This window comes from Sphaerodactylus townsendi, linkage group LG06 (assembly GCF_021028975.2).
Source record: "Sphaerodactylus townsendi isolate TG3544 linkage group LG06, MPM_Stown_v2.3, whole genome shotgun sequence".
In the NCBI taxonomy this organism is placed as follows: domain Eukaryota; kingdom Metazoa; phylum Chordata; class Lepidosauria; order Squamata; family Sphaerodactylidae; genus Sphaerodactylus; species Sphaerodactylus townsendi.
This window is the reverse complement of record NC_059430.1, coordinates 119,362,779-119,434,867: the sequence shown is the minus strand read 5'-3', so window position 1 is coordinate 119,434,867 and position 72,089 is coordinate 119,362,779. Positions and strand designations below refer to the sequence as shown.

The 72,089-nt window shown below is 47.8% G+C and overlaps 1 protein-coding gene across 1 annotated transcript; it reads right to left on the bottom strand.

Moving 5' to 3' along the window:
- Positions 1-17,844: 17,844 nt before the first annotated feature.
- LOC125435061 (lens fiber membrane intrinsic protein-like) lies at positions 17,845-28,575 on the bottom strand. The gene is made up of 5 exons (XM_048501074.1): positions 28,508-28,575; positions 24,421-24,628; positions 21,687-21,833; positions 19,353-19,472; positions 17,845-18,466 (listed from the first exon to the last, which is right to left on the bottom strand). Exons 2-5 carry the CDS (start codon positions 24,584-24,586, stop codon positions 18,426-18,428), a joined length of 474 nt encoding a protein of 157 aa, XP_048357031.1. The 5' UTR covers positions 24,587-24,628; positions 28,508-28,575; the 3' UTR covers positions 17,845-18,425.
- Between the last annotated feature and the right edge of the window lie 43,514 nt (positions 28,576-72,089).

Genomic DNA, 72,089 nt, shown 5'->3' with positions numbered 1-72,089 from the left:
AGAAGATTGTACTACCACTCCCAAATATTTAAAGATGTTTACCTGTTCAATTTTATTCTCTTTTATGTTCCAGATTCTCTTTTTAGTTTTGGTCTTCTAAGGCCAATCTTTAATGTATAAAGCCACGCCATCCTGTGTGTGTGCAGCTTGCATGAAATAATTTACCTAGACGTAAGTTTTCCATTAGATGTTCATCTCCTTTCCTTATGTTGGTCTCCTGCAGACAAGTAATTAAATTATTTTCTTTTTTTTAAAATAATGAAAAATATTCTTTCGTTTACATGCCACATTGAAACCATTCACGTTAAGGCTATAAATCTTATCCAACAGGATCAGTTACCTTATAAAACACACCTATTGACCAGTACATTTCTGAGATGCTCCAAATTTCTTCATGGAGCCTTGTGCACATTGCAAGTCTGTCATATTGTACCGCTTCTCATCCTGTTTAAAGGACGCTCCTTTGGGGACCGGCCATCTGAAGATTATTCCCTGAGATCTCAGCAACGATGTCAGATTGTCATAGTCCTTCCTTTTCCTCCGTATTTCTATTAGAATCTCCTTAAATATTACTAGGTCTTTACCATCCACTTGAAGTTTTTGTTTTGATTGCGCTCTCAAAATAAGGTCCCGGTAGTATTTGTGGACACGATCACTTCTCTTAGCAGTCTTCTTTCCCTCGCCACTCTGGAATTCATTCTGAAAGCTTGGTCTATTTCTTTTTTTGCTTCCTGTGTGTCAGTGTTCCAGACTGGGGCTAGAAGTCTTGTCATCCTGTCCATTATATCTTCGTTATCTCGTTAGAAATCCCTCTGAATCTCGGGAAGTTTTCTTTCAGTTTCAGTTCAATCACGGCTGTATTATCACCTTGAAGGTCTACCTGACACTGAAGAGCCTCCATCTTGTCTTCCACTTCCTTAATTTGTTCAGAATTTTTTTTCATGGATTCATTGATTTGGCTTAAGGATGCTTCTAGCCAGAGGTGGGATGCAGCCGGTTCCAGATGGTTCTGTGGAACTGTTTGTTAAAATTTTCTCAGTTCGGAGAACCGGTTGTTAATGATTAACTCCGCAAGGAACAAGGGGGTAATCTCTGTCCCTGAGAGCAACAAATCTCGTCAGATGGGGGATGCAAAATCGCCCCCAAGCTCCCCTGCGGCCCCCTGCCCCACCCATGGCATTCCCACCCACCCCCACCACCCTGCCGCACCCCCACCTCCACACACTTACCTTCATTTCAGAGCGAGATAGGAATTGGTAGATGATCCCTAAATTAAGACTCTTTTCTGCAGCTGATAGCTTTTGCCCTTAACAAAAATGGCTACAGTAATAGCCAAGTAAAACCCTAAATAGCTTCCGTCCTTAACAAAAATGGCTGCGGTAATGGGGATGAGATCATGCTTCATGCCCTAAGGTCTGAAAATTGTGGCGGTAGGTTTTTTAAAAAATGACCTTCAACTTTCAGTTTTGTAGAGGCTTCTGCCTCATGAGGGAGGGGGGTGGGCTTGAAAACTGGCAAAAGGGCTGGGAATAGGATGGAGCCAAGGGGGGTGGAGTGGGGAAGAGATTTAGCACTTTAAAACTGCATTATGCAAACAGCACACAAGCAGCAATGCATAAAGCTTGGAGATTCAAATTAATCTCATAGACGCTAGAATGTATTCAGCCATGAAACTTGAACAATTGAACCTACAACTTTTTAATTAGTAGTTATTTTATATTATGCTATTAAATGGAGTTGCATAAGCCATTTAGTTGAAACAATTATGCAGGTACATGTATGTGATTTTACAAAATGTGTCCCTTAAAGCAAGTTCATAGGTTATTGGAGATCTCCTGGAATTACAACTGATTTCCAAGCACAGAGATCAGTTCACCAGGAGAAAATGGCAACTTTATATGGTAGATTCTGCGTGGTATAGGTGTGGGGAAAGGTAGCATGGATTCCTCGTGGAAGAGAAAGTGACAGTTTATTTTCAGGTAATTTACAAAATATTTCAGCTGATCTGGTGCAAAAAAATCACTAGGGGTGATTTGTGAGAGATTTACATGTTTAATACCCACTTGGAGCTGTTTCTCAGGCTAACAATCTACCTAATAGGGTTGGTGTGAGGACAAAATTAGGAGAGAGAGTTGGTGGGGAGAAGCCCATGTAGTGGAAATTATCTATTAAAGTGGAAATTAACTTGGATTGTCAAAGACTTTCACAGCCAGATTCAACTGGTTGTAGTGGGTTTTCCGGGCTGTGGGGCCGTGGTCTGGTGGATCTTGATCCTAATGTTTCGCCTGCATCTGTGGCTGGCATCTTTGTTACCACAGAGTAACGTGTTTAATAATAGTTAGCTAATAAGCTTGAGCCGACAAGGGCTAATTAAATTTATAATTTTTATTTCAAACCCTCAGAGGGTCTGTTTTAGAATCAGAGGAGTCGCCCCGAGTATACAAAAGTCACAGTTCTTATAGGATAAAGACAGCTGATGCATCATAAATGTTGCAAAGCCAAACCCTGTCAATTCATGATGTTTCAGTATTCCCATCATTGTTAACCATGGCGATACATTGTTAAATAGCATTCTTAAGAATATAGTTTCTCACATGGCTTGACTCTCTTTCTTTGCTTTAATTCTGCTTGGTCAGTTATTTTTCTACACACACACTTTCTCAGCTCATTGCTAAGTAAAAGTATCTTTTCTTTGGACTGTGGGAAGAGACAATAGGGGCTGTTTTGGAAAGCAAAGTGTCTTTTGCTATTTCTGAGCAATAATTCTTAATACTAAAATGTCTTCAAGAAAACTTGCTTAAGTTTTATATATATATATATATATATATATATATATATATGTATGTATGTATGTATACTTCAGTTGAAATAATCATTTAAATGCTTTATTTCTATTTTCTATTTTCTGGGTCTGTGCTTTAGTTGAAGATATTATTTTCATGAGCCTTTTACTTGCACACAAGCATTGAAAAGTATCTTTTTCTGGAATGCAGGAACATTGAATGCTTTTCTCTTAACAAAGACACTTTTTCATGATTCTGTGAAATGACTTTAAGCTGTATTTCTGCCAGAATCTTTTTCTCTCCATTATTTTCCTAAATAATGGGGAGAAGGAAGAAATAACCTTCTGTTAAATCTAAAATCTTTTTCTTTTTCTCTTTCTCTCTCTTTCTCTCACTTTCTCTCACTTTCTACCACTTTCTATTTCCTTCTTACTTTCACTCTTTTCCTTCTGATAACCTTCTGTTAAATCTAAAATCTTTTTCTTTTTCTCTTTCTCTCTCTTTCTCTCACTTTCTCTCACTTTCTACCACTTTCTATTTCCTTCTTACTTTCACTCTTTTCCTTCTGTGCTTACATCTTCAGAGGTGTATCACAGAGGGGAGTCCGTTACACACTGTGTCCATTGAGAAGGGAATGTTTTATTTTTTAAAATAATGGGTTAAATGTTCAGGACATTCCCCCTAAGAATCCTGGGAAGGCAATTGCTAGAAATCTGCTAGAAATCATTCCCCAGCAACCACAATAAAAGAATCATAATAGTCGGTTAGAAAATAAACATCCTGCAGAGCTGGGGAATATCATTATGGCCAGGTTACTAGAAAACCAACAGATTTGCAAACAAGAAAGCCAGCTTTTGAGTTCATCAAAAGCATCAAAATGCTTTCGCTCCCTCAAGCTTCAGCATCCCCCCCCCCCCAAAAAAAAATGGGGAAGAGAAAAGGATTTTTGCAAGCACTGTGGCATGAACAAAGCCCTTCTCTGGAAAAATCTTGCGCTGGAGAAGGTGAAAGCAGATTTCTTGAGCTCGGTGTAAAAAGGGAGCAGGCCACACCAAAGTTGACAGGAGCAAAGAAGTTGCGGGCTTTTTGAAGGGAACAATCGCAATAAAACAACTCTGCGAGGTTATGATACCAGAGAGCATGCAAGTCTGAGAAGGGGTGTTGGAATTTCCAGCCTTGTTTGCTTGCGGCAGCAGCACAAGCAGCATGGAATTATGGGAAGCTGCACGAACATTCAAAAGGTGACAGTTAAAATCCATTGGTAGTTCTTCTGCTCACTCACTTGCCTCTGACTGCCTGATTGACTAACTAAGAGAAAATATGTTCTTTGTGCTTTGTAAACCAAATGCTATGTAAAAGTGCTCTGACTAAAAGATATTGTATTGCAACCAAACTGTAACAAACTATGAGCCGTTCATGTAACTATATTTTTGTGCAGAGAAGGGCAACGAGGATGATTGAGGGATTGGAGCACCTTCCTTATGAGGAGAGGCTGCAGCGTTTGGGACTCTTTAGTTTGGAGAGGAGACGTCTGAGGGGGGATATGATTGAAGTCTATAAAATTATGCATGGGGTAGAAAATGTTGACAGAGAGAAATTTTTCTCTCTTTCTCACAATACTAGAACCAGGGGGCATACATTGAAAATGCTGGGGGGAAGAATTAGGACTAATAAAAGGAAATACTTCTTCACACGTGTGATTGGTGTTTGGAATATGCTGCCACAGGAGGTGGTGATGGCCACTAACCTGGATAGCTTTAAAAAGGGCTTGGACAGATTTATGGAGGAGAAATCGATCTACGGCTACCAATCTTGATCCTCCTTGATCTGAGATTGTAAATGCCTTAACAGACCAGGTGCTCAGGAGCAGCAGCAGCAGAAGGCCATTGCTTTCACATCCTGCATGTGCGCTCCCAAAGGCACCTGGTGGGCCACTGTGAGTAGCAGAGAGCTGGACTAGATGGACTCTGGTCTGATCCAGCTGGCTTGTTCTTATGTTCTTATGTGATACTTTGTTAATGTATATACTATATATGTTTTCTCTGTCAGTTAAGTTCTCCTTTTGCTTATGAACTTCTGAGGTAAAACAGGTAGTCTTTTGAGAGATAACTATTCTAATTTAATGTGCCGCACAATCCACATTTCTGCTCATTACTCTGCTTGACAGAATTATATATTTTCAATATACCTGTTGCCCTTCAAGGCAGATGTGCTCTCAGAGTTCCCTGTTGAACCTCACTTGTGTGGGAACTGATTCAGAGCTGAAATGGCCCCAGGGCACAGGAGACCTGGGAAGTTAAAATGGCCCAGGAGCCAATCTGGCTGAATGACCTTTGCAACTCAGATATCTCTACTGGGGAAGGAAGAGACTTCAGTGGGGTATATGGCCGCTGAGTCTACCTTCCACAGTCACCATTTTCTTCAAATGAACTGATCTCTGTTGCCTGGAGATCAGTTGTAATAGCAGGAAATCTCCAGCCTCCCCCTGGAGGTTAGCAACCCTAGCTACAACTCTGGAAATCTCAGTTTCACCCAGAACCTCTGAGAGCACATCTGCTTGACAGGACTTGTGGTGAACCCAAAAACACGTCAAGGAACACTGGATGCAGGATATTGTGTAGTTATGCCCTAAGAAGCCTTCATTTCCTATCTCAGTGCTGTATGATACCTACAGGAAGTGCTGGTCACGCAATACGCAGAGATGCTGGCTCTTTGGCAAGGCTCTTTCAAGTTACCTCAAGCCAAAGAAAATATGTCCCCCTCGATGTGTAAGGCCATAACGAAAAACTCTAGTAACAATAAGGAATTAAACGGATGAGTAATGTCAGGACTGCAACTCCCAACATGCACCAGTTCCCGCCTTTTCCCAAAAACTGAAAAGCTACATCCCAGTGGAGCTTCGGAACCAATGGGAGACCAGTAGCTGGGAGGAAGGGAAAAGCTGATTGGTTGCTGTCTGTTTTTGTAAATAGTTTAAATACTGGAACCGAGGACAAGAATCCTCAGTTCCAGCACCCTGTACCTAGGGTGACATAAGTCAATAATGTTCTTCTTTTTTAAGCTGCTTTGTTTGAGTGTGTTCAGCCTTACAAGTAAGCTCTTTCTTAGCTAACTTGTAAAAAAAACCCAAACTTGTAAGAAAATGCTTTATCTGCTTTCCTGCAGGTAGGAAAAACTTTAACAAATGGGGCTGCCTGGTCCCCAATGGTCACTAGCAGAGGATGGAGGTGTAGGATGCAGATTCAGATTGAAAAACTCCTGCCAATTTGGGGGTACCTCACAGGGGGTATAATGCCACAGAGTCCACCCTCCAAAGCATCCATTTTCTCCAGAAGAACTGATCTCTGTAGTCTAGAGATGAGCTGTAATTCCAGGTCCCACCTGGAGGCTGGCATCCCTATAACCAAATGATCAAGTTACAGAATTGCGTGCTTTATCTTTATGGAGGCAATATGGTTCTTCTGTAGTGTCAACAGTTTTATTTCTTCTGATGTGGTATTTTTAATGGAGATTTTGAGGGACGTGCAATTGATTGCCAGATCTTTAAGTCACCATTGGTGCATGCTCCACCCTTCCGCAGGTGGCAGAAATTTTCCAGAGTAGCCTTCAACATGACTGTTTTCCTTGTGGTAACACACCCAAGCATATTTTCATGCTCTCTATATAGTGGCAGAGCAAGTTGGTTGAACACATGAACACCACCCAGCTATTTTATCCTGAGTCTGATCACTGGGTTGGCAAGGTCAGTATTTTCTACTCTGACTGGCAGCAGCACTCTAGGCTCCCAGCCAGAGGCCTTACTCATCACTGACTACCTGACCATCTGAACTGGAGATGCTGGGATTGAACCAGGAACCTTTTGAATGCAAAACAGATGCTCTACCACTGAGAATCACCCTCAACCCTAACTGGCAGGATGGCTGAACTGGCAAGAATGTTACACACACACAAAGCCTTTATTGGCATCATACAGTAAAACATTGTCAAGAATGTTAATATGTGCCACATGCATGGAAAGAGATCTATAGAAGATCTTTGCCTTTTTCTGCACAGCAAAAATAAAACGTCTTGCAGGCATTATAAAAAGCACCGTTTTTGCTTTTTTTGTCTACGTAGCATGGAAAAATTAAGTGTTACGAGCAAAAAAGTGGGTCTTTTCCCCACCATTTTCTGCCATTGCAGGGACTCTCTGTGCCCCTGCCGTTTGCTGAAGGTTTTCCACAGACATTTTCTCTGCTTGTATCCCCGTTGCCTGTCATTTCAGTGTTTAAAGTATACAAATAAACATAGCTTTGTCGGGAATTCTGCAAATGTGTCATTTTCCCCACTATTTTGTTCACAATGAAGTGTTTTTGAAGCTACGGAGACATGATGCGAGAATCCAGTGCTCATATTGGGTCTTCCCAGTGGTGGGATTCAAATAATTTAACAACTGATTCCGGTGGTGGGATTCAAATAATTTAACAACTGGTTGTTTACAAGCACCATTTTAACAACTGGTTCTGCCGAAGTGGTGTGAACCTGCTGAATCCCACCACTGGGTCTTCCTCAGTGAAAACAAAACTCTAAAAAGGGGGGGGGAATGACACATTTCGTGAAGCAGAGAAAACAACGCAGCAGAGAAAACAAAGCAAGAGCTTTGAAACTGGGCAAGAGAAATAAAACGTTTCCTGAGCGCCACATAGCAAACGTCTTGAAAGCTGTGTGTAGTGCTTCACCAAAACGTTTCTTTTTACATTTTATTTTATTTTATTTATTTTTTCAATTTATATACCACCCGATCCCCGGGGGGCTCCGGGCGGTGAACAACAGGAGCAATCATACAAATATAAATACATAGGCTCCATCCCATAAAATAGCTTAAAACTCATAAAAACAGCAAGTAACCATAATACATAATAAATAAATAGAAGGCGTCTGGCCCCAATTTAAAAACCTACCTCCCTGAGGGGGGGCCAGTGGGGCTCCCCATATGAGGGGGCTCACTCACATGAGGGGACTCCTGATGATGTAATCCTCGCCCCAGGCACAGAGCAGTGAGGGGGCAAATCTCATATTAGCCAGCTGGACACTCCAAAGGCCCGGTGGAACAACACGGTCTTACAGGCCCTGCGGAACTCACCCAGGTCCCGCGAGGGCCCGGACAGCTGGAGGAAGGGTGATTCCACACACCAGGCGCCGGGCCAGTGCCGTAGCGCGCCCTGGCCCGCCTGCGGGAGGCTGCCAGCCGCGATCATAGAGGGGCCGGGGACCACTCAGCAGATTGGCCTCTGCAGAACGCAGAGAGCCAGATTGGGACATATGGGGTGATGCGGGTCCCGGAAGGTACGTAGGGAGCCCCAGGTCGGCGCAAAGCCTTAAAGGTCAAGAACCCACACCTTTGAAGATGATTCGAATTCAACCGAAGCCAATGCAGCTGCGCGCAAATGTCATTGCAGGCTGAGATGTGTAAGCTCTCTGAAGCCGCCTCCTGTGAGCAGGCGTGCGCAAAGATGTTGGACCAGTTTTTATCTTCCGCAATCAAAGCGCAAGGGAAGGCCGCGCGTACAGCGAAGTTACAATAGTCCAGCCTGGAGGTGACCGGGCATGCATGGATCACAGTGGCCAGATCCGCCTGGGAGAGGAAGGGAGCCAACCGCCGGGCCTGACGAAGATGGAAAAATGCAGTCCGGGTTATATGAGCCACCTGGGTCTCCATTGAAAGAGACTTAATCCAGGTGGACCCCCCCAGACTGGCGAGCCGAGGAGGCTCTGCGCTTTAATCGAGACCCCTCCTTTACACCCCGGGCGGCTGGAAATCTCCAACCTCACCCCTGCAAGTGCCTAGCCGCCAGAGGATCTCCGCTGCTCTCGATGTGGATTCAGTTGCAGCCTGCTCTGCTGCAACCAACCAGCTAATCGCTTCTCCAAACAATGCTGGAGAGCCGCCAGCGGCAACCGCTACCCCTCCATCAACAACAGAATGAGCTGAGAGTGTCATCAGCATATTGATGAGGCCAGATCAGCCCAAAAGCTCCGGCACCAGCTGAGCAGAGTGGTCGCATATAGATGGTTAAATAATAAGCGGGGATAAAGCAGTGCTCCCTCTGAGGGGTACTCCGCGACTGAAGCGGGCCACTTCCTGGAGGCTTTCATCCCCGCGACCACACTTCTGCTGACTCCGGGTCCCGGAGGAATCGCAGGCAATCCACTGGAAGGACGAGTGCCCCGAACCCCGAAGCGCTGCCAGGACGGGTGGGTCAAAAGGTCGTAATGGTCGAGTGCATAATCATCCAAACGCTGCAAGTGTAAGATCTAACAAAACCAGCAGAAGCCGCTCGATCCGCTTCTCGGTCAAGCTGGATACGGAGCGTGATCTGTGATGGTGACAAGAAGCGGTTCTCGGCTCATTCCATGCCCAGCACGAAGCCGGACTGGAAGGGATCGAGCGCAGATGGCGTCATCCAGGAGAACCCTCGAAGCTGCTCCAACACCACTCTCTCAATTAATACCTCTCCCCAGAAAACGAAAGATTCGAAAGATGGGGCGGTAATTGGCCAGATCACCTGGATCTAACGACATGGTCTTTTTTAAGAGTGGAAGCGGGACCACTGCCTCCCCTTCAACCCATCCGAAAGACCCCTTGCTCAAGGGGTTTGCCATTGATGATATTCAACAGATGGGGGTCGTAGCTCCGTAGCCAGCAAGCTTTTATAAGCCAGGAGGGGCACGGATCCAGAAGGGACAGGTAGTAGAGTCTAACAGCAGCCAAGGCCCTGTCAACAGCGGCTTGAGGAGAGCAGGGAGAACTGGGCCAAACTTGGGCTCAACTAAGACGAGCAAAGGAGCCTCCAGTTCACTAATTGTAGATAACGTGGGCGGGAAGGTCCTGGGCGGAGCGGTACGCGAATTTTATCTGCAAAAAAAGCTCATAAATGCCCTCTACAGCTAACAGCCAATCGCTTGGTTTGTGGATCCCTTCCGCATAAGGGAGGTCAAGGACCTAATTATAACTGAAATAATTGTGCCGGGCGAGAGCTAGCAGACGCAAGAGAGGAGGGAGAAGAAAGCCCTGCCTTCGCCTCCTTCATTTACGCCATCTCATAGGCCAGCTTCATAAACGCCCTATATAGGATGTTCGCTCCGCTCCGCCAATGAAAGATTTCCGCCACACTCGCTCTAGTCGCCTGATAGGACCCGCTTTCATCTGGTAGCGCAGCTCCTCTGTATACCAGGGAGCCTGCGCGAACCACGGGGGCGAAGAGGATGCCGGGGAGCCACAGTCTCGATGGCATCGGAGAGCCGGGAATTTCCAGTCCTCCACCTCCGCTCATCGAAAGTGTGCCGCGGGTTCAGGGGTCCCGCCGAGAGCATTCAGGAAACCAATTGGATCCATAAGAGATCTCCGCTGGCGGCATAAATCAGCCCCTCGCTTCTAGACGGGTTTGGCGCGGCAGGTCCATCCGAACTCTTCAGGGCGTAATGGATCAGACCATGGCACTCTGTCCACATAGAGTGATATGACCACATTAACCCCCAAACCGGAAGACCAAATCCGAGCGGTGGACCGGCCTCATGAGGTGGGGCCAGAGCTTACCAAGGAGAGGCCCAGTGCCACCATGGATGAGCACTAGGTCCGCGGTCATCGCACATGAGGCGGTGTGTCGAGCATGGACATTGAAGTCCCCTGCAGAACAATAAGTCTGGGGAACTGCAATGCCCAGATCCGGGCCACCACCTCAGCAGCCGCAAGCAGGCTGTCCCCTGGTGCGCCTTAGGGCTTTTACCCCGGGTAATCACCATATAGGAGGACCTGCCATCCTCTCCAAGCGGCCAACCACTCTAGGCCGAATGCACACTCCATGTGCCGGGTGATCTCTGGGATGGGGGCCGCCCTGAAGGGAATAGGAATCAACGGGATGAACATCGCCACACCTCCCCCCCGGCCCTGTGTTCGTGGCTGATGGAGACACGCGAACCCGGGTGGCGCGACTTAGCCTAAGGCGATGGTTTCACCCTCGCGCACCCAGGTTTCGGTGATGCAGGCCAGGTCCTTCTGCTGGGCTTCGAGATAATCTCGGAGTACAGCGGTTTTATTGTTGATGGACCTGGCGTTAATCAACACCAGCGACGAAGTAGAGTAACCCTGAACCTCGCCACCATCATCCCTTGGGATAGGTCGGAGGTCAGAAGGCGAATGAGCATGACCATATCTCGTTCGTCTTCTATCATATGGCCGCCGCCTACCACTATATCTTCCCCGCCCCATCAACACTGGGATCCCCTGCCCCAAGGAAAAGGGATAAACTGCAGAAAAGGGATAAACTGAGATTGGAAGTGTTTGAATAAACAGAGATTGGAGTCAGACATCGCAAAGAGCAGCCATAATCAGTGCAGCCTGCCATTGGCGCCTAAGAAAGGGCACAGCTAAGAGGCCCTGCCACGCTTGCCCTTAGCAGGGCAGAAGGTAGGTGGTGGCCATGCATATTGTGGGCAATTGTGTCATGATGCTGGTGTGGCATCATGACATCATCAAGAGGGGCGGGTGAGAGTCTTTATAAGTAGGGTTGGTGATTCAGATCGGCTGAATCAACTATTCAGTCCGAATCGCCTCCAATTCGGGCAGATTCGGACAGAGCCAGGTCCAAATCAGTAGCGTCCACATCGGAGCTATCCGAATCAATGGTGTCTGATTTGGTGCCATTACCGAATTGGGCCTCTGACGGTCCTACTCATTTTTTAAAAAGCCTTCCGACGAAAAAAAAACTCTTCCCTCTCAAGTCCCCAACAAAAACTTTCCCTCCCTTTGCCCCAAGTTTGCCCCTTGTTTGAAGTGTGTTGCAGAATGCCTTCATTTTAAGAGGTGGAGGCTCTGTAGGGTTTTCCGAGCTGTGTGGCCTTGGTCTGGTGGGTTGAATGTAATAGGCCCCCAAAAGGGTAGGGCCCATCTCCCACTGCCCCCTGAAGCAAAGTTTACCAAACCTGGGTGGTGTCATCAAGAGACTCTCCTGAAGATGCTCAGGAAGTTTTTTGGCTTTACCTTGAGAAATGTGCACCGCACAGCCCTCCCCCAGAAATTCCTCATTGGCTGCAATGAAGTCACTGCAGAGCACAGAATCTGGGGAAATTTCTTGGGTTGCCTGTGAGGGGCACATTTTTTTGAAATAGTAGCACTAGAATTTCAGGGTATCATCTTAAGACTGTCCTGATGATACTCCCCAGGTTTGGTGAATTTTGGTTCAGGGGGTCCAAAGTTATGAACCCTCAAAAGTGTAGCCCCCATCTCCTGTTAGCTCCCATTGGGAACAATGGGGGATGGGACACCCCCTTTGGGGGTCAATAAACTTGGGCCCCCTGAACCAACCTACACCAAACTTGGGGAGAATCATCAGGACAGTCTCTGGATGATATCCTAAACGTTTAGTGCCACTAGCTTTAAAATTGCACCACTTGCAGGCCAAAATGTGTAAAAACACCAAAAAATACAGAACAATTAAAACAGACCCAATTTTTTGGATTTACCTGAATTTTCGGGCATATCCGAATCAGATATGAGTCAGATTCGGGCATACAGATCATTTTATGCCCAAAACATCCAAATCCAAAATTTACCGAATTTACTGGGTATCGACCAACCCTATTTGCCTGGCCCCTTGGCCCGTCCTGCCAGAGAAGAACGACAATGAGTTTCCCACCCACCTCTCCCTCTTCCACAATGTTAATGCATGTGTTTGTTGTCATAGCCAAGCTGGCGGTTGGCGCATGGGAACTGGTCTGATGGTGAGGGGAACTGCAGAGCTAACCCTCTTTGGCGGAACCTCCTTAAGAGGTTTGGGGTGGAGCAAGCCATGGGTCAGAACATCCAGACATGGGCTATTGTGCCTTGCGCCCCGTAGTGGTAAAATGGTTCTTCAGAAAGTGGCCTGCCACCAAGCTGAGTTCCACAGTGGCTGCGCAAGGCTAACGGTTTCCTCCAACAGGCGGGTTGGAGGAACGTTGCACTGGGGGACGGCACTCGTGCTACCCAGGGCACAGATCAGATCCCATGCTGTGCCCCATGCTTCTTTGCATCCTTTGTCAATATAACAGTTTGGCCCCACAGACGAGAGTGTTGTGTCATTAGTTTGGTTGGGGTCTCGCCCTTGGGTGGCTAACAAAGTTCACTTTGTTTTTGGCAAGCCCACTTGACAAACCTTGTGTTGCTCCTCCACAACCCCTTCTGCCGCCACCCCCCTCACATGCTAAATTCCTGCTTTCAAAAGTCTTCAAGTTCAACCTAACAGAAGTGCTATGAAGTCCAAACTGACACCCTATAACAAATAGGCCTATTCTAGCTCGTGGCTGAACTGGTGTTACCTGGGCTGCATTCATCTGTAACAAAAAGAAATCACACTGACAGATGCATACAAAGACAGATGCTCATGAAGAGAACGCGAGGCTCACAGTTGCCAGATGACCCTTATGTATTGTTTCTCACAAAACATTGTTAAACAAAAAAAACCCCAAATCAGTGGAGACATTGAGATGTGTGTGAAAGGTGCCGTCAAGCTTCTGTCAAGGTGCTCACTTGTGATGACCCCATAGCATTTTCAATGCAAGAGACTTTTAGAGGTAATTTGCCATAGTCTGCCTTTCAGATGATTCTGAAAGAATTGTGACTGGTCTAAGAGGTCACCCGGCAGGCATCATGCGGAAGAGTGGGGGATCTACAGATTAGAGTCCACTGCTCTTAACCACTATGCTGTACTGGCTCTGAGACACAAGCACAGTATTTACCAGCCACAAAATTATTTTCTACAAAGTTGGTGATGTCATTAGACAACCGGTTTGGGAGTAAGGAATGGCTTTTCTGGATAGTTTCTGTTTCAGTGGTGACCACAAACATAGATGACCAACACACCAGGGGTACTGATTTTCAATAAGACATCTTGTTTACATTATGGGCAGCCCAATCCAGATGGGGACGGGAACTGAATGGTCACTGGGGTTGGCACAAGCGGACGCTGATTCATTTGCCCTCCTGGCTGGCATAAGTGCTGGTAGGGCAAAAAGTAGGCAAGCAGCACCACTGAGCTCTGCGGTGCCTGACCAGCTTCCAGTTGCTGCTTCCAGAGTTGCATTGGCCTAATGTGGAGGATGATGCAACTGGGGGCATTCCCGGGGGCATTCCTGAAGGTGGCTGCAACTGGGCTTTGGCCCTAGGAACGCCAGCAGTAGGGAAGATAAGATTTGTCTGGCATAACTCCATTTTCCCCTATGACGAGCTTTCATGCGGCTGGGGATTCTCTGGTTTCTCCTGCTTCCCAGCTCCACTTGGAAGCCTTCTGGAGGTGGTGGTAAAGTAACAGCGCCATCTCCAGACATCTCCTGGAACTGGATTGAGCTGTAAGTACACCCGAATGAATGGTTCAGGGCATCTGTCCTGAAACATTTTGCAGCAGCAGTAAATATCGAGACTAGACAGGGGGTCACTTCAAAGATGACATTTTTAGCAGACCTTTTCAGAAGCCACTTAAGATGTACAGGATGAATGCAACAGACTGGTGTTTGCAAAGACACGTATCTGACCAACACATACAAGTAGACCCTAACCACTTGCATGGGCTCTGTTTCAAGAATCACTGTGAATGGCCAAATCCATGAATACTGGCAGGCAGGGGTCTGCTGTCCCCTGGTAGACGTCCCTCCTCAAAAAAAATTTCATTCAAAATTAACAATGTAATTGGGGTGCTGTGTGGTTTATCGATCCATCCATCCCATCCCATCCCATCCCATCCCATCTCACTTACTTACTTACTTATAGGCCGCCTCATCCCCGAAGGGCTCAAGGCGGCTCACAACATGGCTGTTCCAACAAACAGCAAATCAGCAAAGCAAATCAACAGATCAGCCTATAAAACTTAATCCCTTAAAAACCTATCCAGCAAATAGATTAAATAACTAAGTATTTTAAAACGAAAATTATTTAAAACAGGCACCCAAACCAAGGCCAAGGAAGGGAGGAGAAAGGTAGGGCCCGCGATGTTATCAATGGATCAGGCCCAACCAAAAATAAAAAGATGGAAACAGGCAGCCTCAGATTCGGTGGGGGGCAGTAGGACCACGGCTGGCCTCTCCCAAAGCCCGGTAGAATAGCTCCGTCTTGCAGGCCCTGCGGAACTCACCAATGTCCCGCAGGGCCCGGACAGCTGGAGGTAGAGCATTCCACCAGGCAGGGGCCAGAGCCGTAAAGGCTCTGGCCCGGGTCGAGGCCAGCCGTATCATCGCGGGGCCAGGGGTCACCAGCAGTTCCCACAAGGTCGAATGCAGCTGCCTCTTTGGGACATAAGGGGTGATAACTCAGAGGGTATGAGGGCCCCATGCCGCTGTAAGGCCTTAAAGGTCAGTACCAACACCATGAAAACAATCCTGAACTCCACTGCGACCCAGTGCAAACGGCATAGCAGAGGGGTGGTATGATCTGAGTAGTCACCGCCATCAAAAAAGTCACGCTGCATTCTGGACCAGCTTCAACTTCCGGATTAATCGCAAGGGAAGGCCCGCGTAGAGCGAGTTACAGTAATCCAACCTCGAGGTGACAGTCGCATGGATCACAGTGGCCAGGTCGGACCGGGAGAGCTAGGGAGCCAGCCGCCGTGCCTGGCGAAGGTGGAAGAACGCAACCCGGGTGACATGGGCCACCTGGCCCTCCATTGATAGTGAAGAGTCCAGGCGGACCCCCAGGCTGCGCACCAGGGATGTCGGGGCCAACGCAACCCCCTCCAAAATAGGCGGCTGAAAATCCCCTCGGTCCTCTCCCCCCCGCCCAGCTTTCAGAGGACCTCCGCCTTCCTTGGATTAAGCTTTCTAACCTACTCTGGCCTCAACCAACCAGCAACCGACTCTAAACAATGCTGTAGAGCTGCAGGGGCAGAGGCCGCCCCCCCACCCTCCATCAACAGAATGAGCTGGGTGTCATCCGCATATTGGTGACAGGCCAGCCCAAAACTCCGCACCAGCTGACCAAGGGGTCGCATGTAGATGTTAAATAAAAGTGGGGAGAGCAAGGCTCCCTGAGGAACCCCACAACTAAGTGGGGCTCTATGGGAAGCCTCATCCCCGCACCATACCTGCTGACCCTGACCCTGGAGAAACGAGGCAATCCATTGAAGGACAGTGCCCCGTATTCCAGAGGCAGCCAGGCGGTGGATCAAAAGGTCATGATCGACCACATCAAACGCTGCTGTGAGATCGAGCAACACTAGCAGCGCCGATCCGCCTCGGACTAGCTGCATGCGGAGCATATCTGTGATGGCGATGAGAACGGTCTCCGTCCCATGCCCAGCATGGAAGCCAGACTGGAAGGGATTGAGCACCGATGCGTCCTCCAGGAAGCCCTGAAGCTGCTCCAACACCACTCTCTCAATTACCTTCCCCAGAAACGACAAATTCGAACGGGCAGTAATTGGCCAGATCACCAGGATCTAAGGATGGTTCTTTTCAAGAGTATGACCACTGCTCTTCCTTCAACCCACCTGGAAATACTCCTTGCTCAAGGGAGCAGTTAACTATATTCAACAGGTGGGGTCGTAACTCCTCCCGGCAAGCTTTTATCAGCCAGGAGGGGCACAGATCCAGAGGACAGGTAGTAGGTCTAACAGCAGCTAGGACCCTGTCAGCATCGGACTCGCAGAGTAGGGAAAACTGGTCCAGACTTGGACCCGAAGACGGCGAAGGAGCCTCGAGTTCCCTTACTGTTTCAAGTGTGGCTGGAAGGTCCCGGTGGAGGGACGCGACTTTATCTGCAAAAAAGCTCTGAAATGCCTCACAGCCAATAGCCAATTGAGAATTTGTAGATCCCTCCACCAAGGAGGTGAGGGATCGAACGATCCGAAATAATTGTGCTGGGCGAGAGCTAGCAGATGCGAGGGAGGACGAAAAATGGGCATTCTTTGCCCTCCGAATCGCCAACTCATAGGCCTTCATAAACGTCCTATAAGTTGTTCGCGTCACTTCGTCGTGAGACTTCCTCCACGTTCTCTCTAGCCGTCTGAGTTCCCGTTTCATTTGGCGCAGCTCCCCGGTATACCAAGGAGCCCGTCGTGAACGGGGACGCAGAGGGCGCTTGGGAGCAATCTCCTCGATGGCATCGGACAGTCTGGAATTCCAGTCTGTCACCTGCTCATCAAGGGTGCCAGGGGGCTCAGGATCCCACAGAGCATTCAGGAATCCATCTGGTTCCATAAGTCTCCACGGGCGGACATAAATAGGTCCGTCACCTAGACAGGGTTGGCGCGGCGAATCCACCCGGACCTTCAGGGCAAAATGGTCGGACCATGGCACTCTGCTAACAGAGGATACGACCATATTCACCCCTGCCCCAAAGACCAGATCCAATGTGTGACCGGCCTCATGAGTGGCGCCGGTGTTAAATAGGGAGAGTCCCAGTGTCGCCATGGATGACACCAGGTCCACCGCTGCTGAACATGAGGCGGCGTCCACATGGACATTGAAATCTCCCAGGACAATGAGTCGAGAGAATCGCAACGCCCACTCGGCCACTGCCTCCAGCAGCTGTGGCAGGCCATCCCTTGGTGCGCTAGGATCTGATCCTCTGAAGATGCCAGCCACAGATGCAGACGAAATGTCAGGAGAGAATGCTGCTAGAACACAGCCATACAGCCCGGAAACCACACAGCACCCCAGTGATTCCAGCTGTGAAAGCCTTCGACAAAACAATGTAATTATTGTGATTATGGTACAGTGGGGAACCATGAATAGGTGAAATAGCGAATCACGAATCCTCATATGCTGAGGGTCTTCTATATAGAGCAGCCGGATGGAGAATGGGGATTTCCTGAACAACAGCTGCTTTTCAGATCACAGATATAAGTTCCCCCAGAGAAAAATGGCTACTTTGGATAGTGACTTTTATGACATTGAGCTTCCTCTCTTCCCCATATCCCACCCTTTGTAGCCTTCGCAAGCAAGCGGAATTAGCAACCCTAACTGTATATTTATTTATTTATTTATTTATTGTATTTGTATACCGCCCTCCCCGAAGGCTCAGGCCTATTGCATACTTATTTAGAAGCTTGATCGGTTAGAGCTGCATAATATTATTTATTTATTTATTTATTTATTCGATTTAACAGACCGCTCTACCTCCGAAGTGCTCAGTAAGCATATCAACACTCAGTAGCAAAACCATCCTTGTCTCAGGGTAATCTGTGAAATGGCCCTCGGAGCGCAAACCTTTCGTAATCCTCTTCTTCTTTGTCCTCACAACGATCCAACAAGAGTGTGATGCGACAGTCACACAGGGGTCTTGAGAAAGCGACAGACAGACAGGAGCAATGTACGGTGGTCATAATACTTGCAGATAGAGATGCAGCTTTGGAAACATGATACACTGCCAAATCCAGGTTCTTTTCAAATGCCAGAAAGAGAAACACATTCAGACAAACAAGCGTTCTTTCCTCAAATAGCTTGTGGGCAATACAGGCAATAATGGGCAAAGAGGATGAGAAGGACGTCTCAGTTTGAATTCAGACCCAGGTTTTTGCCTTCAAAAGCAGAGGCTGATCCAGGTCCAATCTGTCCCAATGCAGGCTCCACTAGAGCCCCATGCTCCCAACACAGATCTGGATGTCACCTCAAAGGCAGAGTGGTTTCTGTCCGAGTTCACATTTCTCTTCCCTTATGCATATAGAAAGCGAGCCCACCTGTGCAGAGACAAAAGTAATGTGATTGGGGTGGAAGATGAAGTAGAATGGAGCATCACCTGAAGCATCTGGGCCTCCAACCCGCAGGTACCTCCTCCTTCATGTCCCAGGAATCATCCTCTGATCCACCAAGCTGGTAGTCCATGACCTATTCAGGTCTTGCAAATTTACACACCTTTGGTGGGTTCTGAAACATATTTTCCCAAGATATAAAATTGTCCCAGAGATAACCGGAAGTGTCTCAAACCTGCTAATACCCACTACTAAACCTGAGACATCCGTGAGTTTCAGTGAAGAATCCATTGCCTTCTGAACATTATAGGCTAGTCTTAATTATGGCTATTTGGTGTGTGGGTGGTGAGGAATACCCCCATAGGTCTGCCAAGCCTTCTGCTATGACAGAAGATCACCAGCTGGCAGCTCTCTGTGCCCACCACCACTTCAAACAGCAGCAGGAGAAAACTATTTTTTTTAAGGTGAGATTGGAAACCATAGAATTTTCAGTGATTCCTAGAACTACACTACATCGTTTCTGCCATTCTCCCAGAAGTGATGCCCTAGCGTGACACTAGCCTCAGCTCTGTTTGCACAGAGAAGGATTCACCTCCAAGGCCTTTTCCGCACATGCAGAATAATGCACTTTCAATCCACTTTCAATGCAGCTGGATTTTACTGTGCTGAATAGCAAAATCCACTTGCAAACAATTGTGAAAGTGGATTGAAAGTGCATTATTCTGCATGTGTGGAAGGGGCCCACGTGCAGCATTAGTGTTGTATTCTTAGGAGGACTCCTTGATGTTGAAGCTCAATTATGTTGTGAAACATATCAGAAAGGTCCAGTAAGTGTGTGGCATGTTGGGGAAATCCCTGTTCGGCACATACTCACCAGTTATCAAGAACAGAGGGGCAGAGGCCCAGCCTACAGCGAAGGACCATCCATAGTTCCTCATGAAAGCACTATTGTTCACTCCTGTGAAAACGGACATGGCAATCAGAGCACAAAAACCTGGGAATGGAAACAGAGATATTAATATCCCTTGGGATCTACTTGTTCCTATACAGATCCCAGGCCACCCTTGCTAGAGAGCAGACCTAATTGAAAGATATGCTGGATGTCTAGAGAACAACTGCAAAACCCCAAAGAACATTTCACCTGGATTTGACCTAATGCCCATCTAGCGCGAACACCTGTCTTTTTCTCTGGTCTTCTGAAAGCCAATTTTTCGAGCATTGCTTTGACTGATTGACAAACTGTTTGCGGCTGTTTGCTAGGCTGCTGAATTGTAGTTCTTCCAAACACTGCAGTGGAGTGCTATTGGCCTGCAGCTGTTGCACCTTGCCATCAGAGGATTCTGATAATTGCACACTAATATTCAGTGCCTAAAGAGAATGTGCACACTAATATTCAATGCCTAAAGCCCGCAGCCTTTGAATTTCCAGCATTCACCTTTTAAAAATTAAGTCTCTAGCTCTTTTACTCACAGTTATAAAGGGAAAAGTATGGTACAGACAGTGGCATATTTGCCTGGGGACGAGGGGTACCCTCTGTCCCCAGGCGCCACTAATCTGGTCATGTGGGGGGCAAAAAATTGCCCCCCCCCACATGACCAGGAAGACAGCAAGGCAGCAGGAAGTCCTGCTGTCTTGTTGTCTTTGGGCGCCTTCGACCCCACCCATGTCATCATTGACAAGGGCAGGGTCGAAGTCTCCCGGCTACCGCCACCCCCCTTGATCCCCCCTTTTGCCAGAAGCGACTGCCATCCCTCGGCCTCCGAGACTTGCTTTTATAAGCACTGAGGCTGGGTGTGGTGCTTGGAGAGGTATGGCCCTGCCCCCTGAGCCCCGCCCCTTGTCTCAGTGCTTATAAAAGCAGCTCTCAGAGGCTGAGAGATGGCAGTTGCTTCTGGCCTCCCCAGAAGGGAGGGCAGAAGGGACTGCTGGCTGCCTCCTGGGAGCCAGGAGCAAGGGAGAGTCACATCCAGAGGGCAGAGCCCCACCCCCAGGTGTAGGGGGCACCCAGAGACAATTTGTCTCCAGGCGTGATTTCCCCCAGTACACCTCTGGGTACAGATCTCTTCTTATAACTCTACAAGTAACAGAGCTCTCTCTTAATGAGATCTGGGAATTCAGGAAATCATGACAAGAGATCTTTGGTGTCTACGCTGTGTGAAGGCCCTGATCTCAGAAGCTACACAGGGTTTGCCCTGTTAGTATTTGGATGGGCCTCCTACAATATTAGGGCTGTGATGCAGAGACAATGGCAAACCACCTCTGAATGTCTCTTGCCTTGAAAATCCTACAGGGTTGCCATAAGTCAGCTATGACTTGATAGTACATGCACACCCACAAACACACACACACACACAAATGCTGTGTGAGAATGTCCTGAATCCACTGGCCATTTGTTGACTGAAGTCTAATATTATGAAACTGGCAGTAAAGCCCATTGTGTGAAAAAATACAACAGGCTCTAGTCTAGCGAGTGAGGGCCCTATTTTTCTTCTGTTCTCCCTCTTGTTCTCTGTGGCCCCTTCCGCACATGCAGAATGATGCACTTTCAATTCACTTTCAATGCACTTTGCAGCTGGATTTTACTGTGCGGAACAGAAACATCCACTTGCAAACAATTGTGAAAGTGGATTGAAAGTGCATTATTCTGCATGTTCTGAAGGGGCCTGCCTCTCACTCTCCATTCTGACAACCCTTCTCTTACTTTTCTCTCTGTGTCCTGCTATCCCAGATCATTCTCTCTTTTCACATTGCTATTTGAAATCCCTGGAATTGTTTTCATGATACATTCAGGAGAAAGAAAGGGTGACTGGCAAGTCATTCTCTTAAAGAAATAACAGGGGGTGGGAGCACTGCCTTCCCTTAAATGTGTTCAAAGCATTTTGTAAACAAACTGACAAAACTGGCAGTTTTGGTTCTACAAGTTGCAGTGGCTGATGGGAATTATAATGTATTGCCATTCCAAAAGACCAGACCCCTGTGCCTCCCAGATGGTAATGCTGTACAATTCCCAGCAGCCCCAGCAACTTGGAGAACTGAGTGTTGCAATCACTCATGCTCAGTTATGTTTCCCAAAGCAGGGGCTGATGGGAAGTGTAGTTCATGAACATTTGGAAGACACAGGGGTCTGGCCCTCCCTGATGCTCATGGACTACACTTCCCATCAGAGTAAGTTGTCTGAAACATACTGGGCTTTCATATAGTAGGATACCTGCTACCAAGCTGGTAATGCCTGCAATCTTGGCCATCGAGACGGATCCAATGGATTGATTACAAGTAAAGGCCCAGAGATATAAGAAGGAGGTTGCACCAGCTAACATCCCCACCATCAGGAAGAATCGAATGGCATGAAGATCGACTAAATGGAATAAGAAAAGAAAGAAAAGGGAAGGTGATCATATGTATCAATGAGTAAAAAGTACAGGATGTCACAAACTAAACTTGTTGCTGGTTGCCATGGGGCAGATCTGGTGGTAGGATTTGTTTCACATTTCCTTGCAAATAGCTGCACCAACAGTGGCCTCCAACCTCCCCTGGGGTTGCCAGGCAGTGCCATACACAAGTGCCTGGCAATTGTGGGGAGGGAGGCTATTTAGCACATGTTTTCACCATAGAGTTCTTTGCTGTTCCTAGAGCTATCTAGAAGTGAAAAGGGTAGCTCTAGCAACTACCAGAAATTCTGTAGCAAGGTTGCTCTACGTTTATTTCACAAGTGTTTTTAATTTTCAGCTTTTTAGAGATCATTCTGTATGCACAGTTCCTACAGTTATCTGTTCCATCTCATCCTTAGTTTATCTCTCTTATGCCACCACAAGATAGAGGCCATTAAAGATCTAGCAATTAGATATGTACAATTGCAGCCTAGTATATTTAGGTGTGTGAGTTTTGCCGCCTCTGGACTGGTGGAAGATTTGGGGTGGATCCTCAGGAGGACAAGGTTTGGGGAAGAAAGGGACCTCCATTCAGAATAATACCATAGAGTCCGCATTACAAAGCAGGCATGAGTTCTGAGGGAACTGATCTCTGTAATCTGTAGATCAGTTATAATTCCAGGAGATCTCCAGGTTCTACCTGGACATTGCCAGCCCTAGTTTTTACCTCACAATCTGGAAATCTCTAATTCACTGGCCTCTGCACATGTGCCTAGTTGATTCCATCTAGAACCACCAGATTCCATCTAGAACCACCAGAGCCATTTTAGGTTAAAAAAACAGAGTGGGGGAAGGCAGGATCCCATCCTTCCCCCACCCCCAAACAGGGGTGAACCTATGCATTGTCGAAGGCTTTCATGGCCGGAATCACTGGGGTGCTGTGTGGTTTCCGGGCTGTATGGCCGTGTTCTAGCAGCATTCTCGATCCTGACATTTCGTCTGCATCTGTGGCTGGCATCAGATCCTCTGAAGATGCCAGCCACAGAGGCAGGCAAAACGTCAGGAGAGAATGCTGCTAGAACACGGCCATACAGCCCGGAAACCACACAGCACCCCGGGGGTGAACCTGTCTAGAATTGGTTCTCCACAGCTAGGGTTGCCAGCCATTGGGGGACACCTGGGGTTCTCCCACTATTTCATGATCTCTAGATTACCAAGATTAGTCTCCCTGGAGAAAATGGCTATTTTGGAAGGTAGACTTTATGGCAATCTACCATGCTGAGGTCTCTCCCCTCTCCTAATCCTTCCCTCTCCAGGTTCCACCCCCAAAATCCTGAGGTATTTACCAACCTACCACTGGCAATTCCAAAGGAGTTTCTGGGTGGGAATTTAACCATGAAAATGGCTATGCATATCCCTGGGGCAAACCCGGGACACACATCTTGTCTTGTCGAAGCCTTCTTGTAATCTCTTGGCATGTAAGTAGCTTCCCTGATGTAGTAAATGGTGACATCTCAGGGCCATTTTAGGTCGGGAAAATGTCACAGTGGTCAGGGGGTGCTCTTTTCGTCTCACTCATGAAACATTTAGTGAGCTGGCTCACTAAGCGAAGAAGACAAAGAACAGCTATCTGAGAACACCACAAATATATTAGTATGTGGACAGAAGGGCTTGTACAGTTTCTTCTTGGGCGGTAACTGAGGCTCCTTCCGCACATGCAGAATAATGCGCTTTCAAACTGCTTTCAATGCTCTTTGAAGCTGTGCAGAATAGCAAAATCCACTTGCAAACAGTTGTGAAAGTGGTTTGAAAATGCATTATTTTGCATGTGCAGAAGGGGTCTGAGTGTCACCTCCGGTCCTCAACTTTTTGTTTACCCTGTGGGCACCTTTGGCAGCCACAAAATGACTGACATAAGCGGTGAAGCCAAGCATACCCAGAGGAAGCCCAAGCACAGAGGAGAAGGGAGATATTTTTAAAATAAAATGCTGGGAAATGGATGAGAGAAAATAAAATAAACCCTGTGGGGGCAGCAGCTACTGAAACAGTGGCCCTTTCCGCACGGGCCATAAACAGCGCCCTGGAAACAGCAAAAATGCCATCCCCAGGGAGCTGTTCGCACAGAGGGCGCAGCTGCTGCGCAGCCGCGCCACCCTCGTGCCTCCCGAGCGGCGCGAAGCTGCCGTTTTCCGACCTTGCTTCCCCAGCGAGGTTTATGGAAAACGGCGGCTTTGAGCCGCTGCCGTGCAAATGGCAGCGGCTCGAAGGCGCCATCCCTCCCCCCTGTGACCGGTCACGCAGGGCAGGGGGGCATGTCCCCAGGCCTCGGCGACGTGCCGGACGGCCGCAGAGACGGTAGGTCAACCAGGCGACGACGCTCAGCGGCGCCGGCTTCCCAGTGGTTTCTGGGACCATTCGTGTGAACGGTCCCAGGAGGGTTGGGTCGGCATTGTGTACACCGCCCCAATCCCCATCATGGCCGTGTGGAAACGGTCAGTGTTATTTTAATTTGCATAATAGATCAGATCATCAGTAGCCCCTAGTCACCCTTTTCCAAGACAAGTAAATGCTCACCTGGAAAAATAGCCCCATAAGCCTGACAGATGTTGCCATTGCAAATTTGCCACAATCCTATGTGGCTGGAGCCGAAGATCACCCAGTCGCGTGAGGCCAGGGCAGCAAGGAGCAGCCCGAGGCTGATGGAAGCAAGAATAGCAGTGGCAAACTGCAGTGCACGCATCTTGGGAAATTGTCTGGTCTGGACAGTAGAGTTGAGATGAACCTTGAAAGGAGGAGAGGATGATGTTAGCCATGGTCAGCTTGCACAGGGATGCTCAGTACCCTCAAAAAGCAAAAGGGTGCAAACAGACAGGATTAGCTTAAATGGAGGCTTCTCAGCAACGTATGAACTGTGTCTGCTCCTCGCCCTGCCTCCTCATCTGATTCCCCACCAGAACACAACCTTCTTAACAGTGCAGTCCTATGTAGAGTTACTCCAGTCCAAACCTATTGAAATGAATGGGCTTGGACTTGTTTCCATTATGCTATAACAATAAGAGAAGTTGTTAACAATAAGTTACACTATAACAATAAGAGAAGCATGCTAAGTTCATGGACAATGGACTCCACCCAGACACAGGGTTTCCATTCACTAAGACTGTTGCGGCTGCAGGGAATGCAAATGTGAATCACTCCCTGTTGTTTTTCACCACAAAGCCCATTGGTCCAAACATAGAGACCTAGCTACGAAAGCTTGTAGAGCTACTGTGGCGGGAGTTGAGAATTTCTTTTTTACAAAATGTAACAGGTTTATTCCCGCCGCAGTGAAAGTTTTCAATATGAAAGTTATTCCTCAATTGTTGTATGGGATCCCCTTGTGGATCAATGCTTGGAATCATAACGTTGAGAGGATTCAGTCAGCTTTTCTATATAAAATATTTGGAGTGCCACATTGTATTCCATATACCGCACTCTGTCTGGGAGCCCGACAACATCTCCTGGCTACAAAAGCCCGGCTGGTTACCTTGAAGTTTTAACCGGCTCTGTGCTTTAACTCAGATACTGATGTCTTATATATCTTATCCCTCCTCAGCTTCATGAATCTATGCAGTGGCGGGCAGTGGAAACTAAAATACTTTCCCCTGGATTTTCCTTGGGAAGCCTTGCAAATGCTGCTGCCTGCTCCTCAAATCTTCTCTCAATTAAAAAAGGCTTTACTACTAGATCAAGAGCTCTGTTCTGCTGTGATAAGGCGAGAAGCAATTGCTCTCCCCTCTTTTTTAACGTCAAATTTAAAATCAATCATATGGCAGATTATTTGAGTTTACTTCAGGAGCCCAAGCATAGATGGATAATCACTAGGGCTCGATGTAACTCCTTCCCTTGCTCTATGCTACAAGGAAGGTTCCGAAAAATCGACCTGCAAGAGCGGAAATATCGGTTGCTTTTTCTCGAGGCCATCTTGAAGAAATTCTCCTTTGTGTGAGATCTGTATTACAAGCCATTAGTTTCACACCTCCAATTAGGACCATCATCCCCACACTACTGAATCAGTTGCCAGGTTTTTAACAAAGGCACTTGGATCAAGAGTGAAACCTTTGTGTAAATTTTAGTCAATTGGTTTTAACATAATCTGTATTTTACCACTCTTTATATGCCATTAAAGGTTTTGTATTTGTATTTGATTTCTAAATGTCCCCATTGTACCACGGCAATTCAAACCAAGGAACATATATTGCTCGACTGCCCCAAATACGAGGGATCTAGGACCAGACTTTTTGCTCTTTGTCCTGTAATCTTTAATGAATACTCTACTGTGGGGAAGATTACGTTCCTATTAAACAATTCTGCCTCCGAGATTTTAACTTCTGTAGCTAGGTTCCTTATGGAAACTTTGAAATGATTACCTGCGATGGTCCTCATGTATGGGATACTTGTTTGGACAATGTTGGCTGTTATATGGATTCTATGCCTAATAAAGGTTTATATATATATATATATATTCTTAGTGAATCACTCCCTGGACTGAAAAACCCCACCCGCAGTACAATACTATTAACCATAGCTTTACATAGCAAGTTCCAGCTAAACACCTACTGACTGGTTCCCCACCCTGGGACATGGACAATATATACCTTACTAAACATTCCCTTCTCACTAGACACGGGGTGTAACAGACTTCCCTCTGTGATACACCTCTGAATATGCCAGCCACAGATTCAGGCAAAACGTTAGGAACAAGATTTACCAGAGCATGGCCACACAGCCCAGAAAACCCACCACAACCAATAAGAGAAGTGATGGAGGCTATAAAAAAAATTAACCCAGGAAACTCCTGGTTCACAGATGGTCTACTGGGGATCTATGGTAAGTATTTTGAGGATGAAATTTTACAACCTTTACAAAATACAATGAACTCCATCTTGCAAGGAAGAAAGATACCAGAGTCATGGAAGAGACTGATATAATGTTAATACCTAAGGAAGAACAAGACTTAATGTTTTTACAAAAAACGATAGACCAATATCATTATTGAATAATGTTCTGTGACTAGGCCAAAGTCACCCAACAGGCTTCATGTGCAGGAGTGAGGAAACAAACCTAGTTGACCAGATTAGAGTCCATCACTCATGTGGAAGAGTGGGAGTAGAGGAGAATCAAACCCAGTTCTTCAAATCAGAATACGCCTCTCAGCTACTACACTTTACTGGCTCTCTAAAATTAAGAGCCTTGCAGATGATTTGGTGTTGGTTTCGGAAAAGACCTGAAAAGGAGTTGAGTTTTCTAATGTCAAAACTGAAAGAATTTGGCACATGGCAGGTTTTTTAATTAATAAATAGAAAACAAAGGTTTTCATAAAAATATTGATATACATAATTGACTAAGGGTTTGAACGTCCGATGAAGAACGCTTAGCCAACTATTGTGCAGGACGCACAGGAACCAAAGCCCTGTGTGTCCTGCACTCCCAATGGCCATTGCCACCCGGGGAGAAGCTGCTCAGTGGACTGGCAAAGGCCACACTGCCACACTGGTTTGGAGAGGCCACACTGGTTTGGAGAGGTGGAAGGGGCCCCTCTTTTTCCCTATGCTGTGATCCCAAGATGGATCAGGGTACTGTTGAATTTTTTAGGGAGGACATTTCTGCTGTAAAATGGCTGCTATGTCCCCTACTTGTCCCAGAACATGTTGTATTGTCTATAACCTGTTCAGGAGAAAGATGACAGGAGATTTGTGAATTCATCTGCCATCTCCTGGACCATCATTGTTCTAGAATGCTCCCTTTGAGTCCTGATGCCTATCTGGACCCAAGAGGATCATTCTAGAACAAAGATGATCCGGGAAGTGGCAGATGAATTCATGAATCTCCTGTCATCTTTATTTTGAACAGGGGATTGTTGTCCCCTGAGAATTTAGTCCAACCATTGAATCCCTACAATGCAGTGGCATCTATTAGGAACGTCTGCATTACCCTGTTCTGATTATCAAGGAGTTTGAGGCAGTGGTGGGATTCAGCCTGTTTGCACCAGTTCAGTAGAACCAGTAGCTAATTTTTTGTCTAGTTCAGAGAACTGGTTGTAATCCACTACTGTGTCCTTTTGGAACCAGTTGTTAAATTATTTGAATCCCACCACTGGTTTTGGGCCACCTATAAGAGAAGCTTTTCAGTGCTGAGATTCAGAAGACGAAAACGGGCAACCAGAGTTGTCAGTTCCACTCCTGAGGGAGTGAGATGGTCAGACCCTTGTGAAAGCTGTAACTCACCCCCAGGTAAGGAGTGATACCCCCAAACCAACAGAAATACCCCATTTTTCTTTTGGACAGAAGATACTGCAACCACCCAAAGTCAAAAGAACCCTTAACTCCTTGATTGGGGGGCAAGGGGAGGGATGTCTGCAACTTTTTAATTTAAAAAAAAATTGGGTTAAAGAAAAGGAGGAAAGTACTGTGCAGTGAAATAAGTCATAAAACAAAGAATGAGAAGAGTTCTCAAGAAAAATTCTGATTTTTTCCCAGCTTTAGTCTGATGCCAAGCAGTATCTTCATACACTTGCCTTTAGCTGTCTCTTCCTTAATTTTCATTTTGCACAGTCTCAACATTTGCCTGCCAGTGAGAAACATTGCTTTCCTATCCAGAGTAATATGAACATGCATCTTCTTACCTGATCCAGAAGCACTTCTTCTGTTTTTCAAAAGACACAGCCCAGGGTGTTGTGCTATAACCACTCACAACCCACAACGGAGGCTTTTATCTGGGATGGGCAGGATTGGCTCCGCCCCACACTGTTCAGCTTAGAACAGTACAATTGTAAAGACAGTTTTCCTGGGTGTAAGCCCCCTGAAAAGATCTAGAGAGGAGCCTGTGCCATCCTGTTTAGGACTGCTTTTTTAATTGTGTGACACACTGTTATTAAGGTGATTTGTGTCTTTTTCACTGTCCCTGGTATCTGTCACACATAACATATACAGGTTGAACAGGGAGAAGCATGCTGATGTCCAAATATATCTTAAAGTAACATGGTTATTGATCAGGAGGGCAGACACTAACTATCCACAGACACAGGATGAGGTTCTGTGTTTTTTGGGCGCTGTATGGAAATAATATATGAATAAAAAGAAATTTTTATGTTTAAATAGGCTTGATATAAGATGGACAGTACAGATTGTTTAAAAGCTAGAAATTGTTTAAAAGCTAGACATTGTTTAAAAGCTAGAAATTAAAAGCTACACTCTCATAAACCTCATCTTGGTGTCTCTTATAGGGATTCCAGGAACACATTTGCGCAAATGGCATGTATAAAAATGTGGTTTTGCAAATTTACCAGAGACACTCATTAACTCACACTCACACTCACACAAAGACATGGTCTTAAGATAAGGTGACCAGATTGTCACCTTGTAAAACCGGGACGGGGGTGGGTGCGCGCGCGGCCGCAGGAGCGCACTGCCTTTGGGGGCACTCCCCAGATTCCCACCTTGTGACAGGGCGGGAAACCGAGGAGCGCCCCAAAAGGCAGTGCGCTCCTGCAGCTGCGTGGGCGGGAGGCTGCCTCACTGCCTTCTGGGGCGCTACACTGTTTCCCGCCCTGTGACAGGGCAGGAAACGGGAGTGCCCCAAAAGGCAAAATCGAGACAGGTACAAAACCCCGCAGGACACGGGACAGATTGGTGTAAGGCGGGACTGTCCCGCCAAAAGCGGGACGTCTGGTCACCTTATCTTAAGAGGACTAATATACTATAGGGGGACTGACATGATAACAGCAACTGAGAGTCAGTTAAAGTGTGGAAAGGTGTGGTGGGGAAACCAGGTTGACCACATTCTTATAGTGTCCTAGAGGGGTGAAAATTCCCAAGCTCATCTCTCCTGCAATTCCTCACAGGCCTGCAGTTTGTACCCTGGACTTGCCATTTGTAGGCAGACTCTTGATCCTGGGGCCCTTCATTCCAACTGGAATGAAAAGGTGGATGGGAAATGGTATCATGTGATGTCACCTGGTTTGCACCCAGAAGTGATGTCACAATAGTTAAGGAATTCACCCATCTTTGTAGTAGGCTCTATCGAGGGTACAAGCTGGAAGTGATACTGTTTCATGTTGCTGCCTGCTTCCCAGAATACTCCTCTAGAATGTATGATGTACCATATAGTTTGCCCCCAAAGCTGCTCTTTCTTTAGGGGAATGCATTCTGTAGACTGGAGCTCAGTAGTAATTCCAGAACTCCAGGTCCCACCTTGAGATAGGTTACCCTATCTGCAGCCATTAAACTGAAGAGAAGGAAGTAGCTTTTCTTCAGTGATGTCAGTTTCCAGGTGGAATCGGGGGATCCCCTGGGAATGCAGCTCACCTCCAGACTACAGGGATCAGTTTCTCTGGAAAAAATGGATGTTTTGGAGGGTGGGCTATGTGGCATTGTACCCCATTGATGTCCCTGTCCTTTCCAGGATCCACTTCCAAAATCTCCAGGAGTTCCCCACCTGTGTTTCTAGACTGACCTGTGGTGGACCAAGGGACCCTGTTTTTAATAGACTGGCACCTTGTTAGGTCTTGATCCTTCAAACAATAAACGGACTCTGGATCAGTGGTCAGAAGTGTTTATTGGAAAGGTAACAGAGCACCCATCTTACAAAGAAGCCAGTTCTGCCGAACCCTGCCTTTTGCACCCCACTTTATCCAGAACAATCCCTCCTCCCGTTTTTCCAAAGAATGTAAGAAAGAGTTACAGCGAAGCCTAGATGCCCCAAGGTCAGCAACAGAAAGAGCTAAGGCCACCTGGCCTTTCCCTCCCTGGAACAACAGAAACATCCTGCTTCCCATGGGAGTGAAAGATGTCAGGGATCAGCATAATTATCTAAGGGAGCAGCAATGTTTAATTGCCCAAGTGTTACATTTAGCAGGCAAGTCTATATATCTAAGAGCAGTTACATTGACATGAGTGCATCTCAGTCATTTAGACTGTCGGAGTTACATGGCCATGGTTCTCTCAATCATTAAGTGCCGTCCCTGACACACCTCTACCGCTTCAGCCAACCCTTTGGTGCTTGGCAGCACAGTTCCAAAAGGGCACTGGCTCATTGTACCTACAAGGAAAAAGGACTTTGGACGTGTTTCCCTCCAGAGCAATTTGCATAATGTTCTCTCACCCCCTTCCTGGCAGGATTAAGTCTACACAAAAGACCTTGCCCTGGAGAGAGATCCCATCTCCAGCCCTGGTTCATACACCCTGGTGAAGACAATAAATATATTCATGTGCTAACCTGCCCTGCATTGTACTGAGCAATGTTGTTACCGCGCTGCCTGGGTAACTTTTATTTCCCCAGAATTTCCCCAGCTCTCAGCAGCGCAGAGGAACAGAAACAGGTCCCGACACAGCGAGAATAGTTAAAAATAAAAATGAGTTTATTGAGATGCTGACCTACATGTCAGCACCTCCACACCACGGCAACTGCGCTGCCTAGCAGCTGTACAGCAACTTTTATCAACAGTCTCCCGCCCGGGAAATCCGGGAGGATACAGGACAACCTACAATCATTCATTCACAAATACACAAGAACCAATTAGAGTCCAGAGGGCGGCCCCTTCTCGGATGTCACGGCAGAAGCAGAGCAGGGCAATGACGTAGCCACAGGCGGGAAACACACAAAATAGTTCTCTGGGTGCTTGGGGCCAAGAAACGAAACCTAACGACGACGGCACCCTTATCTGCCTGCTGGTAGGATCAAGGCAGATGGATGTGCTTCTTCCGGGGTCCCCTTTGTCAAACGTCCATTCATGGCTTTTACAACTGAAAAGGGACTCGCCCAGGTGGAGCAGGGGTGGATTCCTGCCTTGAGCCAAGGAGGTTCCATGCAGATATAAATGCAAAATACACAACAATTCCTACTCTCTACCTAATACAACTTGTTCCTATCTAACCTATAGAGAAATAAAACATAATTTCACCTTTATTAAACAGTAAAATCAGAAACAGGATCAATTATTTCTGACTCTGCTATCAATGTTTCTTCCTCTGAGTAATACCTTGGATGACCATCTCACTTTGCATTGCCATTGTTTCATAGCTGTACGCTTCAGTAAATTTATTTCTTGGAAACACTCCCGAGCCTGGACACATCAGGCTGATATCTCAACCACCAACCATTAAGGTTGACGTCTTTCTCTTGTCCTTCCCAAGAAGGGCAGGAAATCCCTTTGTCTAGGGAGATTTAGGATCGTTCTGCATAACCTTGCAGGTCCATTTTTCCCTATAAGAGCGTTTTCGCACACACTGTTTGTTGCAGATCTGGCATGTGAGGTCGTTGCCATTTCACACATTTGTTTCCACACACTAAAGCCGAAATGTGTCCCGACCCCCCTTTCGTGCCACATTCCAGCCATTGTTCCACATTTTTCCTGTTGCTCGATACTTGTGCAACTTTCTTGGAAAACCCAGTTTCCCCCAACAATCTGGTGCCCAGTTGCGAAACAAAAGTGGAGCAAGCGGCAGCCAGGGTGGACGCCCTCCGTGTGACAAGATTTGATCCATCCAATGGGAGTGCGGCTGGGCATCCTTGTTGCGCACGCACATTCCTTTGTTCCGTTTGCATCTCACTCTACCTCCCACCCTCATCGCATTCGGTTGTGTGCGCCTGGTAGCTCGATCCACCGAGGCTTCGTGACCCTGTTGCACCGGGATATTTGCGTGCCACAGTGACTCGTCAGCTCGTCTCCTGCCCCGTTACCACGGTACAACGAGTGTCCCTTCTCGGAAACGGGATGGGAGGAAACTTCAAGGCGTGCAAACAGTGGGCCGCCATTTCGGGGAAGGCTCCAGGTAGGGGCGTATCATGGCAGGCGGAGGAGACGAAGGACCTCATTGCCGTGTGGGGGGAGGAGGAAGTTCAGCGCTCGCTGAAGTCCACTTCCACAACCTGAACGCGTGTTTGGAGAGAGTGGCAGTGGAAATGCAAGGCAAACTCTATGCTGGGGATAATTAGGAAAGGAATTCGAGAATAAAACTGCAAAGATTGCTCATGCCCTTATATAAAAAAGCTGTAAGCGACCTACTCTTTGAGTACTGTGTTCAGTTCTGGTCGCCACATCTCAAAAGCGCTGATATTGAAGAGATAGAAAAAAGCAGAGAAGCGTGACGAGGATGATTGAGGGATCAGTAAGCACCTTCCTTTATGAGGAAAGGCTGCAGCGCTGGGACTCCTTTTTTTTAGTTTTGGAGAGGAGACGCCTAAGGGGGGATATGATTGAAGCCTCTAAAATTATGCATGGGGTAGAAAATGCTGACAGAGAGAAATTTTTCTCTCTTTCTCACAATACTATAGAACCAGGGGGCATTCATTGAAAAAAAATGCTGGGGGGAAGAATTCAGGAACTAATAAAAGGAAAGTCACTTCTTCACGCAACGTGACATTGGTGTCAATATGAGCCACAGGGAGGTGGTGAATGGGCTAATAACCCGATAGCTTTAAAAAGGGCTTGGACAGATTTTATGGAGGAGAAGTCGATTTTATGGCTACTCTCAATCTTGATCCTCTTTGATCTGAGATTGCAAATGTCTTTAACAGTCCAGGGTGCTCGGGAGCAAACAGCCGCCAGAAGGCCATTGCTTTCATTATCCTACATGTGAACTCCCCAAAGTGCGCCCTTTGGCAGGGGCCATCAAGTAGTAGCAGAGAGCTGGACTAGATGGACTCTGGTCTGATCCAGCTGGCTTGTTCTTATGTTCTTATGTTCTTATGTGCCAAACAGGGTACAACAGGACGTCCGTTGAGTGCAGGACGAAGGCGAAGACTTTGAAAAGGGACTTTAAGCGGATAAACCAGCACAACAAAACTTCAGGGAATGGTCCCCGGACAATGCCATTCTATGAAGAGCTGGAGCAGATGTGGGGGGGGGACAGGACCATCAACCCCCCACATCAGCTCAGGACAACAGAGTGCATGGTGGCCACTTCTGCAGACGTGGCCGCGAGGGAAACCACCAGCGTGGGGAACAGAGACTTGGAGACCATAGACACGAGACCCCTGCAGGTTTCCACCCCATCCCCTACATCCCAGGGTGAGTTTTTCTATATTTCTACCTGATACCCCTGACTGCAGCGCTTGCTCTGGAGCCCCTCTCTTGTGAGGGAGCACTCCAAACTCCTCAAGCCGCACTTTTGGGGTTGTCTGAATGTGGTCCCCGCTCATGTCCTCTGCCGATGTGATATACAAAGTTGCAGGGGGGGGGGGGTTGCTATTTCAGCGCAATGCTGGCATTCCTGCAGTTGCTGGTGTTGCAAAGTGCTGCGGCCTTCAAGGAGAAGCCGCATTGTACCTTTGGTCCTCTTTGCTCAACGTTTCTGCTGGCAGCTTCTGAACTTTTATGCTTTGCTCCAACAGTGTCCACCTCTGAATTCAGCAATTCTCTGGAGGACGATGTCACGCAGATCCCAATGTCGCAGATGAGTGGTGAGTGCAGTTACTGTTTCACCTGCTGGTGGAAGGTCGTACTTTGTTGGGTGCCCACACCATCCCTTCATCACAGTGCCAGCAAAGTAGAGATGGGTTAAAGGCCAGAGCTGTTCATTGGGGAATTATGTCCCTGATGAGCAGTGCCCTTTCCATGGTTTCCTTCAATAAGGCCAATGCAGGGGCCAACGAGAGGGGTTGCACTGTCCACCATGGGATACAATGGTGCCTCATAGGCATGGCAGGCAGGGGCATCCTCAGTGCACTCAGAATCATGCACTTTCCAGCCTCAGCCACCACTGTGTGCCAGTGGATATGGGCAGGTCAACCAGCCACAAAGAGCTGAACTGGAACTTTGCCAGTGCAACAATCTGCATGCGCAGAGTGAGCCGAGGTGATGGAGAGGGGCGTTTCACATTCTCATATTCCTCGCAGCTCCAGCTGTGCTCTATCAGGAAAGCAAGGCTTTTGCTTTTTGCTACCTTTGCATGCCACCTAAACATGCCACTCCAAATGTGATTGGCGGCCCTTGGTAAAAAAACATCCTTTTTCCTGAAGACGATAGCGTGGGACCATGGTTTAAAGCAGTGGTCTTCGAAATATGGCCCACTTCATGGAGTACAGTTCCCATGAGCCCTACCACTTGGCCATGCTGCCAGGGGGAGACTGGATTTTCAGTCCATGAATATCTGGATGGCCATGGTTTGAAGACCCCTGGTTTAAAGTCACCATGAGCACTGTCGCTCAACACCCTTGGGTATAGCATGGCTTATTTTTCCCTGGCTGAGCCCTGCCCGGGAGGTGTACATCAAAAGGATTGCGCTAACTTCTAACCTGCAACAATCAGCACACATTCCATGACAGTCCTGGAGATGGCACCAAGGGTTTCCTCTGCAAAAACTGCGGAAATCTCACAGCACAATCTGCTAGTGCTTTTCAAACAGGAACACAAGAAATGAGTGCGCCCTCATGTGCTTTCTCCCTCATGGCAGTTGTCTTTGCAGACACCTCTGGTGAGATGAATGATGTCCTTGACCATCCTATTGCTGGGAATTCTGGTGGCAATGAAGGTGCGTTGAAATACAACCCCCACCCCCCGCCCTCAAAAACTGGTCCTAGGCACTCTGAACACAGTGACCCCCTGCTCTGTTGGACATCCAGAAAACACCATCTCCAATTCAAACAAGCAGCTAATTGCTTGTGTGTGATGCATTCTCATGGCTTGAATTTCAATGGGAATGCAAGGGGTTCTGATCCTGATTCTGTGCCAACTTAGGGAATACCTCTTAAAATCTGCTTATGTCTTCAACAGGGCAGTTTGTTTTTCTCCATGCGCTCCAAGGATAAATATCAGTGCATTTCAAAAAGTTCTATTTTAACCTAGCTATGCAATTTGTTTCTGTGCCCCAAAATGTCTTCTAACAGGCTCCATATCCATGCCCATGATGGAGCTGACTTCACTGGAGCGGAGAATTACTGCTGAAAGGCGCCGTGTGCGCCGTGGGGAAGTTCTCGCAGACTTCGCACGGGCCATGGTGGAGCAGGGAGAGGCCGAGGCGATGGAGAGGAGGCGCTTCAAGGAGAAGCGGGAAAGGGAAGTGTCATCATTCATGCAGAGCCGCGCAGAGCACAACAGCGAGCTGTCATGCGGCTCCAGAGCTGGCCAAAATGCGACAGGGGGAATGACGCATAATGCAAACCCTTTGTGACGGGCTTTGCTGCAGCACATGGAGTGCGGGCCGGGTTCATAAGTGCCTCTGCTCCTGAGGTCGCATCACACACCTTGCCTGCCCCAGCGGTTGCACAGTGCCGGGCCACTTGTGCCACTGCTGGCCCATCTGCCGACCATCGCGGAGATGCAGCAGAGCTCAATTACCCCACTCTGACAGAGGACACCGAGCCGGAATCCCGTGTGGGTGCGACGGCTCCCCTCCCATCAGAGGTGGAGGACCTCATGATGGTTGGGGAAACTTCTGTGCTGTGCGGCACGCAGGGTGATTGCCTAGAATCACAGCCACTGCACATGCACACATTGGGAGGGTCGGGTGATGGCATGGCCTCAGGGTCAGCTGTGACTGCTGCCACCAGGGGTTCTCAGCAGCCATCTTTGTCAGGGTTTTCGTTGTCAGACAATAGGTCTGCCTGTTGCAACCCTTGAGGAGATGTGGTGGAGGCCAAACGTTTAAGGAAGCCCAAGGCCAGAATGGACCTCTGAACAACCAGTTACCCCCCTCTTATGTCTCTGTGGGCTGGTACTGCCGGCCCCCCCGTTTTTTTTCTCCCATTAATGATGTGCGGTTGCGCATCAACGTTAAAAGGTTTCCTTCATTTTTAAATGTTAGACATGCCTCTTTTCTTTTCTTGTGGGTTGCCGGGAGAGAGAGGATGGTCATGGCAGCCATCCTCTGCTTTGCAGAGATGTAACCAACAAGCAAGAATAAATTATGCACCTGTGCATTTGTGAAAACATCCATTGCCTTTATTTTGTGAGATAAACAATACAGAAAACAAAAACACAACTGAGGAGTGAGAGAGATGGGCTAGTGCAGTTGGGTGCTTGTCTCGCCGGCTCCTTCCCCATGCGGCTTGCTGGCCTTCTCTGCAGCCCTCCGCTTAGCCAAGAGTCTCTTTGCGGCCCCCTTCCTCTTGTTCATCCACTTCTCAACCACAGCCAGTCTGCGCTCCAGATCCCTGTCTGAAGTGTGTGGGAGATATAAGCCAGTGATCACTTTCCATGAGGCAAGGCACGGGGTCAGGGTTGTGGGGCGTGGGTCTACAGTCCCCCCTCCCTCCATTCACAGCGTTGGAGAAGTGCTAAGCGGCCTGTTCCACACAGGTCACTCCGCTTCCGTAGTTTGCTGACGCTACCACCACCCCCCACTGGTTTTTAAACTCACAGTTGGCATCCAGTGATGGCTCTGAGTGCCAACTGCACGTGTCGTGGTGTTTGATGCAAAGCGCACAGTCGATGTCAGAACCGCCTGTGGGTCCCCAGACATACCTGGCCAACCAAGAGAAATGGCACAGCGTGTTGGCATTGCAACATGTTTGACACAACTTTCTGCAACATGGGCAACGCGGAAATCCCGCCACACGCCTGTTTTTCCAAAAACATGACCTTTGGGGTGACAAGGAGGCTTACCCTCATCTTCACTGCACTCCGGTTGGGTGGCCTCCTCGCTCCTCTTCTCCTTGCCTTTGCGGGTGGGCGATGTTGTTCCTGGCGGGAAGAGGGGTGGAGGGCTTTATGCTCCAGATTCCCACTGACAGCCAACATTCATAATGACGCTCTGTCCACCCTTCCCCAGTGCTCCAATTCTCAGTGTGGAAAGCGACATTGCATTTGCAAACAGCTGTGAACTGTGTTTGGAAGTGCAATGAATGCAGCGTGTGTGCGGGACGGGCAGTGGGTGACCACTGAAATTTAGCAACCTCTCCCTCCCCTATCCTCATTGCCTTTCGTGGTGGCACTGAATATTCCAGGCGGGAATTTAACAACCGGCAGCCATGTTAGACTTTTCCCAGCCATGGGCGAGCATTGCAAACTCTCTGCAAGGTTACCAATTGTATATGGGACGGGGACAATGCCTCTCGCAAACGTTTGTACTGAATCCTCAACTTGCACAATTGCATGGGAACTTCACAGATGGAAGGGAGGGGCTGGGACTAAGGCATGCTCTCCAAAGTGTTGGCTTATGGCACAAGTTTAAAGCAATATTCACGTGGATCAAAACCCTTTGCTGTAAACATTAGGGGAGGCAGAGGCCCGCAACACAATAGCGGAACAGTGCACTTCCACTCAACTTCCAATGCACTTTGCAGCTTGGCCCCGCTGTGTGGAAGAGCAAAACCCACTTGCAAGAAATTATGAAAGTGCATTGAAAGTGCATTGTTCTGCATGTGCGTGAGGGGCCTGAAAGGGTGCTCCAATGGTTGCTCCCTTGTGCATGAATACACTGGCAGTAAGGGAAGAATAAGAAGTAGGGTTGGCGGTTCGGCCCCTCCCGAACGGCAAATCAGGCCGAGATCAGTCAGTTCGGAGGGGGTCGGAGGGCCGAGGAGCCGAGCCTGCCCCCTCCTCACTAAACGCAATCCGAAGTTGGCCCTTCCCCCGAGCCAGCGGCTTCTCCGAGCCAGCCTGGGGAAAATAAAATTTAACTCCTTCTGGCCCAGCTCCGCCTCCTGGCAACCTGGGGACGAGCGGAGCTTCCAACTACGCTTGGGACGAGCAGCTTCCAAGTAAAAAAACAAAAAACAAACCCTACTCCGCCGCAAGCGCCCGGCTCCCCACCCCCCTCCCGCAAGTCACTACAAGCACCTTACCCCCCCACCCAGCCTCATTTCCCACCCAACCCACGCGAAACCCCAAGACCCCCCCGAACTCCCCATGCCGCCTCCTGGCAGAGTGGCGAGTGGGACGAGTGGGGGCTTCAAACTACAAAATAAAAAACCCACAGAATGGTCCTCCTACAAAGAGTTTCCCACCCAAAGAGACCCCACTTACTTCCACAGTGTCCACGGGGCCTTTCCCCCCCACTTACCCGTAAGCCCCAAGGCTACTTGGAGGGAGAGTAAGCGGGGTTCCTTCTCCCTCCCCATCGGCAGGGGGGGAAGAGCCACAGCCATGGCGAAAGCCGCCCCGCCGCTGCCGCTGGAGCGCTTCCCCACTCACCGTGAAGCCCCGGCGCTACTTGAGGAGAGTAGCGCGGGGTTCCTCCTCCCACGGCAGGCTGACCTGAGAAATGCAGCCGCCCGCGCATGCGCGCTGGAGCCTTTCCCCGCCGTGGCCGCTGCCAGGGAGAGTAGCCGGGGTTCCTCCCTCCCTCCCGGCAGGGGCCACAGCGCCCAGCCGCCCGCGCTGCATCAGGCCTTTCCCCACTTACCGTGGCCCGGCTGCCAGGAAGTGGCGGGCGGGGTTCCTCCCTCCCTCCCACGGCAGAGGCTGACCTGGCCGCCTTGCGCCCCGGCACGCTGGGCCTCCCCCTGCAGCCCAGCTGCTCCCGGGGAGAGTGGCCGGGGTTCCTCCCTCCCCTCCCACGACAGAGGCGGCCCTGGCCTGCCCGCTTCCAGCTGCAGCTGGGCTTTCCCCGCCCGTAAGCCCCAGCTGCGCCAGGGAGAGTGGCCAGCGGGGTTCTCCCTCCCCCACGGCAGGGGCGGCCACAGCCCAGCCGCCCCACCGCTGCCGCCGGGCCTTTCCCCACTTACCGTAAGCCCCGTGCTACTTGAGGGAGAGTAGCTGGCTCCTCCTCCTCCCACGGGCAGGGGCGGCTACAGCCGCCTGCTGCCGCCGCCTTCCCCACTTACCGCAAGCCCCGCTACTACTTGAGGAGCAGCTGGGTTCCTCCCTCCCTCCCCACGGCAGGGGCGGCCACAGCGCCCAGCCGCTTCCCACAAGCGTCGCTGGCCTTCCCTCATTTCAAGCCCCGCTGCCATTTGAGGAGAGTAGCGCCGGGTTCTCCTCCTCCACGGCAGCGCTACAGCGCGAGCCGCCTTCGCTGCCGCTGGGCTCTTCCCCACTTACCGTGGTGGTAAGCAAGCTCCCGCGCTACTTGATGGCGGCAGCGTTCCTCCTCCTCCCCACGGCTACAGCCCACCGCTGCCGCTGGGCTCTTTCCCCCACTTACCGTAGTCCCCTGCGGCTAATGGAGGAGAGTAGCTGGGTTCCTCCTCCTCCACGGCAGGCGCTATTGTTACCGTCAGCTGCCGCTGGCCTTCCCACTTACCGCGAACCCCACGTGCTACTTGAGGGAGAGTAGCGCGGGGTTCCTCCTCCCTCCCGCATCGGCAGGGAGGCGGCCTTGCCACAGCGCAGCCGCCCCGCCACTGCCGCTGGGCCTTTCACTTGGTCAGCTCCGCTACTTCGAGGAGAGCAGCTGCCCCTCCATCCCCACGGCAGGGCGGCTACAGTCAGCCTGTTGCTGCCGCTGGGCCTTTCCCTGACTTACCGTAAAGCTCCAGCTACTTGAGGAGAGTAGTGCGGGGTTCCTCCTCCCTCCCCACGGCAGGCTGGCGGCCACCTGAAGAAACGCTTCGCCGCTGCATGCCAGGCCTGGAGCCTTTCCCCACTTACCGTAAGGCCCAGCTGCTTGGGGAGAGTAGTGCGGGGTTTTGACCTCCCTTCCCACGGCAGGAGGCCACCGGCGCTAAGTCGTGTGGACCGCTGCGGCTGTACGATGCCCCTCGAGGCGCCCTTAGCGGCATCCCAGAGCTCTTCTAGACAGCGCCTTTGACGACCGCACAGAGCGCGGGGTCGTGTGAACATGGACAGCGCCTGGGATGCAGCGCGCGCTGAGGCAGCAGCGCTATGGCATAGGGGGGGGATGGAAGGGAGTGGGGAAAAACCCACTGTCCACAGAGCTTCTCCACTCCAGTGGAAGGCAGGACAGCACAGTAAAGGCCTAGGAAGAAAAAAAAAAGAAGTGCTGGGGGAAAAAGAAACAAAGCAGAGAATCCACATCCCCAATGTTAGAAAATGTAGCAAAACAACACTTTAACTGAAAAAAAATCCAACTACTTTTAACTTGAACAACTAACTAAAAACTTTAATAAATTTATGTGTGAATTCCACCTGCCTGGGAGAGTTTCTTACCACAGTGCCGCTAAAAAACATGGTTAAAAAAGCATGGATCCTCAAGGATCCGCGTAGTTTTCATAGTCACCAAAATCACCACCACAACATGGCACAGGGTGCCAGACACATGTCTGAACAAAGCAGTCACACATCCCATGCTTCGCTGGCCCAACAGTGCCCAAAACATGGTTAAAAAGCGCGGATACTCAGGAATCACATGGTTTTTTTCACTTTGGTCACCCCAAAATCACCACCACAACATGGCACAAGTCCTTACGTCTGAACAAAGCAGTCACACATCCCATGCTTCATGGGCCCAACAGTGCCCCCAAAACATGAGCAGCACATCCTCATGATCCACATGGTTTTTTTTTTTTTTTTTCTTAATTTGGTCACCCAAAATCACCACCACATCATGGCACAAGTCCTATAGGACACATGTCTGCACAAAGCAGTCACACATCCCACGCTTCATGGCCCAACAGTGCCCCCCAAAACATGGTTAAAAGCTATGGATCCTCAAGGATCCACATGGTTTTTTTTCACTTGGTCACCCAAAAATCACTCACCACATCATGGCACAAGTCCTTAGACACATGTCTGCACAAAGCAGTCACACATCCCACGCTTCATGGCCCAACAGTGCCGCAAAAACATGATCAAAAAAGAATGGATCCTCACCGATCCTAATGATTTTTTCTCTTGGTCACCCCAAAATCACACAAACATCATCACACAGTAGCACAAAGAAATCTGTTTAAAAAAAGCAAGGTTCCTCAAGGATTCTTTGGCCCCCCTCAACCAAACTGCACCAAACCTAGGGGGTATGAGATCATGAGAAAGTCTCCAGATGATACCCTGAAATTTTGGTGTCTCTAGCTTTTAAAAAATGTATTTGTCGAAGGCTTTAAAAAAAATGGTTTTGCGTTTTTCATCCCCCTCCTCTGACATTGGGATTTGATAAATATGGACCCCCTGTTTGGGGGTCCATAACTTGGGCCCCCTGAACCAAACTGCACCAAACATGGGGTGTATGATCAGAATAGCGTCTGGGAGACACCCCTAAAGAAAGTTTGGTGATGATACCTTTAAAATGCGCCCTCTGCAGGCACCCCAGGAATTCCCCATTGAAAGCAATTGAAAAAATTCAATGCAAACCACAGAATCTTAGGCAAAATCCTGGGGTGCCTGTAGAGGGGCGCTTTGGCCTAAAAGGTATCAGCATAAAGATTGTAGGGTTGGTCTTCAGAATACTGTTCTGATCATGCACTAAGTTTGGTACAGTTTGGTTCAGGGGGGCCCATGTTATGGATCCTCAAAGATAGCCCCTATATTCCATTGGCTTCCATTGACAACAATGGAATATGTGGGCTATCTTTGAGGGTCCATAACCTGGGCCCCCCTGACCCAAACTGCACCAAACTTGGGGTGCATAATCAGAACAGTATTCTGAAGATACCCTGAAATTTTCATGCCAATACCTTCAAAAATGCGCCCCCTGCAGGCCAAAACAGGGAAAAACAGCAAAAAAATAAAAACGAACCCGAGAATCTCGGAAATTCGGGTGTATCCGAGCCTGGCAGGCTCAGATATGGGGGGATCCGACCCCATACATCCGAACTGGACCCGAATCCGAACCGGGGCCGAATTTTTTTCCCATTTACCAACCCTTTGGCCTCCTATCCCCCTTCCACTCCTGCAGCATGCACAAAGGGGATCACTCTCCCCTCTCACTTGGCCAACCTCAGAAACCTTAACTGGGCGTGGTTGGGTCTGAGAGAGCTCTGAGAAGCCCTGAGCACCCCAAGAAAACCCAGCTGGTGTCTTTGGGAGTTTGCATGCAAATCAGAATTCCCAAGGTAAGGCTTCACAGCTCCGCTGGCACATAGGGGGAATCAAACCCCGCTCCTACAGTGGGCTTGCAGGGGCTGTAGGATGCCACTGCTGCAGAAACTGCATTAAGCGCTTCAATGTGCTCTTGCACGCAATCATTCTGCAAATGTTTGTGCTCACTTAGACCCATCGTTGCAGAGTGCTCTGGAAAATAAAGTAGAAGTTGCACTTCTTTAAGCTGAGATTTTTGTGTGCAACCAATCCTGAATCCTTGAAGCAATCCTCGATTCCCAATGCCACACATGTGTTGCAGTGCATTTTGAGGAGAACTCCAAATGTGCTTGAAACTAGTTTTGCATGGTGAATGCAGGTGAAAGATTGGTTCACAGTGCTCAGATTAATGATAGCAGTTGCATTGCTTTCAAAAAAACTGGTTTTGCTTAGGAAAAGCATGATGTGGAACATTGTAAAACTTACCCCCCTTCATTTCCGACGTTGGCTCGGGGCCACCCGCCTTAAGCCAAGCCTTCCGCATCAGGGAGTAGTGCTTTGGCCGTCCGGCAGAGCTCGGTTCTCCCATGAAGGCCGCTCTCACCTTTAAAAACTCCTTTTTGAGCGCCTTCCATTTGTTCTATATTTGAGTTGCGCTCCTGTTGTGGCCTCTCCTTCCCATGGCCTTGCTGAGCCCAGAGTAGATTTTCCTGTTGGGAGCCTTGCCGCTTCCCATCAGGTTTGGCGCCACCCCCCTGCTGATGACCGCCTGGATCATCGCCTCCACCTCCTCTTCAGACCAGTTCACACCTCGAGACGACAACATAGCGATCATTAAGTGCTTACTGTGACTGAGGATAATAGAAGTGAGAGAGGGGGATGGGCCAACGCACATGCACATGCACCTTTGAAGGATAGTCTAGCGAGCTAACGGGACACCAAGGTGACGTGGCATTGATAACCCTGGAACTTCCTGCCCCTCACGCCTCCAGCGCACAAGCGGTGGGACTGCTGTTCAAATGCGCCCTGCACGCAAGCATCCATAACACAGCAGGCATGCAACAAGTGCCCTCTGACCTTCCAAATCACATTATTTCAGGCAGGCTGGGTGAATCTGTTTGCCTTAAAATTTACCAAACATTTGTGCAATGGAAGTGGCTATCGCTACATTAAAGTTAATTCGCATATGGCTAAGAAAAGCATATTTGCCTTTTCATTTCCTTGGGGGAGTGCTGGAAACTATGCAGAGGAGAATAAGGGACCAAAGCATGGGTGATTCTATCATGGGGTAAGCTAAGAGAAGCACCATTTGACTTGTGGTCCCCAGACACCCTCAGGAAGAATTTGGCCGCTTAGGATGACAGGAGTGTCATGATCCCATAGGAGAGCTTTCCAAGGGAGCATGGAATTGCAGGAAAGATAGCGCCCCCCCCCCCGGAACTCTACGTTGCGGCTCCCCAATGTTGAACTGTGGCTCCACCACAGCTGAGGCATTTCTTGGGAGAATTTAAAAGACGTTCACCTGGATGCTGTCTCCCAGTGTGAGTGGAATGGGAGGGCAACTTGTTGGAAAATTGAGAGAGCACAGGCATACAAGTTTGATAGGTAAGCAAAATTGCTTTATTAAAACAAAGTTATGATACACTGCGCGCTACGGATTGAGCGTGGAAACTTGCTATGGAACAGGATATTGCCAGATGCCGGCCATACATCCCGAGGGAGATTACTAAGCTGCCCTAAATGCGGCTGCGTACTGGTAAAATGAGTTGCCGGTTCATTCCTCACCGCCTTTCCCCATGCCAGATGTTGAATCCTCCAGAGCAAGGACCCCTCACCTCTGTTCAATTATGTGATGGGCTGCTGCTCGCTCCATCTGAGTAGTAGCAGCTGGGCTGGCCCGGGCCTCCTCACTTTCCAGAGAATGCAGACCCTCTGAAGCCGCATGATAGCAGTTGTGTAGAACCACACAACCAGAGAATTCACCCTCTCCACCCTTATTGGCAACTTGTGCCACAGGCACTTCCACCTTCCCTTTAATCGCCCAAAGGCACGCTCCACCACACATCTGGCCCTGCTCATTCTTCTGTTGTAGAAGCGTTCTATTGCGTTGTGTGGATGAATGAATGGCTTCACAAGCCACTGGCGCATGGGGAAGGCTCCATCCGCCAAAATGACTGGAGGGACGGCCACGCCATGTATTGACATCACGGGGTTAACTGGAAAGAAGGTACCCCTGTCCATGGCCTGCGTGAAATGGCACCCTCTGAAAATGTGCACGTCGTGGCTTCTGCCGGGGTGACCAATGTCCACTTCAAAAAAGCGGCCTTTGTCGTCACAAACAGCCGTAAGTACAATGGAGGCCACCCTCTTTCTGTTGATGTAGTCCGCAGGGGCATCCGAGGGGTTCAGAATCTGAATGTGGCACCCATCAATAGCTCCCACGCACTGGGGGAAACCAAGGTTGGCAAATCCTCGCATCACCTGGTAATTGTGGGAGAAAAAGGGAACAGTTAGTGTCATGGCGCCGTTCTTCTGTGTCTCAGAACAGCAGCCCTGCGAGGAACATGAGTGTAATATGGGGCAAGGATGCCCTCTGTGAGGGGCGCAAAGGCAACACACCTCAGAAGGGTCTCCTCCCAAACTGTAATGAATCAGCATGCAAACGGCCATGTCTTTGGCTGGCACAGAGGGTGGAGGTGTGGAGTGGTAACCCACACATCTCACCTGCATGGAAAGTGAAGATGGCTCACAAACTAATCCCCCGCTCTCCCCACAGTAGAGGTCAGAGAGAAAGATGGCAAGGGCAAGGTCACCAAACAGGAATGCATGAGTGCACTTTAGTAGAGGACTTGGGTGAGAAGCACCTCGACTTGCAGTGCACACTCGCAGCACGATCAAAAAATTTTTGAACAAACCTTTTCCACTGGATCCGCAAACCGCACAACCCTCTTGAAAAGGATGTTCTGCACGGCATCACAGAATTCATGGACAGCCTCAAAAGCGGTGGTGGTGCCCACTCCGAACTGCTGCCGCACCTCCCTGAAGGAGTTTGGGCTGGACAGATACCAAATGGCCATTCCCACTTGCATCTCCACGGGCAGTGCTGCCCGCATGCGTGTGTCTTGGCGCTGCAGTGCTGGTGCCAGGCTGTTCATGATCCTCTCGAACGTTCTGCTCATGCGGAAATTCTTGATCCACTCCTCATCGTTCCATGATGACCACACGCAGTTATACCACCAGTCCCTGCTACGGTGAGGGTACACCCAGAAGTGGCGTGGCGTTGGTGTGGCAGCCAAGGCAAGCCACCGGCAAGATGCGCGCGCCCTGCGCCCAATGTTCGATGCTGGTGCAGAAGCCTGTGGCAAACTTTCATGCACAGCCATGGTGCGCATAAAGGCTTGCGCCACAGACACAACCCTTGTCCAGTGGCACAGCAGCGTCAAAACAAAAAGAAGTAGCTCTGTCTCTTCTGTGTCAAGAGGCATGGCTGCCTGATGCCTTTCCATCGGATATTATGCCCACGAAGCAATAAGCTAGCAAAAGTGGGGCACAACGGGTGAGGGAAACTGCCTTACCAGGAAGCGATACCTCGGTGCCTCGTTATCGCGAGAACTCGGCACGACGAGATGAAATGGCGACGGGATCACGTCTCAAGCAATGCAACATATATCGAGCTAACGGCGGCCAATCAGTGTAGCGCTCCGCCTCCGCCATGTTCTCACGTGACACCGAGGCAACGTCATCACAGGTGACGCAAGGCACATTGAGCCCGCCCCCAGACTGCCCCAGGACGGCGCGCCAGCCATTCAGAGTCGTTGTTTGCGCCGCATTCCTGGGCGATGCAGAAACCCAGGAGTTGCGAAGCAAGCAGAAGATGTGTGACTACCTGGCCATGTGTGAATGCCATCGAGCGACGAAACTGCATCAAAAAGGTAAGGAATCAATGCGGTTTGCTTTTATTCTAGAATAAAAAGTGTGTGCGAAAACGCCCACTGTTACCTTTTACTTTCTGCTCTTTCTCTGAAATGCATTACTGTTCTCATGGGGGGGTGGGGACCTGGAAACATATTAGCGCCTGTTGGGCGCGAAATTCTCAGATTCGTCTTTATCAAGCTGTCCTGCATCAAGAATAAACCTCTGGACTATCAGCTGTGTTATTTCTTGAGTCTGGGATCTGACATTGCCTCAGATGAAGGTTCGAGTCTTCCAAAGACTTTGCCCAAACAAATGTATAGTATTTTCTAAATCATCGGTGATACAGGATACAGATAAGGGCTGAAGCCCATAGCTTTGGATCCCCTGGACCAAACTTTACAAAACCTGGGTGGTATCAGTAAGAGACTCTCCTGATAATACATCCCAGGTTTGGTGAAGTTTCGTTCAGGGGGTCCGAAGTTATGGACCCTCAAAAGTGTAGCCCCATCTTCTATTAGCTCCCATTGGAAACAATGGAGGATGGGGGCACCCCCTTTGGGAGTCCATAACGTTGGACCTCCTGAACCAAACCTCACCAAACCTGCGTAGTGTCATCAGGAGAGTCCCCCAAACAATCCCTGAAAGTTTGATGCTGCTAGCCCAAACAATGCGCCCCCTGCAGGCCAAAAACCAAAAAAGCACTAAAATGTTTTTAAAACCCACAAACGGAGGGGCGGAGCTTCGGACATGAATGGGGGGTTCAAACCCGAGAACCCTCCCCCCCTTACCTATGTCCAGGGCTGAAACGGGGGGTCCTGGAAGAATATTGAAGAGGTGATGAGCTATACAAGTTGCTTTGATTGTAAATGGCAATGTACATATGGTGGCGTATTCACTGTAGCCTCCCTATGCCATCCAAGCTGATCCACGCATTACAGAACCTTCCCTGGTCCTATAGCTAAATTCTACTCCAGTAATATCTTAGAGACCAATAAGATTTTCAGGGTATAAGCTTTCAAGAGTCAAAACTCTTTTTGTATTGTTGAAGGCTTTCATGGCCAGAATCACTGGGGTGTTGTGTGGTTTCCGGGCTGTATGGCCATGTTCTAGTAGAATTTTCTCCCGACATTTTGCTTGCATCTGTGGCTGGCATCTTCAGATTCATCAGATTCTCTGAAGTAGTGTAGTCAAGTCAAGTCAAGTAGTATTTATTGTTTGAGCCATTGGCTATAACATCCAAAAATACATACAATTAAAACATTCAGATTAAAATAATAAACTTATCTTTAGGTTAAAATATAAATGATGTATATTCTCTATATAAGAGCAGCAGTGGCATAGTGGTTAAGAGCAGGCGCATTCTAATCTGGAGGAACTGGGTTTGATTCCCAGCCACTTGAGTTGTGGAGGCGTATCTGGGGAATTCAGATTAGCCTGTACACTCCCACACACACCAGCTGGGTGACCTTGGGCTAGTCACAGCTTTTCGGAGCTCTCTCAGCCCCACCCACCTCACAGGGTGTTTGTTGTAAAGGGGGAAGGGCAAGGAGATTGTAAGCCCCTTTGAGTCTCCTGCAGGAGAGAAAGGGGGGGATATAAATCCAAAATACTCCTCCTCCTCCTCCTCCTCCTCCTGCTCTTCCTCCTCCTCCTCCTCCTCCTCCTCCTCCTCCTCTTCTTCTTCTTCTTCTTCTTCTTCTTCTTCTTCTTCTTCTTCTTCTTCTTCTTCTTCTTCTTCTTATTATTATTATTATTATTATTATTATTATTATTATTATTATTATTATTATTATTATTATTATTATTATTATTATTATTAAAATAAGTCTCTCATATTAAAATTATTCCTATGTGTGAGGGCTTGTCTGCCTATTGGATTATGGCCCATATGCACTCTCATTTATTCAGTCCTAGATTGAAATAATAATAACAATAATATTGATAATAATTGTGAGCCAGGCATCCATATATGTGTATCACTAATACTATGTCGGCTGCCTGCTCACTAATCTACGTTTCTTTATAAAAATGTACAAAATTTGGCAACCAGTCTAGACCAATTTGGATTTTCATCTTACAGGAGCTTTCTTATACATACATTTTCCAGATAGCTCCTGAGATTATTTAATATTGGATGTAATATCTTGACTCTTATTTCTGTAAAGTGAGGGCAGCGAAGGAGGATGTGGGCTGTTGTGTCAATTTCTTCTCGATTGCAGGAACAGATCCTCTGTTCTTTGGGTACCTTCTTGTATCTTCCTTCTGAGATCGCAAACGGAAATGAGGCACATCTCACCAGGGTAAAGGCCCTTCTGAATCAGTGGCATTCCTGCCTAGGGACAGGGGGTACCCTATGTCCCCAGGCGCCCCCATTTGGTCACGTGTGGGGGCACCAACATTTCAGGGGCGTTTGTGTGTTTTTTTAATTTTTAAAGCGTTTTTTCACGTTCCGGCCTGCAGGGGGCGCATTTTTAAGGGTAGCAACAGACTGTCCTGATGATACCACCCAAATTTGGTGATGTTTGGTTCAGGGGAAGCAAAGTTATGGACCCCCAAAGGGGGTGCCCCCATCCCCATTGTTTTCAATGGGAGCTAACCTGAGATGGAGGCTACCCATTTGAGGGACCATAACTTTGGTCGCCCTGAACATAACTTCACCAAACTTGGGTGGCATCATAAGAATAGTTAACAGATGATACCCAGGAATTTTGGTGTCACTAGCTTTAAAAATAAACCCTTCCAGGCACCCCAAGAAATTTGCCCAAGATTCTTTGTTTTGCAGTGACTTTGCTCCATTGTAGCCAATGGGGAATTTCTGAGTGTGTAGGCAGGCTGCACATTTTTGAAGATAGAGGCACCAGACTTTCAGGGTGGCTCCAGGAGGGCCTCCTGGTAATAGCATCCAGTTTTGGAGACCTTTGCTTCTGGGGGTTCAATTTTAAGGGCCCCCAAAAGGCTTATTTTGTTTCCCTTCTCCTGCACATGAAAGCCTGTGGGCTGAGTTCTCTCAGAACTCTCTCAACTCCCCCCCCACTCCAGAAGCAAAGCTCACCAAGCTTGGATGCTATAACTCAAGGCCTCTTGGAGCCACCTTGAAAGTCTGGCCCCTCTATCTTCAAAAATGTGCAACCTGCCTCACAAATTCCTCATTAGCTACAATGGAGCAAAGTCACTGCCTGACCAGCTTCCAACTGCTGCTTCCAGAGTTGCATTGGCCTAATGTGGAGGCTGACGCAACTGGGGGCATTCCCGAGGGCATTCCTGAAGGTGGCTCCCACTGGGCTTTAGCCCTAGGAAGGCCAGAAGTAGGGAAGATAAGACTTGTCTGGCATAACTCCATTTTCCACTATGACGAGCTTTCATGCGGCTGGGGATTCTCTGGTTTCTCCTGCCTCCCAGCTCCACTTCGAAGCCTTCTGGAGGTGGTGGTAAAGTAACAGCGCCATCTCCAGACATCTCCTGGAACTGGATTGAGCTGTAAGTACATCCGAATGAATGGTTCAGGGCATCTGTCCTGAAACATTTTGCAGCAGCAGTAAATATCGCATCGTATTCAGACAGGGGTCACTTCAAAGATGACGCTTTAGCAGATCTTTTTCAGAAGCTTCACCTAAGATGCTACAGGATGAATGCAACAGACTGGTGTTTGCAAAGACACATATCTGACCAACACATACAAGTAGACCCTAACCACTTGCAAGGGCTCTATTCCAAGAATCACTGTGAATGGCCAAATCCATGAATACTGGCAGGAAGGGGTCTGCTGTCCCCTGGTAGATGTCCCCCCCTCAAAAAAATTTCATGCAAAATTAATATCAATTGGATAGTGCTGTGGTAGAGTCATATGGTTTAAAATGTTCTAGCAGCATTCTCTCCTGACGTTTCGCCTGCATCTGTGGTTGGCATCTTCAGAGGATCTGATGCCAAAGATGCCAGCCGCAGATGCAGGCGAAACGTCAGGAGAGGATGCTGCTAGAACACGGCCACACAGCCCAGAAACCACACAGCACCCCAGTGATTCCGGCCGAGAAAGCCTTCAACAAAACAATGTAATTATTGTGATTATGGTGCAGTGGGGAACCATGAATAGGTGAAATAGCGAATCACGAATCCTCATATGCTGAGGGTCTTCTATATAGAGCAGCCGGATGGAGAATGGGGATTTCCTGAATAACAGCTGCTTTCCAGATCATAGATATAAGTTCCCCCAGAGAAAAATGGCTACTTTGGATAATGACTTTTATGACATTGAGCTTACTCTCTTCCCCATATCCCACCCTCTGTAGCCTTCGCCAGCAAGCGGAATTAGCAACCCTATTGCATATTTATTTAGAAACTTGATCGGTTAGAGCTGCATAATAATATTATTTATTATTATTGATTTATTTATTTGATTTAACAGACCGCTCTACCTCCGAAGTGCTTAGTAAGCATATCAACACTCAGTAGCAAACCCAGCCTTGTCTCAGGGTAATCTGTGAAATGGCCCTCGGAGCGCAAACCTTTTGTAATCCTCTTCTTCTTTGTCCTCACAACTATCCAACAAGAGTGTGATGCGACAGTCACACAGGGGTCTTGGAAAGCGACAGACAGACAGGAGCAATGTACGGTGGTCGTAATACTTGCAGATAGAGATGCAGCTTTGGAAACATGATACACTGCCAAATCCAGGTTCATTTCAAATGCCAGAAAGAGAAACACATTCAGACAAAAAAAGTTCTTTCCTCAAATAGCTTGTGGGCCCTACAGGCAATAATGGGCAAAGAGGATGAGAGGAACGTCTCAGTTTGAATTCAGACCCAGGTTTTTGCCTTCAAAAGCAGAGGCTGATCCAGGTCCAATCTGTTCCAATGCAGGCTCCACTAGAGCCCCATGCTCCCAACACAGATCTGGATGTCACCTCAAAGGCAGAGTGGTTTCTGTCCGAGTTCACATCTCTCTTCCCATATGTATTTGGAAAGCAAGCCCACCTGTGCAGAGACAAAAGTAATGTGATTGGGGTGGAAGATGAAGTAGAATGGAGCATCACCTGAAGCATCTGGGCCTCCAGCTCGCAGGTACCTCCTCCTTCATGTCCCAGGAATCATCCTCTGATCCACCAAGCTGGTAGTCCAAGACCTATTCAGGTCTCGCAAATTTACACACCTTTGGTGGGTTCTGAAACATCTTTTCCCAAGATAACAAAATTGTCCCAGAGATAACCGGAAGTGTCTCAAACCTGCTAATACCCACTACTAAACCTTCATAGGTCTGCCAAGCCTTCTGCTATGACAGAAGATCACCAGCTGGCAGCTGGTGCCCACCACCACTTCAAGCACCACTTCAAGCAGCAGCAGGAGAAAACTATTTTTTTAAAGGTGAGATTGAAAACCATAGAATTTTCAGTGATTCCTAGAACTACACTACATCGTTTCTGGAATTCTCCCGGAAGTGATGCCCTAGCGCAGTGGTGGCGAACCTTTGGCACTCCAGATGTTACAGACTACAATTCCCATCAGCCCTTGCCAGCATGGCCAATTGGTAATGCTGGCAGGGGCTGATGGGAATTGTAGTCCATAACATCTGGAGAGCCAAAGGTTCGCCACCACTGCCCTAGCATGACATATCCCAGCCTCAGCTCTGTTTGCACAGAGAAGGATTCATCTCCAAGGCCTTTTCCGCGCATGCAGAATGATGCACTTTCAATCCACTTTCAATGCAGCTGGATTTTACCGGGCTGAATAGCAAAATCCACTTGCAAACAATTGTGAAAGTGGATTGAAAGTGCATTATTCTGCATGTGTGGAAGGGGCCCAAGTGCAGCATTAGTGTTGTATTCTTAGGAGGACTCCTTGATGTTGAAGCTCAATCATGTTGTGAAACATACCAGAAAGGTCCAATAAGTCTGTGACATGTTGGGGAAATCCCTGTTCGGCACATACTCACCAGTTATCAAGAACAGAGGTGCAGAGGCCTAGCCTACAGCGAAGGACCATCCATAGTTCCCTGACCTCACGTAAGCACTATTGTACACTCCTGTGAAAATGGACATGGCAATCAGAGCACAAAAACCTGGGAATGGAAACAGAGATATTAATATCCCTTGGGATCTACTTGTTCCTATATAGATCCCAGGCCACCCTCGCTAGAGACCAGACCTGATAGAAAGATATGCTGGATGTCTAGAGAACAACTGCAAAACCCCAAAGAACATCTCACCTGGATTTGACCTAATGCCCATCTAGCGCGAACACCTGTCCTGTTCGCTGGTCTTCTGAAAGCCAATTTTTCGAGCATTGCTTAGACTGATTGACAAACTGTTTGCAGCTGTTTGCTAGGCTGCCGAATTGTAATTCTTCCAAACACTGCAGTGGAGTGCTATTGGCCTGCAGCTGTTGCACCTTGCCATCAGAGGGTTCTGATAATTGCACACTAATATTCAATGCCTAAAGAGAATGAGCACACTAATATTCAATGCCTAAAACCCGCAGCCTTTGAATTTCCAGCATTCACCTTTTAAAAATTAAATCTCTGATGTCTTGTCGTCTTCAGGCACCTTCGACCCCACCCATATCATCATTGACATGGGCAGGGTCGAAGTCTCCTGGCTACCACCACCCCCCTTGATCCCAGCTCCCAGAGGGGAGGGCAGAAGGGACTGCTGGCTGCCTCCTGGGAACCAGGAGCAAGGGAGTGTCACATCCAGCGGGCAGAGCCCCACCCCCAGGTGTAGGGGGCACCCAGAGACAATTTGTCTGCAGGCGCAATTTTTCCCCGATACGCCTCTGGGTACAGATCTCTTCTTATAACTCTACAAGTAACAGAGCTCTCTTTTAAGGAGATCTGGGAATTCAGGAAATCATGACAAGAGATCTTTGGTGTCTACGCTGTGTGAAGGCCCTGATCTCAGAAGCTACACAGGGTTTGCCCTGTTAGTATTTGGATGGGCAACCTACAAGAAATATTAGGGCTGTGATGCAGAGACAATGGCAAACCACCTCTGAATGTCTCTTGCCTTGAAAATCCTAAGGCTATGGGTTGCCATAAGTCAGCTATGACTTGACAGTACATGCACACCCACAAACACACAACTGCTGTGTGAGAATGTCCTGAATCCACTGCCCATCTGTTGACTGAAGTCTAATATTATGAAACTGGCAGTAAAGCCCGTTCAAGTGCAGAAAATACAGGGCTGTTAGGCTCGGCCTCAGGGAGTGAGGACACTATTTTTTCTTCTGTTCTCCTCTGTTTCCTTCTCAGTGACCTTCCCAAGTGCACGGTATCGGCACTTTCAATTCACTTTCAATGCACTTTGCAGCTGGATTTTACTGTGTGGAATAGAAAAATCCACTTGCAAATAATTGTGAAAGTGGATTGAAAGTGCATTATTCTGCATGTGCGGAAGGGGCCGCAGTGCCTCTCACTCTCCATTCTGACAACCCTTCTCTTACTTTTCTCTCTGTGTCCTGCTACCCCAGATCTTTCTCTCTTTTTGCATTGCTATTTGAAATCCCTGGAATTGTTTTCATGATACATTCAGGAGAAAGAAAGGGTGACTGGCAAGTCATTCTCTTAAAGAAATAACCGGGGGAGGGGGGGAGCACTGCCTTCCCCTCAATGTGTTCACAGAATTGGCAGTTTTGGTTCTTCAAGTTGCAGTGGCTGATGAGAATTATAATATATTGTCATTCCAAAGGGCCAGACTCTTGTGCCTCCCAGATGGTAATGCTGTAAAATTCCCAGCAGCCCCTGCAACTTGGAGAACTGAGTGTTGCAATCACTCATATGCTCAAAGTGCTGGCGTTTCCCAAAGTAGGCTGATGGGAAGTGTCGCTCATGAACATTTGGAAGACACGGGGGTCTGGCTCCCTCCCTGATGCCTTCATGGACTACATTCTCCCATCAGTCCCTACTTCCGTAGTAATAAGTTGTCTGAAAGATAATGGGCTTTAGCTATGGTGAGATACCTGCTACACAAGCTTGTTATGCCTGAAACGTACCTAGCCATCGAGAAGCATCCAACGGAGAAATGGGCAAATAAAGACCCAGAGACATAAGAAGGAGGTAGCACCAGCGAACGTCCCCACCATCAGGAAGAATCGAGTGGCATGAATATAGCCTAAATGGAATAAGAAGAGAAAGGAAAGGGATATGTATCAATGAGTAAACAGTACAGGATGTCACCAACGAAACATGTTGCTGGTTGCCATGGGGCAGATCTGGTGGTAGGATTTGTTTCACATTTCCTTACAAATAGCTGCACCAACATTATGCCTCCAACCTCCCTGGGGTTGCCAGGCAGTGCCATACACAAGTGCCTGGCAATTGTGGGGAGGGAGGCTATTTAGCACATGTTTTCACCATAGAGTTCTTTGCCGTTCCTAGAGCTATCCAGAAGTGAAAAGTGTAGCTCTAGCAATTACCAAGAAATTCTACAGCAAGGTTGCTCTACGTTTATTTCACAAGTGTTTTTAATTTTCAGCTTTTTAGAGATCATTCTGTATGCACAGTTGCTACAGTTATCAGTTCCATCTCATCCTTAGTTTATCTCTCTTATGCCACCACAAGATAGAGGCCATTAAAGATCTAGCTATAGGACATAGGTAAGGGGGGGAGGTTTCTCGGGTTCAAAGCCCCCCCCCCCCATTTATGTTTGAAGTTCCGACCCCACGTTTGTGGGTTTTTAAAACATTTTTACTGTTTTCTGGTTTTTGGCCTGCAGGGGGCGCATTGTTTAGGCTAGCAGCACCATTGTTTGGGGGACTCTCCTAATGGTACTACCCAGGTTTGGTGAGGTTTGGTTCAGGGGGTCCACAGTTATGGACTCCCAAAGGGGGTGACCCATCCTCCATTGTTTCCAATGGGTGCGAACAGAAGATGGGGGCTACACCTTTGGGGGTCCATACCTTTGGACACCCTGAACCAGACTTCACCAAACCGGGGAAGTATCATTAGGAGGATCTCCTAAAGATACCCTAAAAGTTTGGTGCTGCTAGCTTAACAATTACACCCTGACAGCAGCCAACCTGCAAATTTCCCCAGATTCTCCTTTTAAATCCACCCCCTTTGGCATGGATTTAAAGTGAGAATCTGAGGTCCTCGGTTTAGAAGAAGATGATGATTTTGGATTTATATCCCCCCTTTCTCTCCTGTAAATCCAAACTCCTCCTCCTCCTCCTCCTCCTCCTCCTCCTCCTCCTCCTCCTCCTCCTCCTCCTCCTCCTCCTCTTCTTCTTCTTCTTCTTCCTCTTCCTCTTCCTCCTCTTCTTCTTCTTCTTCTTCTTCTTGAGTCAAAGCTCCTTTTGTATTGTCAAAGGCTTTCACAGCCGAAATCACTGGGGTGTTGCGTGGTTTCCGGGCTGTATGGCCATGTTCTAGTAGCATCTTCTGAAGATGCCAGCTTTGTGTTTGTTGGAAAGATTTTGAAGTACAAATTTAAAAATATGGGTTTTTAAAATTATTTCAAAATAATTATTTCTCCTTTTTCTACTCATAACATAACGTACACAGCCGCAATCGTTCCTCTTTGCTACAATATTTTTGCCATTCTTTCTAATATAACTCAAGAACAGAAAAGAAAATATGCAAAAAGAGAAAAGAAAATACAGCTATTAATTATATGTGTGTCTCTCTGTGTTAACTCCATTGGCATAGCTAGCACAGGGTGGGGCGCAGCAAAAATGTATTTTTGATATTTTTAGTGTTTTTACTTTGTCGACCAGCAGAGGGCGCAGTTTTTAAGATAGCAACACAAACATTTCAGCATATTGTCCAGCGATGCTCCTGATGATACCAGCCAAGGGTGGTGAAGTTTGGTTCAGGGGTTCCAAAGTCATGGACCCCCAAAGAAGGTGCCCCATTCCCCATTGTTTCCAATGGGAGCTTATAGTAGATGGGGCTGCCTTTTGAGGGTCCATAACTTTGGACCCCCTGAACCAAACTTCACCAAACCTGGGAGGTATCATCAGGAGAGTTTCCTAAAGATATCCTGAAATTTTTATGCTGCTAGCTTAAAACTGCGCCCCCTGCAGGCCGAAAACTGAAAAAACACAAAGAATACAAACGTAACTGGGGCAGCAAAACTCCAATTTTGGGTAATTCAGGCTCCATTTCCCCTAGCTCACTTCTCAAGCTAACTCTAACACAGTGGATCTTAAAATTACAACATAATATCATTCAGAGAGAACATTACATAGTTTTAAAGTTCATTACCTTCTAACCTTTAGTTCCAAAACAGCAATAAGTATCTAGTAAACAGTTACTTATACCTTAATCAATAACAAATTAATATGAACATTACAGACCATTTCATTCACCTATAACTACTGTAACGACTATAAATACTACATCTAAGCCTAACGATTACATATCTATTGCCTGTTGCATAAATTTCCCCATCAACCATGCATGGTATGAAAGTTCCATTCTTAGAACTTAACCCTCAGGTACATGCAATACCAGAACAGCAGAAAGATAGGCTAAGCCTTTTCCCCAACAGCAAATGGTGTGGGGAGCCGATATTTGAATCACAGGGAAAAACTAGACAATATGAGGGACCCTGGTTTTGCCTCATGGATGTGCCACTATTTTAAATAGTGTGCGCTTACCTGAGAACTCCTTTAAACTGAGCTGCTGGGAGTTGATTCCATCTAGAACCACCAAAGATTCCATCTAGAACCACCAGAGCCATTTTAGGTAAAAAAATAAAACAGAGTGGGGGAAGGCAGGATCCCATCCTTCCCCCACCCCAAACGCGGGTGAACCTGTCTAGAATTGGTTCTCCGCAGCTAGGGTTGCCAGCCATTGGGGGACACCTGGAGTTCTCCCACTATTTCATGATCTCTAGATTACCAAGATCCCTGGAGAAAATGGCTATTTTGGAAGGTAGACTTTATGGCAATCTACCATGCTGAGATCTCTCCCCTCTCCTAACCCTTCCCTCCCCAGGTTCCACCCCCAACATCCTGAGGTATTTTCCAACCTACCACTGGCAATTCTAAAGGAGTTTCTGGGTGAGAATTTAGCCATGAAAATGGCTATGCATATCCCTGGGGCAAACCCGGGACACAAATCTTGTCTTGTCGGAGCCTTCTGTGTAATCTCTTGGCATGTAAGTACCCTGTTTCCCCGAATATAAGACATCCCCTGAAAATAAGACATAGTAGGGGTTTTGCTGAAGTATGAAATATAAGGCATCCCCCGAAAGTAAGACATAGCAAAGTTTTTGTTTGGAAGCATGCCCGACGAACAGGACACAGAAAAATAAGACATCCCCTGAAAATAAGACATAGCACATCTTTGGGTGCAAAAATTAATATAAGACACTGTCTTATTTTCGGGGAAACACGGTAGCTTCCCTGATGTAGTAAATGGTGACATCTGAGGGCCATTTTAGGTCGGGAAAATGTCACAGTGGTCAGGGGGAGCTCTTTTCGTCTCACTCATGAAACACTTAGTGAGCTGGCTCACTAAGTGAAGAAGACAAAGAACAGCTATCTGAGAACACCACAAATATATTAGTATGTGGACAGAAGGGCTTGTACAGTTTCTTCTTGGGCGGTAACTGAGGCTCCTTCCACACATGCAGAATGATGCACTTTCAAACTGCTTTCAATGCTCTTTGAAGCTGCGCAGAATAGCAAAATCCACTTGAAACAAAGCGAAAGCAATGGTTTGAAAACTATTATTCTGCGTGTGCATAAGGGGTCTTGAGTGTCACCTCTGGCCCTCACTTTTTAACTCTATACACCCCTTTGGCAGCCACAAAATGACTTGACATAAGCTTCTGCAGCTGCATATACCCTATGAGGAAACCCAAGCACAGGAGAGAAGGGAGATATTTTTTTAAATAAAATGCTAAAATGTGGATGAGAGAAAATACAACAAACCCTGTCGGGGCATCAGCTAAATAAAACTATGTTACTAATTTGCATAATAGATCAGATCTTCAGTAGCCCCTAATCCCCCTTTTCCAAGACAAGAACATGCTCACCTTGAACATTCATCCCATAAACTCTGATAGAGGGGAAGCCACTGCAAGCTCGCTAATCCTGTGTGGGCAACGCCGGTCACAACAATCGCTCTGGGTAGCTTTGGTGGGCATGAAATGGAGCAGCCCAAAGCTGATGGAAGCAAGAATAGCAGTGGCAAACTGCAGTGCGCGCATCTTGGGAAATTGTCTGGTCTGGACAGTAGAGTTGGGATGAACCTTGAAAGGAGGAGAGGATGATGTTAGCCATGGTCAGCTTGCACGGGGATCCTCAGTACCCTCAAAAAGCAAAAGGATGCAAACAGTCAGGATTAACTTAAATGGAGGCTTCTCAGCAACGTATGAACTGTAGTTCGTTCCTCGCTTCTGCCTCCCCATCTGATTCCCCACCAGAACACAAGCTTCTTGACAGTGCAGTCCTCATAGAGTTGCCCCAGCCCAAACCCTATTGCCTAAATGGCTTTGGACCTGTTTCCATTACACCATACCGGCCGAAGAGAAGTTGCCAACAAATTAAGTTACATCATAAATAATAAGAGAAGAGAGGCTAATACAAGGTTCATGGACAATGGACTCCACCTAGACATGGTGGGTTTGTGATTCATCAAGACTCACGCGCCATGCAGTGGAACGCAGGTAGCTGTGAATCATTCCCTTGACCAGAAACCCCAACGCAGTACAAATTGCATCAACCACATGCCTTTGCGTACAAAGTTCCAGCTTAAACACCTACTGGGACTTAGTTCCACACCCTGGGACATACACACAATATATACCCCACTAAACATTCCCTTCTCATTAGGATATTACAAAAATGACTCTCCTCCTAAATATTGCTTACAGATGCAGGCCAAATGTTAGGAAATAAGATCGGACCTCAGACCACAGCCATTAATAGCCCGGAAAACTCACCATGAACCAATAAGAGAAGTGATGATGGCTATAAAAAAAATTAACCTTGTGGAAAACTCCTGGTCCATGATGGTCTATTGGGGCTCCTGCTAAAAGTATTTTGAGTAAGACAGCCTACAACCTTTTCAGAAAATACAATGAACTCCACCTTGCAAGGAAGTGTTTACACTGAGTCAGTTAATTTGATATGCAACGCCAAATTACCTAAGCCAAGAACAAAGACCTTATTTTTTTTTTACAAAAAACGATAGACCCTACATCACGAGCCAGTCAATGTTCTGTGATCTGAAACAAAAGTCACCCCTGCAAGAAGCTTCATGTCGAGGAGTGGGGTGCCCAAAACCCCATGACTGACCAGGTGGAGGAGAATCAAAACCTGTTCTTCAGATCAGAATACGCCTCTCTCTGCATGGATGTGACTATCAGCTCTCAAACATGGAGCCCAAGATGACATTCTAGTTATTCTCAGAAAAGACCTTAGTATGAGTTTGAGCTTTCAAATGTCAAAACCAGCACTGGCACATGTAGAAGGGCTTTTACCTAACAAATAGAAATCAAAGGTTTGCCTAACAAAATGGGTATACATCACGACCATGTCATTCCACGTCCGAGCAAATAAGCTTAGCCAACTATTGTAAAGAGACTACAGGGACGCTGTGCTCTGTGTGTCCTGTAATCTCTATTGGCCATAGCCACACCTGTGGAGGAAGCTGCTCTTTAGTGGACTGGCAGTAGTTACATCTTCCCCCTCACACCTCTACTCCGCTGGGCATGTAGGAACCGGCAAGGGTGCCCCCACCCCTCCTCCCAGCACTCCTACTCCCAAGTCAGTCAAGCTTTCAGGCAACAATTGCCCCCACCTCTCACTCTCTCCATCCTGTAATTTGCATCCACTAACCTCTTCTCCCGTACCCATCCCTAACTCTGCCAGGGCCAACTTTGAACTCCTAACCCTCACCAAGCTCTCCAGGCTGTGGAGGGGCTGACAACAGCTGCCCCTGCTCCCACCCATCCCTAGGTCAAATCAGACCCCAGAGGGCTTGGCAAGTGTCAACTGCCCACTTCCACCGCACCAAGTCAAGTCGGCCCACAGAGGGCCTGGCAAAGCTCCCCTGTCCCTTCCCACCCTAACCATCTACATTCAACCCTCCCCCACCCCTAGCCTCACCTTTCAACCCTCCCTCACCCCAAAACTCCCCTTGCCACTCTCCCCCAACACTCACCTTGCTACCCTCCCAAGGACGTAGGTATAAATTTTTATTGGGGGGTTCAGGGGCATGGCCACGCCCCCACCTACCCCTGGGGGTGTGGCCATGCCTCCCCAAGCCCTACCCCTGGCCTCAATGCTCTCCTTAAAGGGAGAATCTGGGGTCCCCAGTTTAAACAACATTGAAAGTGATGCTGTTTTGGGGTGGATTTTCCCCCACCCTGAAACAGCATCATTTTCAATGTTTAAACTGGGGAGCTCAGATTCTCCCTTTAAATTCATGCTGAAGGGGGTTGATTTAAAAGGAGAATCTGGAGAAATTTGGGGGGTGCCTGCAGTCAGGGGTGAAATTGTTAAACTAGCAGCACCAAACTTTCAGAGTGTCTTTAGGAGACACTCATGATGATATCACCCAGGTTTGGTAAAGTTTGGTTTTGGGGGTCCAAAGTTATGGACTCTAAAATGTGTAGCCCCCATTTCTTATTAGCTCCCATTGGAAACAATGGGGGATGGGGCACCCCTATTGGGAGACTATATCTTTGGACCCCTTGAACCAAACTTCACAAATCCAGGGCAGCATCAGTAGGAGACTCTGCTGATGATACCACCCAGTATTGGTGAAGTTTGGTTCATGGGGGCCAAAGCTATGGACCCTCAAATGTGTAGCTCCCATCTCCTATAAGCTTCCTTTGGAAACAATGGGGGATGGGACACTCCCTTTGGGAGTCCATAACTTTGGGCCCCCTAAACCAAACCTCACTAAACCTGGGTGGTATCATCAGGAGAATCTCCCAACAAATCCCTGAAATGTTGGTACTGCTAGCTTAAAAACACGCGCCCCTGCAAGCCAAAAACCAAAAATCACTAAAAAATTACAACAAAAACAACAAATGGGGGTGGAGCTTTATTTTTTATTCATTTATTGTTTAGGCTTTTATACCGCCCCATCCCCGAGGGGCTCTGGGCAGTGTACAACATAAAATATAAATAAAAGAAATTACTAAAATCTTTAAAACAGCGATAACAATAACAATGATAATAATAATAGAGGCGTCCGACCAACCCCACTTTTTAAAATTTTATTTATTTATTTATTTTTATTTATTTGTTGGGTTAGTCACATTGGATAGTGGCCTAGATGAAACGGCCGGCTGGGGGGCACCATTTCAGTGGCTGGTCCCTCCAAAGGCCCGGCGGAACAACTCCGTTTTACAGGCCCTGAGGAACTCGTTAAGGTCCCTCAGGGCCCGGACAGCCAGAGGAAGAGTGTTCCACCAGGCCGGGGCCAGAGCCGTAAAGGCCCTGGCCCGCATGGAGGCCAGCCGCATAATTGATGTATGTGTGTAAACATCATCAAGTCACAACCAACTTCTGGTAACTCCTGCAAAGGGGTTTCAAGATGAGAGAAAAACAGGTGGTTCGCCACAGAAGGAGGTCTCCCATCAAAGAACTAATCCTGCTTCCCTTCTGAAAAGATCGGGGTATCCCACCCAATTACAAATCCCCTGTAAGCACCACACACTACCAGAATAAGCATAAGGAACCCCCCTTGCCTACATCCTTGCACTCTCCCCCCCACCCAAGTGACTCCTCTCACCCTTCCTCTATCCTCATTCCCACCTACCCCAAGCCACACCGCTCCCGCTGCTGAGCCATGCTACCCTAAACCTAATTGCGAGTGGAGATGCTTCCTCTTCGACCCTTTGCTAGAGCCCACTGTGTCTCCCATGCAATGGGCTTTGCTGCTAGTGATATTATAAGTTCAAATAGAGCTGATGAGCAAAACAGGCCTTTAAAAAAGTGAAATAGCGGAGTATTGACACATGTGAGCTGTATGTTATTTCAAAATAATTATGTCCAAACATGGAATGAAGTCAAAAAAGATTTGCCAATGTGAAATAAACTTCATCTATTGTTACTGGAAATAATTTAAGTGATTATGATGCTGCCTGTTGTTTGGTTTAGTTGAAAAAATCGGTTCAGTTGAGACATAGTAGATTGGTGGAATTAAGTGCCCACAGCATTTGCACCTCCCAAGAAAACTTTAGCAAAATTGGCTGTTTCCTTTAGGAGACTCACACCAGCAGCTCTACAGGAAGTTAAGTGCCCCTACCCAGAACAACCCCCCCAGAGGCCGCCCCCAAATCTCCAGCAGAGAGCCAGCTGGGCATAACACCAAGCCCCATTGAAAACTATGGTGGGAAAAGTTTATTCACTTTTCCCTTGCATTAAGAACTTCTGCTAGAAAGAGGACCCTGGCAGATTCTGTTATTTTCAGTGGCTCCATTGTAGCCAATGGGGGATTTCTGAGTGTGTAAGCACTGTCTGCACATTTGTGAAGATAAGAGGTGCCAGACTTTCAAGGTGGACCCAGGAGGCCTCTTAGCATCCAGGCTTGGTGAACTTCTTTGCTTGCTAAAGGGGTAGAGATTGAGAGGAGGAGAGTTCAGTAGAGAACTCCAGTTTCATCAGGCTTCATGTCCAGGAATGGGGAAACAAAATAAGCCTTTTGGGGGCCCATAAAATTGAACCCCCAGAAGCAAAGTTCACCAAAACACTGCAAAGCAGAGAATCTGGGCAAATTTCTGGGGTGCCTGTCAGGGGTGCATGTTTAAAGCTAGTGGCACCAAAATTTCAGAGTAACATCCAGAGACTGTCCCGATGACACCATCCTAGTTTGGTGAAGTTTGGCTCTTGGGGGGCCAAAGTTATGGGGCCTCAAAGGGGTAGCCCCCATCTCCTGTTAGCTCCCATTGGATAAAATGGGGATGGGGACCCCCTTTGGGGGTTCATAACTTTAGCCGCCCTGAACCAAATTTCACCAAATTTGGATGGCATCATTAGGACAGTCACTGGATAATGCCCTGAAATTTTGGTGCTGCTAATTTTACAAATGCGCCCCCTGTGTGCCAAAATACAAAAAAACACCAAAAATAGCCAAAAAAATTAGACAGGCCCGAATTTTTCGGGTATATATACTCGAATATTCGGGTGTATCCTAATATGTTATTTGTCTTATTCGGGCATACATATAATTTAATGTCCAAATAAATCCAAATCCAAATTTTACCGAATTTCTGGGATATTGGTTTGGAGAGCAGGAAGGGGCCTCTCTTTTTCCCCATGCTGTGATCCCAAGATGGATCGGGGTCTTGTGGGATTTTTTAGGGAGGAAATTTCTATTGTAAAATGGCTGCTGTGTCCCCTACTTATCCCAGAACGTTATATTGTCTATAATCTGTTCAGGATAAAGATGACAGGAGATTTGTGAATTCATTTGCCATCTCCTGGACCATCTTTGCTTTAGAATGCTCCCTTTGAGTCCTGATGCCTATCTGGACCCAAGAGGAGCATTCTAGAACAAAGATGATCCGAGAAATGGCAGATGAATTCATGAATCTCCTGTCATCTTTATTTTGAACAGGGGATTGTTGTCCCCTAAGAATTTGGCATCTATTAGGAACATCTGCATTACCCTGTTCTGATTATCAAGGAGTTTGGGGCAGTGGTGGGATTCAGCCTATTCGCACCAGTTCGGTAGAACCAGTAGCTAATTTTTTGTCTAGTTCAGAGAACTGGTTGTAATCCACTACTGTGTCCTTCTGGAACCAGTTGTTAAATTATTTGAATTCCATCACTGGTTTTGGGCCACCTACAAGAGAAGCTTTTCAGTGCTGAGATTCAGAAGACGAAAACTGGCAACCAGAGTAGTCAGTTCCACTCCTGAGGGAGTGAGATGGTCAAACCCTCGTGAAAGCTGTAACTCACCCCCAGGTAAGGAGTGATACCCCCAAACCAACAGAAATACCCCATTTTTCTTTTGGACAGAAGATACTGCAACCACCCAAAGTCAAAAGAACCCTTAACTCCTTGATTGGGGGGCAAGGGGAGGGATGTCTGCAACTTTTTAATTTAAAAAAATTGGTTAAAGAAAAGGAGGAAAGTACTATGCAGTGAAATAAGTCATAAAACAAAGAATGAGAAGAGTTCTCAGGAAGAATTCTGATTTTTTCCCAGCTTTAGTCTGATGCCAAGCAGTATCTTCATACGGTTGCTTTTAGCTGTCTCTTCCTTAATTTTCATTTTGCACAGTCTCAACATTTGCCTGCTGGTGAGAAACATTGCTTTCCTATCCAGAGTAATATAAACATGCACCTTCTTACCTGATCCAGAAGCACTTCTTCTGTTTTTCAAAAGACACAGCCCGGGGTGTTGTGCTAAAACCACTCACAACCCACAACAGAGGCTTTTATCTGGGATGGGCAGGATTGGCTCCGCCCCACACTGTTCAGCTTAGAACAGTACAATCTTAAAGACAGTTTTCCTGGGTGTAAACCCCCTGAAAAGATCTAGAGAGGAACCTGTGCCATCCTGTTTACGACTGCTTTTTTAATTGTGTGACACATTGTTATTAAGGTGATTTGTGTCTTTTTCACTGTCCCTGGTATCTATCATACATAACATATACAGGTTGAACAGGGAGAAGCATGCTGATATCCAAATATATCTTATTTGTAACATGGTTATTGATCAGGAGGGCAGACAATAACTATCCACAGACACAGGATGGGGTTCTGTGTTTCTTGGGCGCTGTATGGAAATGATATATGAATAAAAAGAAATTTTATGTTTAAATAGGCTTGACTTAAGATGGACAGTAGAGATTGTTTAAAAGCTAGAAATTGGAGGCAAGCAGGGAGAGGGTGCATTTTTGTTTGACTGAAGAAGAAGAAAGGAGGAGGAGGAGGAGGAGGAGGAGGAGGAGGAGGAGTTTGGATTTATCCCCCCTTTCTCTCCTGTACGAGACTCAAAGGGGCTTACAATCTCCTTGCCCTTCCCCCCTCACAACAACCACCCTGTGAGGTAGGTGGGGCTGAGAGAGTTCACAGAAAAGCTGTGACTAGCCCAAGGTCACCCAGCTGGTGTGTGTGGGAGTGCACAGGTTAATCTGAATTCCCCAGAGAAGCCTCCACAGCTCAGGAGGCAGAGTGGGGAATCAAACCCGGTTCCTCCAGATTAGAATGCACCTGCTCTTAACCACTACGCCACTGAATAGTCTTCCTTCCTCTCTGAAGGATGTCACTGATGGGGGATGGGGAGGAAGTTATTGCCTTATAAGGCTATGAGTAGAACTGTTTTTATTGAGTTCATAGCACTGAGTTCATTTGCTCAGGAAATGACTCACCAAAGAGCTGCTACATCTGCCCTGAAAAATTATTGCAGTGCAACTGACCAATTAATAACAACCCTTGTATGGAACAAGCAATGTTCTGTGATTGCCAGAAGTATGAACGCTTTCTGTAAATGTTTTTCTAGTTGAGCGCTAACAGAGAAACGATTCTCCCTATGTGCTTCCTCTACTCATGAGTAAATCTTTACCTACACTCTCATAAACCTCGCCTTGTTGTCTCTTATAGGGATTCCAGGAGCACATTTGCGCAAATGGCATGTAGAAAAATATGGTTTTGCAAATTTACCAGAGACGCTCATTCACACACACACACACACACACACACACAAAGACATGGTCTTAAGATAAGGTGACCAGTTTTTTAGCTTTTTTAAGAACTGCCTTCTGGGGCGCTCCCCTGTGACAGGGCGGGAAACAGGGGTTTGGAAGTGTGGCAGCCTCCCGCGCTGCCGCACTGCCTTCTGGGGCGCTCCCGTTTCCCGCCCTGTCATAGGGGAGTGCCCCAGAAGTCCCGATTTTTGGAAGGCTGCCGCACTGCCTTCTGGAGTGCTCCCATTTCCTGCCCTGTCACAGGGCGGGAAACAGGGGAGTGCACCAGAAGGCAGTGCGGCAGCCTTCCAAAAATTGGAACAGTTTTTAAAACCCGCAGGACGCAGAACAAATTAATCAAAAGCGGGACAGTCCCACCAAAAGCGGGACGTCTGGTCACACGATCTTAAAAGGACTAATATACTATAGGGGGCTGACATGATAACAGCAACTGAGAGTCAGTTAAAGTGTGGAAAGGTGTGGTGGGGAAACCAGGTTGACCACGTTCTTATAGTGTCCTAGAGGGGTGAAAATTCCCAAGCTCATCTCTCCTGCAGTTCCTCACAGGCCTGCAGTTTGTACCCCGGACTTGCCATTTGTAGGCAGACTCTTGATCCTGGGGCCCTTCATTCCAACTGGAATGAAAAGGTGGATGGGAAATGGTATCATGTGATGTCACCTGGTTTGCACCCAGAAGTGATGTCACAATAGTTAAGGAATTCACCCATCTTTGTAGTAGGCTCTATCGAGGGTACAAGCTGGAAGTGATACTGTTTCATGTTGCTGCCTGCTTCCCAGAATACTCCTCTAGAATGTATGATGTACCATATAGTTTGCCCCCAAAGCTGCTCTTTCTTTAGGGGAATGCATTCTGTAGACTGGAGCTCAGTAGTAATTCCAGAACTCCAGGTCCCACCTTGAGATAGGTTACCCTATCTGCAGCCATTAAACTGAAGAGAAGGAAGTAGCTTTTCTTCAGTGATGTCAGTTTCCAGGTGGAATCGGGGGATCCCCTGGAAATGCAGCTCATCTCCAGACTACAGGGATCAGTTTCTCTGGAGAAAATGGATGTTTTGGAGGGTGGGCTATGTGGCATTGTACCCCACTGATGTCCCTGTCCTTTCCAGGATCCACTTCCAAAATCTCCAGGAGTTCCCCACCTGTGTTGCTAGACTGACCTGTGGTGGACCAAGGGACCCTGTTTTTAATAGACTGGCACCTTGTTAGTTCTTGATCCTTCAAACAATAAACGGACTCTGGATCAGCGATCAAAAGTGTTTATTGGAAAGGTAACAGAGCACCCATCTTACAAAGAAGCCAGTTCTGCCGAACCCTGCCTTTTGCACCCCACTTTATCCAGAACAATCCCTCCTCCTGTTTTCCCGAAGAATGTAAGAAAGAGTTACAGCGGAGCCTAGATGCCCCAAGGTCAGCCTTTCCCTTCCTGGAACAACAGAAACATCCTGCTTCCAATGGGAGTGAAAGATGTCAGGGATCAGCATAATTATCTAAGGGAGATCAGAGCAGGAATGTTTAATTGCCCAAGTGTTACAGTTAGCAGGCAAGTCTATATATCTAAGAGCAGTTACATTGACATGAGTGCATCTCAGTCATTTAGACTGTCGGAGTTACATGGCCATGGTTCTCTCAATCATTAAGTGCCGTCCCTGACACACCTCTACCGCTTCAGCCAACCCTTTGGTGCTTGGCAGCACAGTTCCAAAAGGGCACTGGCTCATTGTACCTACAAGGAAAAAGGACTTTGGACGTGTTTCCCTCCAGAGCACCCTGTATACCGTTCTCTCACCCCCTTCCTGGCAGGGGATTAAGTTCCATACAAAAGACCTTGCCCTGGAGAGAGATCCCATCTCCAGCCCCTGGTTCATACACCCTGGTGAAGACAATAAATATATTCATGTGCTAATCCCAACCTGCATTGTACTGAGTACGTTGTTACTCAAGGCTGCCTGGGTAACTTTTATTTCCCCAGAATTTCCCCAGCTCTCAGCAGCGCAGAGGAACAGAAACAGGTCCCGACACAGCGAGAATAGTTAAAAATAAAAATGAGTTTATTGAGATGCTGACCTACATGTCAGCACCTCCACACCACGGCAACTGCGCTGCCTAGCAGCTGTACAGCAACTTTTATCAACAGTCTCCCGCCCGGGAAATCCGGGAGGATACAGGACAACCTACAATCATTCATTCACAAATACACAAGAACCAATTAGAGTCCAGAGGGCGGCCCCTTCTCGGATGTCACGGCAGAAGCAGAAAGCAGCGGCAATGACGCATACAGGCGGGAAACACACAAAATAGTTCTTTGGGTGCTTGGGGCCAAGAAACGAAACCGAACGACGGCAGCACCCTTATCTGCCTGCTGGTGGGATTATGGCAGATGGATGTGCTTCTTCCGGGGTCCCCTTTGTCAAACGTCCATTCATGGCTTTTACAACTGAAAAGGGACTCGCCCAGGTGGAGCAGGGGTGGATTACTGCCTTGAGCCAAGGAGGTTCCATGAAGATATAAATGCAAAATACACAACAACTCCTACTCTCTACCTAATACAACTTGTTCCTATCTAACCTATAGAGAAATAAAACATAATTTCACCTTTATTAAACAGTAAAATCAGTTCAGGATCAATTATTTCTTGACTCTGCTATCAATGTTTCTTCCTCTGAGTAATACCTTGGATGACCATCTCACTTTGCATTGCCATTGTTTCATAGCTGTACGCTTCAGTAAATTTATTTCTTGGAAACACTCCCGAGCCTGGACACATCAGGCTGATATCTCAACCACCAACCATTAAGGTTGACGTCTTTCTCTTGTCCTTCCCAAGAAGGGCAGGAAATCCCTTTGTCTAGGGAGATTTAGGATCGTTCTGCATAACCTTGCAGGTCCATTTTTCCCTATAAGAGCGTTTTCGCACACACTGTTTGTTGCAGATCTGGCATGTGAGGTCGTTGCCATTTCACACATTTGTTTCCATTAATATCTGGAAGTCAAAATGTGTCCCGACCCCCCTTTCGCGTTGGCTATTCCAGCCATTGTTCCACATTTTTCCTGTTGCTCCTGACATTTCAGGTAACTTTCTTTAAAACCCAGTTTCCCCCAACAATCTGGTGCCCAGTTGCGAAACAAAAGTGGAGCAAGCGGCAGCCAGGGTGGACGCCCTCCGTGTGACAAGATTTGATCCATCCAATGGGAGTGCGGCTGGGCATCCTTGTTGCGCACGCACATTCCTTTGTTCCGTTTGCATCTCACTCTACCTCCCACCCTCATCGCATTCGGTTGTGTGCGCCTGGTAGCTCGATCCACCGAGGCTTCGTGACCCTGTTGCACCGGGATATTTTATGCTACAGTGACTCACAGCTCGAAACCCCTGCCCCGCTACCACGGCCAACGAGTGTCCCTTCTCGGAAACGGGATGGGAGGAAACTTCTGGCGCAGTAAACAGTGGGCCGCCATTTCGGGGAAGGCTCCAGGTAGGGGCGTATCATGGCAGGCGGAGGAGACGAAGGACCTCATTGCCGTGTGGGGGGAGGAGGAAGTTCAGCGCTCGCTGAAGTCCACCTACCGCAACCTGAACGTGTTTGAGAGAGTGGCAGTGGAAATGTGAAAAAGGCAAACTCTATGCTGGGGATAATTAGGAAAGGAATTGAGAATAAAACTGCAAAGATTGTCATGCCCTTATATAAAGCTGTGGTGCGACCGCACTTGGAGTACTGTGTTCAGTTCTGGTCGCCACATCTCAAAAAGGATATTGAAGAGATAGAAAAAGTGCAGAGAAGGGCTTAATTTTAGGATGTACGATTGATGGACTGCAGCACCTTTCCCATGAGGAAAGCGGCTGCAGCGCTTGGGACTCCTTTTTTAGTTTGGAGAGGAGACGCCTGAGGGGGGATATGATTGAAGTCTATAAAATTATGCATGGGGTAGAAAATCTTGACAGAGAGAAATTTTTCTCTCTTTCTCACAATACTAGAACCAGGGGGGCATTCATTGAAAATGCTGGGGGGAAGAATTAGGGGAAGAATTAGAACTAATAAAGGAAACACTTTCAATGCAACGTGTGATTGGTGTTTGGAATATGCTGCCACAGGAGGTGGTGATGGCCACTCACCTGATAGCTTCTTTAAAAGGGGCTTGGACAGATTTTATGGAGGAGTAGTCGATTTATGGCTACCAATCTTGATCCTCTTTGATCTGAGATTGCAAATGCCTTAACAGTCCAGGGTGCTCGGAGCACAGCCACAGAAGGCCATTGCTTTCACATCCTACATGTGAACTCCCAAAGGCACCTGGTGGGCCACTCGCGTAGCAGTAGAGAGCTGGACTAGATGGACTCTATCTGATCCAGCTGGTTTGTTCCCATGTTCTTATGTTCTTATGTGCCAAACAGGGCCAACAACAGGACGTCCCGCTGAGTGCAGGGACGGCGTAAGACTTTGGTGTGGGACTCTTTAAGCTGATAAACCAGCACAACAAAACTTTAGGGAATGTATCCCCCGACAATGCCATATTCTATGAAGAGGTTGAGCAGATGGGGGACAGGACCATCAACCTACATCAGCTCACAGGACAACAGAGGTAATGGTGGCCACTTCTGCAGACGTAATACAGGGAAACCACCAGCTGGGGAACAGAGACTTGGAGACCATAGACACGGTGACCCTGCAGGTTTCCACCCATCCCCAAGCATCCCAGGGTGAGTTTTTTCATATTTCTACCTGATACCTCTCTGACTGCAGCGCTTTGCCTGGAGCCCCTCTCTTGTGAGGGAGCACTCCAAACTCCCTGCCGCACTTTTGGGTTAGTCTGAATGTGGTCCCCGCCATGTCCCTCTGCCGGCGTGATATACAAAGCTGCAGGGTTATTTCAGCGCAATGCTGGCATTCCTGCAGTTGCTGGTGTTGCAAAGTGCTGCGGCCTTCAAGGAGAAGCCGCAATTGTACCTTTGGTCCTCTTTGCTCAACGTTTCTGCTGGCAGCTTCTGAACTTTTATGCTTTGCTCCAACAGTGTCCACCTCTGAATTCAGCAATTCTCTGGAGGACGATGTCACGCAGATCCCAATGTCGCAGATGAGTGGTGAGTGCAGTTACTGTTTCACCTGCTGGTGGAAGGTCGTACTTTGTTGGGTGCCCACACCATCCCTTCATCACAGTGCCAGCAAAGTAGAGATGGGTTAAAGGCCAGAGCTGTTCTCATTTGGGGAATATCCCTGATGAGCAGTGCCCTTCCACAGCTCTTCACTGGGCACAATGAAGCCAACGAGGGCTGCACTGTCCACCATGGATACAATGGTGCCCTCATATAGGCATGGCAGGTAGGCGTATCCTCAGTGCACTCCAGAATCATGCACTTCTAGCCTCAGCCACCACTGTGTGCCAGTGGATATGGGTGCAGGTCAACCCAGCCACAAAGAGCTGAACTGGAACTTCTTGCTATGCAACACCCGTATGCGCAGAGTGCGAGCCAGGTGATGGAGAGGGCGCTTACATTCTCATTCCTCGTGAGCCCAGGCTGTGCTCTATCAGAAAGCAAGGCTTTGCTTTTGCTACCTTTGCATTTACACTCCAAACATGCCACCCAAATGTGATTAGCGCCTTGCAAAACATCCTTTTCCTGAAGACTATAGCTTGGGACCATGGTTTAAAGTGCAGTGGTCTTCGAAATATGGCCCACTTCACGAGTACAGTTCCCATGAGCCCTACCACTTGGCCATGCGGCCAGGGGGGGCCTGGATTTTCAGTCCATGAATATCTGGATGGCCATGGTTGGAAGACCCCCACGAAAGTCACCATGAGCACTATTGTCACCAACACCTTGGTATAGCATGGCTTATTTTTTCATTATATCCCTGCCCGAGGTGGCCATCAAAAGGATTGCGCTAACTTCTAA

What these genes read in the sequence shown, in the direction of transcription:
- LOC125435061 (XM_048501074.1), bottom strand. Translation starts at nt 24,586, where the DNA reads ATGCGTGCACTGCAGTTTGCCACTGCTATTCTTGCTTCCATCAGCCTC. An exon ending in CATTACCAGCTTGGTAGCAG is followed by an intron (nt 19,473 to 21,686) that starts GTATCCTACTAT and finishes TTCCATTCCCAG; the next exon opens with GTTTTTGTGCTCTGATTGCC. An exon ending in CCCTCTGTTCTTGATAACTG is followed by an intron (nt 18,467 to 19,352) that starts GTGAGTATGTGC and finishes GTCTCTGCACAG; the next exon opens with GTGGGCTCGCTTTCTATATG.